At 37.9% G+C, this 62,552-nt stretch overlaps 1 protein-coding gene across 2 annotated transcripts; it reads right to left on the bottom strand.

Moving 5' to 3' along the window:
- Window positions 1-716: 716 nt before the first annotated feature.
- On the bottom strand, window positions 717-37,254 carry Ccnyl1 (cyclin Y like 1). 2 transcript variants are annotated; one of them, XM_027941781.2, is made up of 10 exons: window positions 36,885-37,254; window positions 26,460-26,534; window positions 24,648-24,682; window positions 18,780-18,880; window positions 16,229-16,264; window positions 13,669-13,720; window positions 12,220-12,339; window positions 7,886-8,052; window positions 3,928-4,090; window positions 717-2,826 (listed from the first exon to the last, which is right to left on the bottom strand). In XM_027941781.2, the coding sequence occupies exons 1-10, from the start codon at window positions 37,114-37,116 to the stop codon at window positions 2,710-2,712; spliced, it is 1,098 nt and encodes a 365-aa protein (XP_027797582.2). In that variant the 5' UTR covers window positions 37,117-37,254; the 3' UTR covers window positions 717-2,709. The 2 variants fall into 2 exon arrangements, with proteins under 2 accessions (XP_027797582.2, XP_027797583.2); XM_027941782.2 differs by lacking the exons at window positions 13,669-13,720; window positions 18,780-18,880.
- Between the last annotated feature and the right edge of the window lie 25,298 nt (window positions 37,255-62,552).

Consider the following 62,552-nt stretch of genomic DNA (forward strand, 5'->3'; position numbering starts at 1 on the left):
TTTCCTAGGTATAGAATCCTAAGAAAACTGCAGTTACCACCTTACTAACAATTTGGTTTCTATGCCTCAAAACAATGGCTGCCCTGCCTTCTAGAGGTAAGGCCAATTGGAGGATCAACTTTTAGTGAAACTACTTATTCTGCCAGTTGTTTCTTAAGTCAGACTCATGTCCACTGTACCTCTACCAAATCTTTTATCTTATGTGTCAGCATTTCTGCTTAGTGAGTGATGTTACAGGATGTAAATTATACTAGTTTATGATAGGTGTTTTTCCCTTCTAAATTAAATCAGATCATTTATCCTAATCAGCAATGTATCAAGAACAAAGTGATCATTTAAAGACTCAACCTTAGGTACCAAAAGTACCTCATGTTCTAAATCTACATTATGCCTTTCTTTTCTCTTGGCATGTGTTCCCTAATTTTTTCTTTTAATCTGCTTTTCCCTCTCAGGGAGAATAACAACTATTCAAAGATGCCATCTAATGCACTATCCCACTAACTACTGTGGCCAGTGATTTTTAAGCATAATAAACTGCTTTCAAGTGGAAGAGAACCTAAGCACAATAAATGAATTGCTATAGCTTCAGCAGAGGCATAGGTCATATCAGTTTCAATCGTCAGTTTAAAAGCCTATTAGGACAGATGTAAACATTTAAGATCTGGAAAGATGTGATACTGTGAGAACAGAGAAGTGTTACAAACACAGTGACCATATTTTAATTAAAATAGAGTTTTATTAGCTTTTCTTTTAATATAAACATGAGAAATAAAAACCACATAAGTTGTAGCATTCTTTTCAAAATAAAACTGCAATCAATACTTGAATCTCCAAGCTCTGAACTCCATAAACAATTTTTTTTTCTTGAGGTGGTAGATTGTAATATTTCAAATACCATTATTTATCACTTATGTCTGTCCTTTAAAAATGATGGAACCTGCAGCACTCAGTATAACGTGAAGCATTGCTATATTGAGAAAGAGTATTCCTGGCTCATAAGTGCAAGATTCCTAGGATTACTTTTAAGTAGAGAAATGGATTTCACATAGTTTAGAACACTAATCGTTTTATATTTCAAATTTAGGTGACATTGTTATCAACCTCTTATATTTACTCCTTGCCTGAAGTAAGGGTTCCTAAGGTTCGTGTAAGTTCTCTCTTATATATAGCAGGACTTGAAATGAGATACCTACAACCAGGTTAACACTTAGGATTAAAAATAAAAATGAATAAGAACTTTCATATCACCTGCTATTAGGGTCCAATTTCTTTTCATTTATTACATGTGAATTAACACTCCTCTTTCATAATCTTCCTTTACCAAATCTATAGAAAAGAAATTTAGGTGATCAAAGCAGATACAACACAATCCTGCATAAAACTACTTTAAAAAGAGGGTACCTTTTTTAAATTTTTTAACCTTTATTATTTATCTCCACAAATTTCAGTGCAATTTTAAGCTTTGACACCTGTAGAAGTATAAATTCTACAAACTTCAGAACATCATTTGAAAGTTAAATTACATTTCTCTTAAACTTAATTTTGCAAAAATATTGAGCTTTCAATTTTTTTGTTCCAGTCAATGTTTGCCATCTTCAAGAGGGACCGCTAACAAAAAATTGAAGAGCTCAACATTCCAAATTTATGAAATTAAGTTTAAAAGAAATGTAATTAAACTTTCAAATGATGTTTTGAAAGAGTTTGTAGTTTTTACACTTTTACGGCAGGACATAGTCACCAAAACTTAAAATTGCAATAAAACCTTCAGGACACCTGGTCTTTATCTGCTCAGTTATCATTGGACCACCATGTTGGCGCATTATGAAAATATCTTTTTAATACATTTACTTAATAAGAGGAAAATTATCAGAAAGTGAGAAGCACCATTAATAGTTCACACACACAAAAAAAAATGCAGTGTGGACCCAACAGAAGTAGGTAGTCAATAGGTGATACGTTCTCTTTATGACCCCAAACATGCCAAAATGCTAATAAGTAGTGCCTGCAAAATACATGAATGGCAAGTGTTATCCAGTAGCTTTTTGGTTTAAACTGATTGCCAATAATGACTAGCAGCTTCAATGATATGATACAGTGGGAAGGAAGAACCTTCAATACCTAAAAATGCTACAGGTTGCTCCTAAGTGGCTTCATGAGTGTTAAGTGGGCTGGGGGTGGGCCAGTGCATTTTTAGCACATGCTAGGCCCTGGCTTTGAGCCCCAGCACCACAAAAAAAAAAAAATTAAAAATAAGAGTACCATGTTTTAATGGTAATACTGCATCAATTCTGAAGGCATATGCAGCAATGGAGAAGGGGAAGAAAAACAGAAAAAACAAAAAGTTATATGGTTAGTGTCTTTAAAAGTCTAAACATTTAAATGATTAATTAAAAAACCTCACATAGTTCACAGCTATTGGCCTACACAGTAAGCAAATATCTGCATGTGGGTTGAGAGCTTTTGCTTTGGAGTGGTTTTTGTTAACTCTGTTTACATTAAAAAGGACAAAAAGTGTGTTTGTTGCTTTGACAAGGTCCCATTCTTTCCTATGGAGTGCAACTGTCATTGTCCATGAGTCTCTTGAATTCGAGGTCTTTCCTTCTGATGAAAATACTAAAACTTTGCTGGTTTTTGAGCAGGAGTGATGATATTTCATCCAGTCTTTGTAGATGAGAGGCTTATGATGTTATTACCCCTCAATTCTCCCTTTTAAGAGAGGATAGCATTAGAGCGCTGAATACCAATGAAATTATCAGCGCTGAAAGACCTTCTCATAGCAGCTCTACATAAGTCTTTGTATTTGTCTTCACACAATCTTGAAATGGCCTAGGAAAGTCAATTAGAACACAAGTAGAATTTTTAAAAAGATTCCAACCTTAAAGGAAAAACACAACTGATGTTAAGCCACACATGCAGACTCCTTTAGATAACTTCATAGTTGTAGCTACCTTGGCTATAAGGCTTTATAGCACAAGATTCTGGATGTGCTACTTCCTATAAATTATTCTAAGGGCCAGGCCAGGAGAACTTTATTATTATTTAACAATTGAGTTTCCAAAGATGTCAAAGATGCTATGAAAGTCTCCTAACGGCAGGATCATCTATTACCTCTGTGAAACAATCGGTATTTATTCAGTTTTCAAATTCTACACAATCTTCATTAGTTATTATATATTCTAAGCAAATTACAATGAGGCAGAATATAATAAGAGGGTAGAAAAGGTGCTACTTCGCTTGCACATTAATTATGGTAGAAAAACATATAATTCTAAGATATCACCCAAATTATCACAAAAGGTGCCATTTTAAAGTTATGTGTCACTTTCGTGGTGAGTGATTTTTGGTGTAAAGTCAACAAATATTACTTTAAGTTACCACCCCACTTAAGTTACCACCTCTATTAGAATCCTGTTTACTTCCTACATCCAATATTTGAAACACCACACCCCACTCCCTGAACTATAGGCCTCTTAGCAGAGCTACTAACTCTAGTAAACTCATGGAATTGAACTGTGATTAATATAAACACTGACATAAATTTGCAAACTGAGTAATGACAACTGAGTCACAAGTGAACCATAATATGTAAATATAATCAGCGACACAACTGACAAGTGCAAGGAATTACCTGTGCATGGTAATGTAGAAGGGAAGAGGTTCAAAAGGAAAAGCAAAGAACAGATTTTCTTTAAAAATATTCTGGATTATGGTCATAGAGGAGATAATGCCTAATTTTTAAAAAGTAATGTGGATCCTGGCATAAACCATGGAGGACACATGAAACATGATACCAGAGTTAATAAACTCTTCAAAATGTGTTAATTTAAAAGTTTACCATTTTCCTAATCATTACTTAATATGATTTAGTCCTAGATACTGGCTTTGGTGGCTGACAGAAAGCCCCACTTAGCGGAAACACAGGCTTACCTCTAGGTTTTGTGCTCTTTCTTTGCTGAGAGGAGCAAACAGAAAATTCAGGTTGTTGTCATCGGCTAAGGAGCGAAGGTCAAAGTAGTATTTGGCATAAACACTGGCAGGAACATTAATATTAAACTGGAGTAGCTCCAAGAAATGCCTTTCCATCTCATTCCTGGAGGAGGAGGAACAAAACAAAACCAAAACCAACACAGAACAATTTTAGTCAACTGGACTATCTTCAAAAATGTCATTCTGAGCTTCTAGGATAGCTCTAAATTCTGTTTTGAAACAAATAAAGGCTACTCAGCTGGATTAATACACTAACGTTCAAACAAGGTACAGCTATTTGTAGTCCTTTCTGCATCCCAGCACTTTGAGTTTGGGCTGAGGGGAAAAGGTTACGGCCCTCTCATGCACTCGTGCTGCTGACTCGGGGACTCATTCTTCAGAGTTCCATTAGTGCAGCTGTACGATTCATACTCCACGCTCACTCACAAGGCCCCACTATAGTGAGCAGATGAAAGGAATGATGTATGCTGTTTATTAGCTCTGAAGAACTTGCAGACATTTTCACCGAGCTGATAACAGGAAGGGGCTTATTGAAGTAGAGAAGCACCAACAAAAGAAGTGGGCACATCACCACGGCAACAAATGGATCCATCGAGAGCCACTGCTATTATCTCTGAGGGGGAAAAACTCTTGAGGCAACAAGGATTCATCTCAAATAAATAAATAAATAAGCTACATTGGATGGGAAAGGAAATCCACCCCTCCTTACCTCAGTGCATGAGGCTATGTCAAAGGGCATAATGCACATTTCTGCTCACCTTAATATTACTAAGGTGACAAACAGTCACTATGATAGTCAAGATACTCATTTTAAAACTTTGGAAGGCACGAAGATCAAAGTAGATGCCAAGAGTAGACGAAACCCACTTTAGGATATGACCTATGGCAGAACAGTGGACTTGTAAACTGTGTTTTGAGAATGAAATCCAAAGATGCTCAGCACCTGCCAGCTCTTGCCAGAGTGGAATGTACACACATGAGGACAAGTTTAATACAGTGGGAAGGAGAAGGGTTGAGAGCAGTCCTCTGCTATATGACCATATAGCTGCCCCTGCTGAAGGTTTAAATCACTAAACATAAACACAGAGGAAATCCTACATTCTAACAGTTTTAATTGCATAAAATAATAAATACTTGAACAGACATGAGAGGTTCAATTTATACAATTGAGTTTCCTGGTTTTAAATTTTTAATATTTTATCCACTGGCCACATCAGAAAATGTGTGATGTTCTCCTGTGTGGAGAGCAGGTAGACTATAAACAGAGACATGATTTTCTCAATTGTTGAAATTAAAACCAAACTGAACCGACTTCCAAAATTAATTTCCTGTTCGTATGGCAATAAGTCCATAGAAATGTAAATCAGATAATGTTTTGATAATCAGCTAATCAGGACTTAATTTACTACAGGAATAAATGCACTTCACTATCCCTTTTATATTTTCTCCACTAATACATTTTAACTGTGCAGAAATACAGTACTTCATGGGATTAACATGTCTATTAATAGAGGTTTTAATCACTGAAGAAAAGCATTATGCATCTTTCTAGGTTTTTTGTTTTTTTTTTTAAATGGCTGAATAGCATACCATTTACAGGCACAGCAAATTTTCTGAATAGCAGCTGGTCAATTTAACTTATTCTTTTGAAAGCAAGTATATTTTAACAAAACACATAGATGGTAGAAAGTTTTAAAAATTTGAGACACTGATTTTTAACTTTCTCATTGCAGACTTAAAAATGAGACCATTCGAAACAGTCAACAGCAGGGGGATGAGACAAATGTATATTAAATACTTTGTTGTAATGCCTTCTAGTTTCCAAAGATCATAAACAAAAACAGCCTGGCAGGAACATGGCTCCTGGTGTTTCTCTGGTCACACAGAAAAGGCGTTGGAAGAACTGATGTTGCAGCTAGCCCCTGCTGCCATCACTGCTCCTGGTGCTCCCCATCTGTGGAAACTGACACATTTCCCTGCATCTTCTCTGATCTTATCACTAGACCCAGAGCCCCAGCCAGTTTAGTTGCAAGTTTTGAGTATATTTCAGCTGCCATTCAGGCAGGATTGGTGTTCATGCGTACAAATTTTGCTTCCTTCAAGGAATCAGTCTGCAAACTGATGACAATATAGTGATCAAAGGCACTTTAGCTTCTTCAACTTCCAAAAATACTTCCCTTTGTTTCAGGTTCTTTTATTGTCATATCCTCTGCTAAGATAGTACCAGCAATATCATCAGGACTACTCAGCTTGCACTATTATCAAAGTAGTATTTTCACCAAGAGCCACTTCAACCACTCCTAAAAACCACTGGTCCCTTCTCAGTCACAAGTGTCATCACTCAGCAGTATATATAGTTTAGTAATTTTGAGGGACAGTCTAGGTAGGCCAAAGGTAACAAATATGAACTCCTGTCATAATCTTGATCTTCCTATGATGCTCAATATAACCAGTGATGCTGCTTTTCATTTTCCTAAATGCCACCCACAAAGACATTTTTCCTTTGAGAGTCTGCTGGAAATCTCTCTATTGTTCATCCTGCCTACCACCTACAGGGCCCTAACCTTCAGTCAGCGTGGCCAGATTAGAAGCCCTTGTTTCACTGGTGTTTCTGTGCCATGCGTGAGGAGCCCCATGACTCAGCAACACTCCCTGCACTGTTACCTCATTCTCACAAACTGCTACTGTGGCTCTGACTGGCTGTCAGTGTGATAAGCACTGAATGATGCCCTAGTAATGCTTTTAGGTCTGCCTGATGGGAATCCTAGAGCTTCCTAGCCCATGAGAACAATTTCTTTCTTTTCTTTTTTTTGGTACTAGGGATTGAACTCGGGGGCACTCAACCACTGAGCCACATCCCCAGCCCTATTTTGTATTTTATTTAGTAACAGGGTCTCACTGAGTTGCTTAGTGCCTTATTTTTGCTGAGGCTGGCTTTGAACTCACGATCCTCTTGTCTCAGCTTTCAGAGCCACAGGAATTACAAGCATGCACCACCAAGTTTGGTTCATGAGACCAATATCTAAACACATGCAACACTCCTAATGAAGAGGAAGCAAGAGCACAAGGATCTAAAATCTTTATTTTTGTATCTCATTGTTTCTGTAACAGATTTTCAGATAAAGGTGGGGCACAAAAGCTAATATATAATGTGTGACTCAGGTTGAAGATATAACCTGTCACCAGTCCAGAGGCTACTTATTTCAAAAATCAAGACTTGCACCCCTTTAAAAAGCACTTGAGGCTGGGGATGTGGCTCAAGCGGTAGCTGCATGCTTGCAGCCTGGGTTCGATCCTCAGCACCACATACAAAGATGTTGTGTCCGCCGAAAACTAAAAAAAATTAATATTAAAATTTCTCTCTCTTAAAAAAAAAAAAGCACTTGAAAGACAGTTTTTAAAAAGCCATGTAAGCATGGCACTATGGCGCATGCCTGTAATCCCAGTAGCTTGGTGGGGGCAGAGGCATGAGGATCACGAGTTCAAAGCCAGCCTCAGCAAAAACAAGGCACTAAGCAACTCAATGAGACCCTGTCTCTAAATAAAATACAAAATAGGGCTGGAGATATGGCTCATTGGTTGAGTGCCCCTAAGTTCAATCACCGGTACCATACCCTATGCCACCCCCCGAAAAAAGCCATGTAATTTTATAATGTTGCATGTTCTGGGAGTAAACTTATAACATGTTTGCCAAAAACCACTAGAAAAATACTTTTCAACATCAATACAATAACACATAAGGACCTACCAATTAATGATAGAAACTTATGTATTTTTATGCCTACTTCCAGTATTTTCAAAAGGTAACGTCTAAAAAAATTTCTTAAAATGTAAACTTCATGGGAGCAAATGAGATACTAGAAACTGAGTAAGATTCACCAAAACCTTACAAACTCACATGTCCTCAACTGTAATGTCCTTGAGGATTTGGCAGTAGTCCACATTCCATACAGCCTGATCGTCCCAAACCTTGGAGGCAAGAAGAATGGCTCCCAAAACGATTCTTTTCCAGTTGGTGGGACAAATGTCGATCTCAGCATAAGTTAAAAGCCTTTCTAAGTAGACCTGCAAAAGTAGAGCACTAGTCTTTGATTTTAGTTCAGTTTAAGTGTTCTGTTAAGAAGTTGTGGATGACAAATTTCCTCTGTGTTTGACAAGAAAGTACCTTTTTTTTTTTTTTAAAGAATTTTTAAATATTTATTTGTTTTTTAGTTTTTCGGCAGACACAACATCTTTGTTTATATGTGGTGCTGAGGATCGAACCCGGGCTGCACGCATGCCAGGCGAGCACGCTACCGCTTGAGCCACATCCCCAGCCCAGTACCTTTTCTTTTTGAGTTCTACAGAGACTTTTGCTTAGGTAAAGCAAGAGGCCCAAGCATAGCTATAAGTTAGATACCTCTGCTGTTTACTCTGCCCATGCAAATTTCCATTCCAATTCTGGTCATAGGAATGACTGGCAAAGGACATCCTGAAAAGCAGCACTGTTATAACCTTCACATGCATAAAGGGCACCCACCACGCACAGGCCCAGATTCAAGTTGTTCAGTAAAGACCTAGTGACCCCCACGTGCAATTACAATATCTAGCTGGTAGTTTTATAATGATTTTACAGGCAGATCATGCTTGAATATGTAAGTACCCAAGATGTATAGAGCACATTTTAATCTTTTTTCCCCCCACAATAACTAGCCCTTTTATGGAGCTAGTTGAAAATAAGAACTGGGGGGCTGGGGATGTGGCTCAAGAGGTAGCACGCTCGCCTGACGTGCGTGCGGCCCGGGTTTGATCCTCAGCACCACATTCAAAACAAAGATGTTGTGTCCACCGAAAGCTGGAAAATAAATATTGAGAAGAAAAATTCTCTCTCTCTTAAAAAAAAAAGAAAAAAGAAAGAAAGAAAATAAGAACTGGTGGACAAGAGAGCCTCCCAGTGGTTGCTGAGAGAGCAGCACATTAGGTGCAGGTCTTTATGACAGTTCAGTTTTCTCTGAATTCAGCCCCTTCTAAAAAGAAAACACATGTACAAAAGGATGGTCATTCTCATAGTCCTTATTTTTCATATTTCCATTATTATTTCATGAGAATTCATTTTCTCTCACATATTCTGCACCTTACTCAATTCCATTGGTTTTAAGGTGGTTCAAAGCTGCAGGTCTCTGCACCATTGGGACTCCTAAACCTTCCAGGCAGTTTGAGTTTCATGAGTTATTTTACACATATCAAACATCTAACCCACAAAGAACTGGATGAAGTTAACAGCCGAGTAAAGATTATCCAGGAAAGTGGTCTGTTTTCACTACAAATGGTGCTCTGCAAATATACAACTGTCCCTAGGTATTGGCCGAGGGTTGATCCCAGGACCAAATCTAATCAGATACCACAATTTGCAGATGTTCAAACACCTTATATAAAACCTTTGCACATCCTTCCACATACTTTAAATAATCACTGGATTACTTACAATATGAGAAGAGGTCATTTACTTAGCATTACAATGTAAATGCTAAGTAAATAATAACTGTTATACCATCCTGTTTAAGGAATAATGACAAAAAATAAAGACACAATTTTCCCCAAAATATTTCTGATTCAAAACTGACAAATCAGAGGCAGAGCCCACAAATATGGAGAGCAGTCTATATGCTATTTAAAAACAGGAAAAAAAATCCACTTTTAAGAGTATGTTTACTGTCTGAAGGTTATAAGACTGACAGTTCAGATTTGGCAATGTTCTCTAACTCGACTGTTTTAAAAAACAAATGGTTATTCAACATTAAATATTCTTAAGGAACCTCTTCTCATTTTCCAAAACTTGGCACTCTGAAGTATCCTAAGAATGAACCTCCTCACAGGGTACAACTTTCTTATGAAATAAGTAGCAATGAGACAACACTGGCAATCTCTCAACCTTTACTGATCAGCCTGTTCTATGCTGACACTCATTTACCCCACTAGCCCTGCTGTGTCAGTGGAAGAGAATTCTGTCTTACCAGTGAAACCAACTCTTCTGTTAGTGCAGTTGACCCCATCCCACTTCTGTAGAACACTGTTCCCACAAGTACCTTTTGAAGACTTCGTCTCTACCAGAGGTTTTCCCCCAATATAAATGTGTTTACACTCTTTCCTCTCCACAATATTTCCTCTCTGTTCATGCATCATGCCCATGCCAGATCCTCACCTCCCATTCTCTCCCACTTTCCTCTACCCACTGCTGCCATCATTCTAAGAAACTACTCTTAAGGATCAGTGCTTTCAAACTTGCTAACCAGAGCCTTTTATGCCAAACCTCAACACCCCAAAAGTCTTCCTAATATTGGACAAAGGCACTGTCATTTGCCTAGTGTAGGGCCAAAAACCTACAATTTGAGTTATCTTACTCCACTGTTAGCAACTCCTGTAGTCTCTACCTCCACTGGTGGTCTAGAAGCTTTCTATCCTGACCTGCCATTTGTCATCGCTCACGTGCATGACTCTGCTGCCTCCTACTGCTCCTCTCTGACCTTCAACTACCTCTACTCTACCCAAAGCAGTCAGGAAAAGCTCTTGCATTAGGAACACTTCACTCTCCTATCACAATCTACCAAAGTTACCTGTTAGCCTGAATTTAAACTTCTTTTGGAAGCCAGCAAGCTATAAAGAAGGCCCTGGGAAACTGCCAGTGTAAGTTCATCTCTTCCTAGTTCTTCCCCTTATTCCTCACTCTCACCACCCGCTGCCCTACTATTCCTTGAGCACATAAAACATGTTACTGCCTCACAGCCTTGGCACTTGCCCTGCTGCAATCCCTGACCTTTTTGGCTTCCTTGCTTCAAGTCAGGTTGCTGATCAAATATCACCTCTCCAATGAGGCCCTTTCTAATCATTCCACCTGAAACAGAAACCTCTCTAATTATTCTTCTTCTTGGCATTTGCCACTACGGGTAATATTCCTAAACCTGAAAAAATACTTGAAGTCTTCCTCACCAGAATATAAGCTCATAAGGACAAGAACTTTGTCCAATCTGTTCCCCTTTGCCCCAGCACTAGAATAACAGTACAAAGTAGATACCAGAGAGTACATGTATAACTTCATTTTAACCACATCCTCACCTATCTAGCTTCTCTTCGTCACTCTCCCCTGGTTTTCCTCATATTGCTATAGCCACTCTTCTGGAGACTTGCACCTTAAATGTTGATGGTAGATCTGTGGGGACTTTCTGTCCACTTTTCATTGTATATATTCTCTGCATTTGAACAGCCACTTTTAATTCCTTACCTCTAATTTGGATTCATGTTCCAATCCTGGATATCCTACTAATGACTACATATTGCCACTCTGCTATCTCATAGGGACATCAAACTTATCTAAAATGAACTACCATTCTTCAAACCTATCTCTCTCCTTCCTGCATTACCTACTTCTACATATAGAAGAGACCTCTGAGCAGTTTCTATTGAAGCACACAGCAAAACCCCTGCATTACCTACTTCTACATATAGAAAAGACCTCTGAGCAGTTTCTATTGAAGCACACAGCACAACCCTCTTCTCTAAATTCTAATTGGATGCTAAATGATAGAAGTGTCAGGCCACATAATTGACTTTCCACTATGCATTTGTAGGGAGTCAACCACCTGAATAGCAGTTACTCAAACTGATGAAGTCCTACCTTTGAAATTCTATATGGATGAAGCAAAGGTAAGAACAAAGCTATAGCTTAGCAGGCTAACAAAGCCTAAGAACCACTGGTACTACCATTCTGGACAACTTTGTGAGCAGACACATAATTCAATAGGATGGATTAACACCCATTACCCAAGGAACAGAGAACTGAGGGCAATAATTCTCAATCATGACACACGCTGGAATTGTCTGCGGAATACAGCCTAGGATATGGCTCAGACCTGCACTGAATCAGTCTCTGTGCACCACATGGTTTTGTTATTGCTCCCCATAGCATGCCCTGTAGGTATTGTGCATACTGCATGTGCTGTAGGCACTGAGGTGTCGAGGGGATCTCTTCTATTACCTTTAATAATAATTATTTTGTTATAAAAAATGCAATGACATCATTTTAAACCATCATGATTACTAAAGTCAACTATGTGTTATTTACTTTCCTTTGATAAGTTCCTCTTAATAAAGTTCTGATGATAAATTTCAGGGTCCTACTTTTATTTGTAAAACAAGACATTACCCTATTTACAAGACCAATTTCTAAACATGCTTAATAAATAAGAAATATCTTACCAACGTTACTATTGCACATTCAGCTGTTAGTTGTGCAGCACTAAAAAGAGTACGAACAAATCTGTAAATAAATTTGTGTTCAGGGTCATGCTTAAAGTATTCCTCTGGAACCTTTTCTCGCTGAAAGAAGAAAAGATGCAATGTAAGTTATCTGCTGATGAAAACTACTCTTGAAAAGTACTTTTAAGATAGCAGCCTTCACATTGTGCCAATGTGTACCTTAAATAATTTTGAGTAGCATTTCTTTTAGTCTTTCAAACATAAACAGTGGGATCTTACAGTCATAAAGTGTTTAACACCTTTGTCAATGACAAACTGCATACTGGGATTAACAGGTCCCATAAGGTATAACCTAGTGACACTGCAGCCAAGTTAAGTCTGTGTGAATCCATTCTGATGTTCATACAACGATGAAATTAAGCTTTCTCAGAATATATCCCATTGTTAAACAACACATGACTGGACAAATTATTCAATACCCATCACTGTTTATTAAATTTTTAAAAAAGGGGGCACAAATTCAAGCTCAGAAAACTGATGTTCCTTTTTACTTTCCCTCCACAGAATTCTATCAAAACCTATTTCTAGTCTGAAAAGTTTCGTTGATTATGTTATATTTCTCTGCAATAAACTTTGGAAAGACTTTAGTATGCTGTAACCACAGGTTCCAAAGTCTCACTGTCCAAAACAATAGTCACCAGTCACAGTGACTGTTGAAGACTCAAAAGTGGCTGAGTTTTCTAATTTAAGTTTTGTGAGCAGACACAATAATTCAACAGGATGGATTAACACCCATTGCCCAAGGAACAGAGAACTGAGGGCAATAATTCTCAATCATGACACACACTGGAATTGTCTGCGGAATACAGCCTAGGATATGGCTCAGACCTGCACTGAATCAGTCTCTGTGCACCACATGGTTTTATTATTGCTCCCCCATCAGCATGCCCTGTAGATATGTGTACATACTGCATGTGCTGTAGGCACTGAGGTGTCTAGGGGGATCTCTTCTATTACCTTTAATAATAATTCTTTTGTTAAGAGAAATGCAGTGGCATCATTTTAAACCATCATGATTACTAAATTAGAGTTTAAGTTTTCTAATTCTCTTCAGAGATTTTACACATTTGTTGGGTTTATTTACAAATATTTATATTGTTTGATGCTACTGAAAAGTATCTTTTAGCAAAGCTACATTTTCTCTTATTGGGTGGTACATATACTCACCTTAGCTTATTAAACAAAGCTACAAGTCAGTTCTTACTTTATTATAGACCTGATAAAACACTTTTTCTAAGACAATTGTATACGGCATGAGGTGGGAAGGAAGATGATTTTGATTTCAAGCTGAAGGGAGTGATTTTCTTCTAGTAATTAATCTCAAAGCAAAGCAGCACAAAATAAACAATCCTTTGAGAGGAAATAGTTAAAAAAAAAAGTGATACTTACTGTGAGTGGATGTGATCTCTCATCAAATATATCCAGGGATCTATTTGCATCTCTATAAAATAAGAATGTACATTTAAAAATTTATTCAGGAATTGTTAATATCTTCCTAAAATATCTGCTAAGAATAAAGAAGGGGTTGGAAGGAGCAGCTTAACCTTCAACAAAGCAAATAGTTTGACAAATTCTTTTCCTGGATTCTAGTGTTAGGACCTCTTTTTACTCAGCAAATGAAGTACTGTAAAGCCTTTTCTACAATAACCAGGTAGAGCTGCACAAACAGGCAATGCCAATTAATCAAATATATTTTCACTTCTCTTACAAAGCAGTAGTGGTGGGAAATCAAGTCTTGAGAACTTTAATGAACATAAATGGATTCAGATTTTCTAGATTTTTTTTCCTCTTTAGTTTTCTATTATGTTATTACCATATATTTCTAGTTTCTTCTAGTTTGAGTTTAAAAGTTATTGGCTGTCTTTTTATTTTAAGACATCAATCTTTTCATTTTAAAACTAAACAATACACTGTTCAAACTAGTGGTTCTCTGTGGTCTGTGAAACTCTGGAGATTCCCTTGGTACTTTCAGGAGGCCCATGAGGTCAAAACTGTTCTTATAAGAACATTAAGACATTACTTGCATTTTCACTGCTGAACACTTGCAATGACTATAAAAACAAAAGTGAGTAAAACTACTGATTTCTCAGTATGAATGATACTAAGAGTCATTCTATTCTCCACTGCCACTTGCAGTTAAAAAATAATAATCCTGCTTTACAAAGCATGTTCTAGATGAAACAATAAAAAATAATGTCACTAAATCTTGACCTTCTTTTTAATATTCTGAATAAGTTGAAAGTTCACCTAAAGCTTCTGCACACTGAAATAATAATTGTGTTAAGAAAAAGCACTTGTGATTTAGCTGTGAGCTGAACAAACTGCTTATCATAGAATACTATTTTTATTTGAAAAGATAAAATATTCTCAAAAATGAAGAATGAGGCAGGCATGGTGGCCCGCACACCTGTAAACCCAGCAGCTCAGGAGGCTGAGGCAGGAGGATTGCAAGTTCAAAGCCAGCTTCAGCAAAAGCAGGGTGCTAAGTAACTCAGTGAGACCCTGTCTCTAAATAAAATACAAAATAGGGCTGGGGATGTGGCTCAGTGGTTGAGTGCCCCTGAGGTTCAATCACTGATTACCAGCACCCACCCCCCCCCCAAAAAAAAAAAGAATAGTGAGCCTGTCACTTCAAGGAAAATAACAAGTATTCACTGCAAGGATAAAATTTGGGCTGTCAAGGTGAGATCAAGATTTTTGAAAACCTGTACCTTCTGCTATAGACTTGACAGTTTCTCAATCCCTTGAGACTTTTTGATAAGATTGGAGGCAATACTAATGAAAGTGAGTCTTCAATACTATGAAGAAATGTGAACTAACACTTTCCAAATGACCATCACGATATTATAAAATCATGCACTGGTCAAAGATTTATTCCTTCTGCAAGATACATCAATGAATACTAATATAACATGTTCATTGATACAAATCAAAATTTCATTGTAACTAATTTAAGAAACTAACCTTTTATAATGTTTTAGTGTAATGTTAAAGGGTATCCACAATTATCTGAAAGTTTTAAAAAATACAACTTTTTCCAAAATTAATATCTGCATGAGACTAAGTTATCTCATTGTTTCTTCAAAACAAATTGCAAACAAAGTCAGAGAAAGGCGAGAATCTAGTTGTCTTCTATTAGGCTAAATATTAAAGAGATTTGCCAAAGTGTAAATTATATCACACTTTTCACTCAACTGAAAAAGTGAAGAAAAACTTAAAATTATAGAGAATAACTATTTTTCATGATAAAAGTTAATAAGGTAGTTCTTTTTTTAATATATATATATATTTTATATATATAATATATATTTTGTATATATATAATATATATATTATATATATTATATATATATATTTATATATATTTTAGTTGTAATTGGACATAATACCTTTATTTTTTAATTTATTTTTATGTGGTGCTGAGGACTGAACGCAGCGCCTCATACGTGCTAGGCAAGCTGCTCTACGGCTGAGCCCCAGCCCCAGTCCCAATAAGGTGGTTCTTAATCAGAGATGATTTTGTCCCTCAGGGATAATTTTTAGTTGTCACAATGTGTGTGGGGGATGCTACTGGTATCTAGTGGGCAGAAGACAATGATGCTGTTAAATATCCTACAATGCACAGCACAGCCTCCACAATAGGGAATTATCTAGCTCAAAATATCAACAGTATCAAGGTTAAGAAACCCTGTATTATTGTATATATAAATATATTTAATTCTCAACTTAAATTTCTAAAACAGTAAATGTCAACATAATTCACAGAAATAGATACTCTGGAATTTTAAGAGAGTTCTGAGAACAAAAAGAACAAAACTCCAAATGATACATCTCAAAATTGTAATAAAAGCACTCTACAGCTTATAATGTTTTATAGTTATGACCTATTAACTATATATCATGCAAAGTAATTAGCTAGAATAATAAAACAGGTTTTTAAAGAGCTCACCTGTTCTTTATGTGGTAATATATTGCTAAGGTCACACTGAAAAGGAAAAAAAAATATTTTAACAACTTATCTGTTATAGCTGACATTTTTTTTAAAAAAAAAAGGTGTAGGGGACCTTCCAATCAGCCCTGAAATCCTCCAGTTCAGAACAGTACCATTGGGCATTTTACCCCTTATTTAATTCTGTTGATTATTACATACAAATTATTAAATATCTTCCCTGTTATTTGCCCGTCCACCCACAGAACCTTTCATCCCATACGAGTTGTATTTGTCCACATGCTTAAGTTTAAGCCATAGCTTTTTTTCCCCCCTGAAGTTAGGCCCAGCATTTCAATTGATTTAGTTACCTTACCCATCTACCCACCATTTTTTATTACCCTAAAAGTAAAAAAGTGAAAGTGCTATACACCAGATAAAATTACTTTTACATTACTAGTAGAAAATCAGTAAGTGCTCACAAAAGATGAAAATAGGTCTAGCCCATCCTGAATAAGCAGTGCTGACAATGTAGCATAATACTAAACAGTATAATATTAATGGCAGATATTTCCAAACTGGAGTAAGTGAAATATTAATAAACAGACAACTCTTTACACATTATGTTACTGTATTCTTAAGTTATCCAAAGATTCTTTGTGTTAGGGAAAAAAGGGTTCTCTTAGGTAAATTTTGATTCCATTTGCTCTGTCTAAAATGAAGCTCAAAATGAGGGAAGGCAAATCTGAATTTTAAAAGCAGGTGTATACACTATTTTAAATTTTAAATTAAAAAAATCAATATTACTGGCATCAAAGATGGATACTTCTATAGTGCTTCAAACAGTTTTATTTCCAAAATTGATTTTAAAATCACAGAATTTGATGTTATATGCTGAAAAAGGACCACTAAACCTTATATGGCATTTTCATCCAACAACACATTATACAAATAAAGGGGATGAAGGCTTAAATATGACTTGCCCAAAGTCCCACCGAACAATCAGAAACAGTTTTCTATACTCTTTAATAAGCAGTGGCTCCCAAACTTCGCTGCACATTGGAATTGCCTGAGGAGGTTTAAACAGAACTGACCTCTTGAGACAGTCCAATTAACTGGGCATTAAGAATGATTTTAAAGTTCCCTAGGTAAGTGCAATGTGCAGCAAAATTTGAGATTGACATAGGGTTGAGATCAGAATCACCTGAATGTTTTGTGCACTTTATATCCACCACCAGTTTCCTAAAAGGCTTGTGAGCGTCTATGGATGAAGGGGAAAAGGAAGGTGGGAAAATGCATGTTTGTAGAAATGTATTCTGAAAAAAAGTCGCATAGGTGATTCTAAGAAGGCTTAGAATTCCCCTAAGAACATTCCCTTAAGAACAATGCACAGAATTTTCCTAAAAGTCAATTTGCCCTATTAATTCTCTCAATAAATCTTTCTTTCACCAATAGTGAATGTACTGAATGATTATTTTTAGAATTTAATGAAAGAAACTAAAACTTACTGTACTTCCCAACACAAGACTTCTAAACAACAAACTCAGTTAAGAGATCAAAAAGCATGAAACCTACATGTGTTAGCAAGGTTACTCTTTAAAATTATATTCTGAATTATACACTGAAACATCAGAATCTTTTGAATTCAAAAGAAGCCGAGGGTTCTAGCCAAAGTAGAGTGGTTTTTTAATCATGGCTATTTAGGGCTGAAAACAAACATTCAGTGATTACTCAAAAGATGCCAAATCTCAGAAAGGGCTTAGTTTTTGCTGAAACACAATTCAATCTCAACTACTGTTATACGTGTGAGAGGAAAGTTACATTACTGTGTGAACTTGCAGTTTTCAACTGAAGTAGAAGTTACTGATAATTTAATTAGCTAAGAAATTAAAAAGCTGGTATATTATAAATAAAATAAGGCTAATTAGGCTTTTTAAACTAAAAAGTAAAATTAGGGATAAGAATATTAACATTCTAAAAAAGCACTTTCCAAACTATGTTCAAAAAAATCAATACTCACATCCCAAGAAGTCATTAATAATGTTCCCTGGACAACCCCAACATCGTGGGGGAAGCTCTCTACCCGGTTTTTGTTGATGTCATTTTAATAAGTTTAAAAGGTTCATCTTGGAGTGTTTTGAAAGTGCATCTTTTATTTCAAATGCCAATATGCTTTGGTGCCAGGAGTAGACTAGATAGTCTTTCCTCCTACAGTAGTTTCCAAAGTAGTTAACAAGTATTTTAGATATGAAACTCATAACTGTTTTTTTCCAGAAACATCTGATAAAAAGCACCTCTTCTTATGTTCAATAGTGTCTTAACAACATAAATGCATCAAATAAAGAGGTACACTTTTCCTGAGATTCCTATTTGCTAACTGGCTTTCCCTTTCACCAAAATGGAAATTGAAAACTCACATTTAGGTCCTTAAAAATCAATGTATACTTGACCCCAATTTTGTAAACTGAGCACTAAAAAGGACAGTCAATAGCTGAAATTACCAAGTATGGCTGGGATGCTTTTAGCAGAAAGGGGTCTGTCACTCAGCCCTTGGCAACCTAGTTGTACTCACCATTTTATTGTGGTTCTAAGATTAGGCTGGCTGACTGTGCTGTCATCTAGAAATATTGTTGAGCATGAGCTATACTTTTTAGTAAGCTGCCCTGGAGATACCTGAAGGGGAGGGAAATAGAAGAAAATGTCACAGTAAGTTAAATCTATAAAATGTGTTTATTTTCCTTGGTTAAAATGTCAAACGATAAAGCATTAAGATATTTCTTATACTCTGTGAATTGCCTGAGTGTGATATCATGTGTGGCTCTACAGGAAACCCATGGGAGGCTCTTAACTTCACAGATGATGTTTGAGGATTGGATTATAAAATGCTGCCCTTGGTATGGTACCTATAATCAAACCTGGCAAGCATCTATTATGAATTAATCCCCTTAATAAATACTGGAAAAAGTTTAAAATAAGATTTCAGTGTTTTCCTCTTAAGCAATAAAAAGCAGTTGAGAAGGTTCTGTTTCTACTATTCAGTAACTACAATAAAATGTAATGCCTTAAATAATACCAGCACAAAAGCATTGTGCTGCACTAAATGAAAGCCTAATACCAAATTTACTCATTTGCTAGTACTAAGTGTCTAAGTGTAATTACACAAATGTTTTGGAATCAGAGGCTATGTGCCAGGGCTATTTAATCACTAACAAGGCTTGGGACCATAGGTCTGAGTCTATTCTCATATGTAGAGGGTAAAATTATTGCCTTAAGATTCTTTCACATCCAAAATCAGATGATAAAAAACAACTTTGGGAATTTAGCTTTCACTTCACTTTTAAGTAGATTGCCATTACATTTCATATGAAAACCTCAGCCATTCATTCAAGATTTTATTTAGTTTATTCTCTTATTTGATCCACATCACAACACCTCCCTGCCTCATTAGTGTTACTCTCAGCCAAAAGTCTTTTTCTTCCTTGCCCCAGAAGCTTGACTCCTACCTTCTGGGATACCTTTGCCAACAGCCACATCACAAAATTCATCCTCCAATTCAATACTTGCAGGGAGGTTATCTCCCATATAAGAAACTAAGCTGCTCCAAAGAAAGGAGGACTCTTACTGCTCCTATCTCCAGCTGCTGAGCATAAAATTGGGGACAAGTTAGGGAGTTCAACAACTGTCTGACAAATTATTAATTAATAATCAATTACAATTTGGAAGACAAATCTTGGTACAGATACAAATTAGTGAAAATTTACCTGAAGTGATACTAAAGAGGTGACAATGAACTTTTTGAGGCCTCTAAATAAACTATCATTAAAACACTTTAGAAGTATCCATTTAATTGCAAAGGGTAAAGAGTGCAAGGATATAGAGCAATAGTCAAATACTGAAACAGCCTAAACTACGTTAAAACAATTCTCATCCTTAAAAAGCCAATACCGAATCTCATCACTGAGTAGTTGAAGATTAACAGCAGCATTCTTTAAAACCACAGATTATCAACAATTTTAATGTTTTTTTTAAAAAAAGCTAATTCAGATAAGCCTTCCTTCCTCCTATCAATATAATGGTTTTCATCATGATTTTACTTTCTCCCATCAGCAACCCCTACAAATAAATGAAAGATGGGACAGGGAGAAGACCTAGCTGAAAGTACAAAGCACTTAAAAGTCACCAGTAGTCCACAGTCAGAAATATCCATAAGGTACATAAAACTGCATTTTGCTTGTTTTAGATGTTTTTATGGCAAAGTCACTTTTTTTCCTTATTAACAAAAAGTGTATAACTATTTTGGAGGAATAAATTCTCCTTTTAACTAAAAATGTTTTAACTATATCTAAGTGTGGATATGTTTCTTAAGCTATTCAGTTAATATGTATACTGTTGAAAAAAATCACTACACTGGAATAAAAAAGAGGGACGAAAATGAATCAAAATTTAGACTACTTGGTAGAACTTTAGGTGATATTTTCTTCCATTTTCTCTATTTACAATTTTTTTTTTTGTATCATGAATGTATATTGGCTTGTCTTTGAAAACATTAATGCCAAGTCATTCAAAAATTTTTAATTAGATGTGGTCTTACAAACTATGAAAGCTTCATTAATGAATCAGCAACTTACTGGCTAGATCCAACCAAAAAACATTCATCACTTCCCTTTAGTCCAGGCTTACTCTAAACTGATAAAGACAGAGGAATCATTCATTTTATAGGAAGAGTCATTTCTGTTACCTTCTCTCCCACTGTAATCAGGCCATTCCCAAATTTGAAGGTGACTAGAAAAGCTGAATGCAAAAACTCTCTGTTGCCAATATATAGCAAAGGACATACCATCACTTCCAGCTATTCAAACATTTCAATCTTGAGACTAGAAGGTGGCAGAACGAAGCCTCTAAGCAAAGCCTAGAATATAGCTGCCAACAAGTAACTTTCCCCTCAGCTTGCATGAAAAATTAGGACAACTTGCCCTTTATTGTTAAAACGTTACCACTGCTGGCTCACAACCACAAAAAACTACACTGACAAACATAAGGATATAAAATACAAATACTAAAAAAAAAAAAAACATTTCTGACAGATGGTTACTAAAAGAGACACAAACAATAGCATCTTTCTTCTTCCAATCAGCACAAATGATAAGGTACAGAATTTTGTAATTCTTACAGGAAAGGGAGTACTTAAGTAGACTTAAGGTCAAATGGCAAAGACTAGAAAATAATACCTACTAATCTGGTAAATCATAACCAGAACCTTACCATCAAAGGTCAAGAATTTGTTGAAATCCTGTCCCCACCCATTGACTTTTCCCATTGTGCCTATAGCCGCTTATCTATTAAAAAACAAAAACAAAAGCCTGAAATCCGCCCCCCCATATAATACATATTTGGGATATGTTCCTTTTTTTAATATTTATTTTTTAGTTTTAGGTGAACACAATATCTTTATTTCGTTTCTATGTGGTGCTGAGAATCGAACCCAGTGCCTCATGCATGCTAGGCGGAGCGCACTACCACTTGAGCCACATTCCCAGCCCCTGGGATGTGTTTTTAAGAATCAATAACATTTAATCAACCTCAAATTTTCTAACACTTTATGCATTCATGAAAACTATTCCAACTTTTGTTGCATAGTAACAAGACAATACAGCAGGATGTGTATTTGAAAGAATTCTAAAACATGGCCTTATATATGCTAATTACAGGTAAAACTTTTAAAAGTTTGGACCAATATCATTAAGCATATTGATTTTGAGCTTAGATATATACTTTAAATACAAGTTCTAAATTCATTTATTAAACATTGAAGATTGACCACACATATATACCCCTTTCCTCCTGAAATCTCATTAAAGGTATAAAATACAGGTTTATAGCTAAGACTAGGAGACAGGACAGAGAGATGATTTTTTAATGTTTGAAATATTAAAGTAGATAAAAGAATAGTAACATGACAGAAGAGTAGAAACACAACTCTGGTGGCCATGAAGAATCAATGGCAGGAATAAGCAAGCCAGTTTATCTCGCAGAACCCATAGAGACTCAGATTTCAGAGACACAAAGCACCTTGGAATGAAACATAAAACAAAGATAAAGGAGGGTCAATTGGAAATTTGTAGTTACAACCCAAAGTCCATCTGTCCTCCATTTTATAGGGATCTAGATATTAATTCTCCAGATATATTAAACCTGACAGTTTCTGGGCTTAGAGTTACCATTCTCAGAGATACTGTGGGTAAAACCTGGAAAATAAGAGGAAAAAAATACATACTCCACACCTCCCTTTCCCAACTTCTGAAAAATAAGCAGCCATGCTTGTACTCCCTAGGCAGAGAAGTGGAAGATCCTTCTCTGAAGAAACTGAACTATCCAGAGTCAGGGCCCCCCATATAATAAAAATACTGAGGTCCCAACAAATGAAAAGCTGGGCATGGCCTCCAAATCCTTGGAGTGAAATCCATCAGTTAACAAGTCCTTCTCATACATGGTGCTTCAAACCAAACAAAGTCAGGGTCTACCACACATTTGAGGCAAGCCTCGAACAAAGGATTAAAAAAAGGAATTCATGGGAGTGCTTAAAATTTAAGAGTAAGTGAAAACTCAAGACAAAAAATTCAAGAGAAGGGCTGAAGAATCTCTAACTAGGACAAAAAGACAAACCAGAAAATGGGGAGGAAATAGAAATTGGACACTGGTGTAGAAATACTGTCAAAAAGGCCCAACATCTGAATGACAAGAATACAAGGGAAAAAAAAAAGAAAATATCAATGAAATACAAGAAAATTTTCTACAAAGAGCTAATCTGCAAACTAATGGCCCCAATAAAATAAAAAGGTTCCTAACAGCCAGGCGTGGTGGCACAAGCCTGTAATCCCAGTGGCCCAGGAGGGTGAGGCAAGAGGATTTTGAGTTCAAAGCCAGCCTCAGCAAAAGTGACTCATTAAGCAACTTAGTGAAATCCTGTCTCTAAATAAATGCAAAATAGGGCTGGGGATGTGGCTCAGTGGTTGAGTGCCCCTGAGTTCAATCCCTGGTATCAAAAATTAAAAAGGTTCATTAACAAGCCATATCATGCAACTTCAGAATCCCCCAGATAGAGAAGATACTAAAGCTTTCAGAGAAGGTATGGGGGGAAATTTAGTAATTTTAGCTGGTTATATATAATGTAGAATACAATGGCAAAAATTTATAAATGAGGAGACAATAAAGAAATATCGGGACTGGGGCCGTGGCTCAGTGGTAGAGCACATGCCTCATACATGTGAGGCACTAGGTGCAATCCTCCTCAGCATCACGTAAAGAAATAAATGAATAAATAAAAGATATTGTGTCCATGTGCAGCTAAAAAAAAAAAATAAAAAAAAAGAAGTATCTTCACCACTGGAATAATTCGTTTCAACCTAGAATCCTACTTATACTTTTACCAAATAGGAGGAGCATATTTATGTGCCCTTTCCCAGGAAAATGTACAAGAGGTATAAGACGACAGAGGGAAACACAAAAATTACAGGATCCAATACAAGAGAGCAGTTATTCGAGATCCCAGATGACTTCAGAAAGATACCCCAGGAAAAATAGGCAGAGAACTGCTTAACAAAAAACCAGTCTGTTTTAGAGTAGAATGATGGAAGACTGAGAAGGGTTGCCTCCAGGAAAAAAAGACTAAACAGATGTGGTTTAGTAAAGGAAAATGTTTTTTTATAGGCATGTGACAAATGTTAAAACATTTGGGGGGAGCAGACAAGTGAAAATAGGAAATTCCACAAAAAAATTGAAGAATATGAAAGCAAAGAGGCCAGTGAGGGGGCCACTTACTACATGTGGCTGTGTGAGTTAATGTTCATTAGGAAATGGCGGATTATCACAGGAGGAATACAGAAGTGCTCAGACTTCAGAAATATCTTTTTAAGAGGAAAATTAAGGGTGAACAGGAGGTGGCACAAAGTACAATATGACAGCAGTGAAAAATACTTGCAAGTCAATGTAAATATCCATCAGTGATTTAATAATAAAATGTGATACATGTCAAGGAAATACAGCAGGGGAATAAGGTCACAGTGGAATGAGGAAGCTAAGCTTTCACCTGCTCCAAATTATAGGAAATCAACAGCTAATGCTAAAAACTGACTAATAGTTTGTTACTTTAGTTAAAAAAAAAAAAAAAAAAAAAGACCAAAAAATTAAGGCAAAATATTTCAGGCATATCTTTATATCACAACCATGTTACTGAAATTTAACTGTCAGAAACCTTTAAAAACTGGACATTACTAAGTCAAAGATTTCCCTGAGTAAATTTAATACTTAAGAAATTGGAGAGATTTAGAAAATCCACAAAAAGTGGACCCTGCTAACATTAATGAATCACCATTATATATATTTTTTAAAAAATCACAGTAGACATACTTTTAATTCACTATAAGTTTAACTGTTTACTTACATGGTTTAAATGGTTGCTCTTCCTCTTTTCACGCACTAAGAATAAAAAAAAATTAACTGATCAATTCTGGTACAAATGTCATAGAAAAATAAAAAGTAGCTAATTATCTGATGAATTACCAATATACAAAATGACAAAGTTCAATTCTTTTTAAAAATAATTTCCAACAAAATTAATTATCTGAATTTTCTGGCAAGATAAATTTCATAATAAAATCAAAAACTTAGTTCTACTTTTTTGCTAGCAGATAATCTATTACATATAAATGAGAGACTCTCCATATACAAAAGGGGCAAAACAAATTGAGCTAGGTAGGAAATATAGCTAATAAGATAGTACACATACTGCATACCTGAACCATTAAATAGTAGTATTTTCTAGTTCTACATTTCCTTACCGATTACTTTAATTACAAGGATCTAAGAGGTGATAGCTCTAGGAAACTGTTTTTGGCTAGGCAGCCATTTCTAGATGCATCTGAATCCTAGAAATATCCTGAACCACCTATTGATAATCTACCAAAATAAAAAAATTAATGAGCCTTTATACAATTGGAAAGTAGCTTATCTTAAATTTAAATTTTTAAATGAGTGTGCTAACCTAATTGAACATGATTATCTATAGCACACTGATTTCATATGCTCTAATTAAGGCCAGAAAAGTATATGCTCCTAAGAGGGACTTGGGCCACACTTTGTTTCCCACACTGCCTCCTCCTTTAACGCTAGACGGCACTATAGTCACACATTCCTTCCCACTAAAAAGAGCAGCAGGGATAGTTTTTTACTTCCTCACACTCTAGAATACAGTTCTTAAAGAAACTGAGACATAGCAATGCTAATCAGAAATGGCCAGCTGAAGATAGGAAAAGTACACACATAGCAACCACCAATTTTTACTGTGCTACATTACCCCAAATATAATACAGAACCCTCCACTTTTTATATTCTTCTTGTTGTAATAAACTAAATCAGTTTTGCCTTTAAATTTTTTGGTTTTTTTAGTTGTACATGGACACAATGCCTTTTTTTTATGTGATGCTATGATAAAACCCATTGCCTTACACGTGCTAGGCAAGTGCTCTACCACTGAGCCACAACTCCAGCCCCTCATTTTTGCTTTTTAGCAAAAAAAGGATCTGACCAAACATTAAGAAAAACAGCACAGATGAAGAAAAATCCTACAGTTTTAATGGTTCATCCTAAAACAAGCAGGGCACATGAAATTTACACTAGTTTCAGACACTGGCTAACCTCTTGGGAAACACCATAATTCATGTTTGTTCCAGTTTTTAATACATTAGGATGAAAAAGCTTTGAATGGCTTAAAAGTTCTGAGTAGGATAAATCAAGATGTGAGACAGGCTCATTTATTTAGAGGATTGTAAAATGAGCTCAAAATCAGATTCAATCCCGATATGTAAACAACTGATTTTTTAAAATTTGTTCATATGAAAACCTAATTAAAACCTAAATCATATTATTTATCTTTAAAACATGCTCTGAGGATCAAGGGGGAAGGGTAAAAAATAATATGGAATACTACTTATAAATCAATGACCACTTCTAAATTGTGTGGCAACTGTCTTTATTAAGAGGTAACAAAGTGTATAAACACAAAGTCTACCTGTATTAATTAAAGGAGAGTATATATCATCACATATTAAAAAGTCATGTAGAATATATGTAACATTTAAAATTTTAAAGCAATGTAAGAGTTCTTCTAAATATTTTCTATGATATACCATATAAAATAGTCCTTTCTTTGGTAGGGAAAAATATTGTCTTACCATAGGGAAAAATATTGTCTTACCATCTGTCTGAGATTTGCTCAGGAAAATTGTGCTTGCCCTTGGATGGTCAGAAGGGTTTGATTCCAAAGCTAAATCTATAGAGAAAGAGAAAAGATGTGATAATTTAGTTCAATAAGAGTAGATGGTTTTTAAAATAGATACATATCAGATTTAATCACTTTCAATAGTCTTAGAAAAAATTTTAGTTATGAACATGTAGGAAACAAGCAACAATATAAAAACGCTACAGGATAACTGTAAAATCCTTGATTCTCTCCGCACATGTGGAGCAAAACCAGGTTAGGCTGGGTCTTAGACCTTTTTTAAAAAAAATAATTGAATGCAACTCTTAGATAAACCGTTTACAAGACCACCTCTTCTTGTCCTCCAGAAATGCAAGCACTCTTCTCTGTGCTGATATTACCAGCACATTTCAGGAACAGTCTCAACTAGTGATGCCCTGGCCAATTACTGTCAAACACTGGCTCAATATATCAAATATGCCAAAACAAGATTGTTTTGACAAATGTTTTTCAGACAATCACAAGGCTAATTCTAACTTCTTTCAACAAGTAAATTAATCTAGTTAGCTTTGGCTTATTTGTGGGCTATTCCTCATGGCAGATATAAGAGGACTGCATAAAAATTCAATGTCCTAACCTACAAAAACACTTCCATGAAAAAAACTGATTAAAAAACAAAAACAGAAACTTCTGTCCTTAATTTCCAAGACAACACTCTTCTCTCTTCATTCTTAATCCCTACAGTCCACATTGGGATCAAGATGTGATAATCTATTTAGTCAAAACTATAGACAGATTCATAAATTTTGTTTATAACTTTGCCATCATGGGACAACAAAAGTTGTCAGAATGTGGGAACCTACAACACTCCTCAGCACTGTCCATTCTCAACCCATTTAAGAAGATGGACCAAGATCTAAACAGAGTAACAGTAAGGCAATTATTTCCCAAACCATATTTTAGTAATTGTCCTACTTTAAAAGAAAAAAAAGAGAAGGATTCAAAGTCCAAATCTCAAAACACTACCATCCAAGGCTCTTACAAAATCAACATGTATACTGATATATTACTCAGTATATTTCACAAATTTGTCTACTTAAAATACTTTCTCCCCCTCCAAGTAATATCGTTAGAATCTTGCATGAACATAATTTGGGACTTCCTGATTTAATAGAAATCCAATTCATCCATTTTAATGGTACTGTCAAGATCATCAGAAACTTAGATATTTAAGCCAATCACTCTGTCCTTCATGGAAATTTATTCACATAAGTTTATTAAACTGCTTTTGAAGAAAACTATTCTTATGTAAAAGACCCACAAAACAGTTTCACATGATGAAAGGATGATGAGACAATGTTAGCTATGTGGAAAAATAAAATCATGTGAGCACAGAATGACAAAAAGATTTTCATAGCTATCTCCCTAAAGCTTCTGAAGGGATTTGGGACTACTTCCTCCCCCAAATAAAGCAAATATATTACAATTTGAATTTAAAACATAATTTGCAGAATTATTAAAGTATCTTAAAAGTTTGCAGAAATAGCCATATTATATATTAACAACAATGTAATGATAAAACTTAATTCAAAATGTTCAATGGAAGTCTAGGGAAATTAAGTATCACAATTACAGAGGAGCAGGCTTAAAACACACACACACACACATAAAAATCCTAAAATCAAAATATGCTACTACGAATATTAAACAACATTCAGGGAGAGGTATAAAAGAAATTACAACCCGCAGACAAAAAGCAAAATTAGCCCAAGTGACAAGCTGACAACTCTCTACCTCCCATCCTAGGTTTTAAGGTGGGCGCAAGACCCTGGGCTAGACAATTAATTAGAGCTCACTTGAGACTTACCAAGTTCTAGAGGAAAACGGCAAAGCTATTCTCTAGAACCATTAACTAGCCTAGTCAGCAGCTGTTGCTGGCTAACTTTGCAATCCTGAGAAATAAAGCCTTTTCAGGTGAGATGAACAGCAGGGGAAGAACTGAGATAGGTTCTGAGATCATGTAATTCCCGAGACAGGTTGTACCTAATCTCTGAAATTCTTGTTATACAAGTCTATTTAGATATAGATTTTAACTTGCAAATGTAAAAGACCTGCTTAATCATCAGTATTAATGAACATACCAAAGGTGGCGATGGATTAAATTATCACTTGCTCATTTAATGAATCTTATTAAACAGAAATTTGCAAAAGCCAAATTTAAAAATTATCAATACTCTTATAACCATTACTTTTAGTTGCTTTTCTTATTATTTTATTATTATTATTTTCTTATTATTTTTTTAAAAAAATAATAATTATTATTTTCTTATTATGTTTAAAAAACTGCTCTTGAGGTTGTGGCTCAGTGATAGAGGACCCTGGGGTTCAATCCCCAGTATGGTAGAGACAGCTCCCAGGCTGGGATATAGCTCAGTGGTAAAGTATTTGTCTAGCATGTCTGAGGCCCTCGGCACTACAAACAAATGAACAACAAAAAGACAGAAAATCCTCTTATCAGTATACCATTTATGTCTTATTACATGAAAATGATTTCTACCCCCCTCTTACAGTATATTTACTATTTAATGCATACATACATAATGATGCAGCCAAGTGTCATTCCTATACTTAATCTATTCCGGGGGAATTTAGGCACTTATAACATTCTATTCTAATATTATGAAGAAAATCTCCAAGTGCATAGTTTTTAAATTATTCTTTTTATTTCCTTGGAAAGACTTATAAAAGTGGGATGACTAGAAAAGCTTGGATCATTTTCATGGTTCAATATGTACAGTGCTAAAACTGCTTTCTAAAAGAAGAGCACAAGCTAACAATTATAACAATAAACAGTTTTAATTCCTACCCCAGTTTTGGATACCTAAAAAAGAAAAAAGTCCTGTTATGTGAATGAGGCACATTACCGTGACTCTAACTGACTATTCTCTAGTGGTTAACAGTGGTATTTCCATTTTGGTGAGTTTCATATATTTATATATACTGTAGGCACTGTATCCACTAGGGCCTTAGGGTTGTCAATTTATGCAAGATCTTCAGAAAATACTGATTTTTGTCTTTAGCCCATCATAGTTTTCTATATAACTTGCATTTCTGATAATGCTAAGTACCAGATGTTGGTATTACATGTATAGAATGGACATTTAAGCCATTAGATAGTAAACTCATATACATACTATTATTTCTGCAATCTCCATTAAATCTACTGCCAAGAGCCTAAGGAGACTCTGATAAATCACACTACACTATTTCCACTATCACAAAGGTAAAACTGCCCACTATGAAGCAAGGCATCAGGTCCCACAAACATGCACACAGCATACATAAATTTAGAGATGTCAGGAAATAAAAATACATGAATTGCCATGCATCTTATGATGTGAATCCCTTTAAAATCATTTAAGAAACCAGTAAAAATGTTTTAAATTAAGAAAAATATTCTTTTATCTCAATGATTAGGGGTGTTGTGATTAAAATTGTAAGACAGACTTTGTATTATCAATTTAAATTGTAATTTAATTGGCAGTATGACAGGCTGACATTGAAAAAGCACAACTTAAAAAAATTAAACTGCAGTCTTAATGTAAACATCTTTGATATCAAAAACTGCTTTTTCGGGCTGGGGATATGGCTCAAGCGGTGGCACGCTCGCCTGGCATGCACGGGGCGCTGGGTTCGATCCTCAGCACCACATAAAAATAAAGATGTTGTGTCCACCGAAAACTAAAAAATAAATATTAAAAAAACTGCTTTTCTCTAGTCTATCAGTTGTTATGACCCACTCTGACTGCACAGATATTAAAAAATGTGAAAAGCATATGCGACTAACTGAAATACATTACTAAAGGCTGAAAAGTATTGAAGTAACCATAAACTGTCATGAAATTATTTCCTAGCCAGGTGTGGGGGCACATGCCTGTAATCCCAGCGGCTTGGGAGGCTGAAACAGGAGAATATCGAGGTTCAAAGCTAGCCTCAGTTAACTGTGAGGCACTAAGCAACTGAGATCCTGTCTCTAAATAAACCACAAAAATAGGGCTTGGGATGTGGCTTAGTGGTCAAGTGCCCCTGAGTTCAATCCCCAGTATCAAAAAAAAAAAGTTATTTCCTTGTCAAAATATTCAAGGGAGAGGGTAATGACCAAGAAACTATTGGAACTTGCTGCATCACAGTATACTTCAGAAATATACTGATTTTAACATTGATTTCAATATATCCTAATTAAATAGATGTCAGCAGTTTCGGGGCCAACTTCTGGGCATCTATTTATTGAAAGGCTCAATACATTTACTGACCTGTTCGATTTTCCCTTACTGTACATTATAAGAATACACAAATGTTTCAAGTGCCATAATCACCATGCAAACTTAATGATTTTATCTCTGAGTCCACATTTTCTACCATCAGGTAATTCTCCACCTGGCAGCCTTGAGCTGGCCTGCCTCAGCAGACGGCAACAGCAGAGCTCCTACATGCTGATAGTGCTGGCTCCTATCTGGATTCTCTTTTCTAGCCTCTGGTGGTACTAATTCTGGCTTCCAATTCATTTCTGGACCTGCATATCCATCAGTTCTCAGTCTTGCCCTGTTTTAATTTTCCATCTATGTTTTAGTGAAAATGACTGAAATGTGACATTTCAGACACAGTAATATACCTTTCCTCCATTATATTTTTCTTAAGAGCACTTTACTCAATTTCTTAGACTTCTAAGAACATTCCTAGGTTACAAGATACTACCTTCCATTTCATTGTATAATATCCAATGCTACTGTTTAAACAGTAAGACTTAATTATTTTAATATTCTGGGGGGCAGGGAAGGTAGCATCCAAAGAAGCCTGAGTCAGTCTATAAATTATTTTGCTATATGCCACATATCTGGAATTTACATTCTTGAACTACCAAGTTTTATTTTTCAAAACCTTGGAAAATTTAATTTATACTTTTCAGAGGCTATCTTCTCATATGTAAAACAGTTTTAATTGCTATACTGGCTAACCTAAAACACTGAGAATCAAATGAAATGCAAGATGAGTCTTTACAGTGTATATTACAATCACAAAACAAAGCTTTCACAAACTCAAAAATAAACAAATAAACATTTAGCATTTCACTGGAAAACTCATACCAAAAATAACATCCCAAAATAATACATTGAGCAAACACACTTTTGCTACCCACTAAAGGAAAAGGTACATACAAGATCATCAAGAATTCCTCCCAGTGTTGGAGTTTTAAATATGCAAATGCATATTATTTTCCTTGCTTTAATGTAGATTACTGTATTTTTTTAAAAAATGTATACTTTGGAGATCATTCCATAAGCATTCTTTTTTACAGCTCTATAGAGATACAAGGATACTTACATAGTATTTACATTCACTATATGGATGTCCCAGTTTCTTTTACCAGTCCCTTACAAGATATTTGAATTATTGTCAACATTTTGCTATTGAAAATGATACAACAAACTTTGTACATGTGTTGTTCCATATTTGTGGTGATGTACCTTTAGAATAAATTCCTTTAAGCAGGACTTCTGGATTAAATGTATCTGTAGTGTTGTGAGATTATGCCAAATGCTTATTGATGGGGTCAAAACATTTTGTATTTCCATAAGCAATACATGAATTTAACCACCTTCATGGCCTCACCCCCAAGATTGTACTGTCAAGTTTTAGGATTTTTCTCCCCAAAGAGAAATTGCCACAGTTTTCATGTGCATTTTTCTTATGTGTGAAGGTATGTTTAAGGATCACTTGAATTCCTTTTTCTGTGACTTGTCTATTCATCTTTGTTAACATTTAGATTCACTCAATTTCTTTCTTTCTTTTTTTTTTTGTACCAGGGGTACCAATTCAGGGGTACTGAGCCACATCCCCAGCCCCATTTTACATTTTATTTAGAGACAGGGTCTGTCTTACTGAGTTGCTTAGCACCTTGCCTTTGCTAAGGCTGGCTCTGAACTCACAATCCTCCTCCTGCCTTAACCTCCAGAGATGCTGGGATTACAGGCATGCGCCACCATGCCGGCCTCAATTTCTTTAAATTAGCCATTTTAGGCCCTTATTAATATTGCTTTTTTGTCCAGATCACTATTGGCTCTCCCCTGAACTACTGGCACCTGCAGGTAGGTCTCCCTGCTTCCAACCTTGCTGCATCACAATGCAGTCTCACTGAACAGCTAATCTATTTTTTGTTGTTGTTTTTGTTTTTAAAATATTCCCTTATCTCTAATCCTCCAATGGTTTCCCAATACTACTGAAGTCCAGGTTCTTTGTCAAGATCTGCTGGGCATACAAAGCCTTACTTAGAACATCACGTTCCTCCTGGCATCCCTTTCACTCTGCTACTGTCAGCCTTGTGTACTGTCCTTTCCCACCAGAAGAAACCCAAAAGGAATTATCCCTCTGCAAGGAAGGTTCCTCCCACCATACACAGTTCCCTCTCATTTTTAGGACAGCTTACACATCACTAAAGGAGAACAGACATCTTTCACCACCCCACGTAAAGACATGTAAAACTGCTCTCCTACCCAATCATTAGCCGGTTGCTTTCTTCTCACCACCTCACTACCTGATATTTTTGATTTTTTATGTGCTTCCTACCATCTCTATTCTAGCATGTAAGGATCAGGGTTAGGAAGAGCGCTCTTATATACCACTGTTGGCCCTAGATCTGGAAAATTGCCTGATCATTCAAAGGTACTCAATAAATGTTAGTGTACTCAAAACCAGTTAAGTTGCTCCTGTTTGCCCATTATCATCTAAGATTTCTTTTAATGCTGTTTCTTATTTGACACCTAAAATCAGCATTATTTGCAGATCTCTTAGAGTGGTAGCTATTCAGAATTAAAAACATGAAATAAACTACCAAGTACCGAAAAACAGAGTTCTAATGTCCAGCAAAACATCAATTATAACTAATTTCGCATAAGAACATTTAATACTAAAAATACCTTAACTGCAAAATGACTCATCCTAAGGACTTAAATTGTGTCACAAAGGAAAATATGCCATCTGAATTCTATAGTAGAAAGGTCATCAAAATGTGTTTTTATCTGTGTCCCCAGAATCAAACATTTAATGGTCCTGTTTGATTTTACTATAAAAGATGCCCAATGATAAAGGTTAGGGAAATAAATGATGCTCTAACTACTCAACAATACACTAGCAGTTATTAAAAAAAAAAAAAAAAAAGAAGCAAGCACTGGCATGGAAAGGCATCCTGGAGCACTCTGCATATATCAAGCACTGTCCCAGGGACTTTGTGTCTTATTTCATTGTTTTAAAAAAGTTAAAAAGCAGCACATAGAGTGATTTCATTTTTATAAAATAAACAGAATGTTATAATTATATGCATATAAAAGGGTCAGAATAATCAACACCAAAGTTAGCCTTGGTGTGAATGAAAGACTTTTCTGTTTTTACTGAATCTTTTACATCAAATACACTTGATAATGTAATTAAAATGGGGAACTGGGGTTGTGGCTCAGTGGTAAAGTGTTTGCTTCACACACATGGGGCAATGGGCTTGATCCTCAGCACCACATAAATAAAATAAAAAGGTATTGTGTCCATCTACAATTTTTTTTTTATTTCTTAAATATGGTAGGGGGGCGGTAGAGGAATGGTGGTGGGGAAAGGGTAGTAAATCATCTACTAGAAAGAGGACAGATCTGTTGCCCAGGGTTGTTGTTGTTTGTTTTGATTTGTTTTGGGTACTCGGGATTGAACCCAGGGATACTAAGTCACATCCCCAACCCTTTTTGTATTTTATTTAGAGACAGGGTCTTGCCGAGTTGCTCAGAGCCTTGCTAAATTATTCACTGGGATTATAGTCCGTGCCACCACACCTGGCTGCCCAGGACTTTTTTCACATCATATTGCCAATTTATTCCCTATCCTACCCCCTTCAAAGGGGTCACCTGAAAGAGCACTCTTAGCCAGCAAATTAGCAAAGCTCCTAAGTTTGGAGCATAAAAGGCTATATGAAAAGTTGAGTAATAAAATTGGATAATAAGATCTTACTACTTCATTTTGTGATACTGATATTACCATCAGTTATATTAGATACACTGTTCAAATAAAGGCCAACTACTTGAGTCTATTTGAAATCCATATTAGGTTCTTAAGAACAGCTCTGAAATAATCTTAAGAAATACTGTTCTGAAATGTTTCAAAGAGTAAAAAGTACATCATCATACTGTACGGTTTAATCTAAAAAAAAAAAAATCAATTCTTCATTGTAGAAGAGGTAAAATGTTTTATATCTAAGGTATTTCTTAGTTTCCAGGGAAACCAATGTAAAATTGTCTGAAATAAAGATATTAAAAGCAAACTTTCAATGTACTTATACTTTATATTTGGTGCTCTAACTTGTTTCTAAGGAAACTTAAGAATAATAGCCAAATGTTGAAACTGGGTTCAATCCTTAACACCACATTGAATACATACATACATAAATAAATGTATTGTTTATACAACTAAAAATATTTTTAAAAGATGGGAGTAAATTGTAAGAGATGGGTCTACTTTATAAATGCATTTTTGAAAAGTTTTTTCTTAGGATCTGAATTTGGCATATCTGCAACTCTAATCAGACATAGCCAGTTCCTATCTTCCTTTCTTCATCATAAATGCAGGAATAATACACATATGCTTCCTTTGTATTTGGAAGGGTCAAATGAAATCACACATGAAAATGTTGTGAATACTAAAGATTTAAATAAAGGTTTTACTTGAAATCTATCCAAACTACCCCATCTACTAATTGGTTTGAAAATCAAACTTACCTTTCACCACCCAAGCAGAACAGCTTTCACATGTACTTACATGCTTTATTTTTAAAGGTACAATTAATGCATATATTTGTTCATTCTTTCACAATTTTTAAATATTCTGAAAAGTTACAAAGGCATGTCCATCATGAGCCTTAATTATTCTAACATAAAGAAAGTAAGTGCCAGGCTGGGGAGGTAAGCTCAGTGATGGTCTTTGCCTAACATGCCTGAAACCCTTAGTTCAATTCCCAGCACTGTGAAAACAGAGAGGGGAAGAAGAGACACAAACAAGCAAAAGAAACCAAGAGTCCAACTAAAATTTACATAGAACTATAAGACATCTGCTCCATAGTAATGAAATAATCTCTGCCATTTAAATGAAACAAATGGGTCAGCAGGGCAAACATCTGTAGAATACAACGTTTTCCATTTCAAAAGATTTAAGTCTTCATTCAAGAACCACTCAGTTACTCAGAATTATATTTACCTAGATGCGTCCATTTTCAAAATTCTATGGTAAAAATCAAAGGTTCCCTTCTCTTCTCTCACCTCCCATCCCTCACGGTTTAGAGCATGAAAAGCTTTCCTTTCACTTAAACATTCTAAGTGCTGAACAGGATTCTAGTGATGGGAGCGGGGGAGGGAAGGAGGGGAAGCCATGGAAACAAACTAGAGCCGGCAGGGTCTGGCATTTTAATTTCCAAAACCATTACATTACTAATTAAAGCCTAAATTTGTTTTGACTATTTTGAAACGTTTGACCAGCAATCTCATGGACCACCTCACCTCTCCTCCCCTCCAGAGATAAATGAAGTCCGCTAAGTGACTGAGTAGGGCTTCAGACACATTTGTCAAAGTGGGAATTAAAGTAATCGGAACTCCGTGGGTAATGTTCTTTGGGTGAAAAACAAAAGCAAAAACCGAAGCCCTAGCAGTAACCTTCGACACTTTTCAGAGTTATTTTAAGGCCCCCTTTCCCGGTTTTTTTCTTTTGTGTTCAAATTACAGTTGGAAAGAATAAAGCAGTTCTATCCAGGAGACTTAAAACAGTCTGCTTAATATCAAATAAACTCCTATGGCAACCTCTATTTGAATCTAAAGTAATCCTCAAACGTTTGGGTCTGAATTGCTCGAATATCAGCTACCTTAACCGGTGTTTGGAATAAACAATCAGGTTCTCACCTGGCTTCTTCACTTAGGTACCATCTGGATAGATAAGGATAGGGAGGATGGGATGGATACTCCGAAGTTGGGGCAACTGAATTTTCACTAAGCAAAGGAAGCAAATATACCAAAACAGTCGTGCAGAGTCCCACGAGACACTGAATAGAAAGAAAACCAGAAAGGGCCGAAAACTGGAGGGTCCCAGGACAGCTTGGGGAATGTGAAAGGGGGCAAGAACTGGGCGGCAAAATAGGGAGGGAAACAAGCTGGCCAGACAGGGAGGGGAAAGAATAAGGGGTGGGGACGTCAAGCAGAGCCAGCTAGCATCCCGGTGCCCAGCCTGGGAAAAGCCGGCTATGGGCAGGAAGGAGCTCGAGGCGGCGGCTGCCTTCCGAGGACCCTGAGGGCGGCGGAGGCCAGAGGTGCTTCCTAGAGCGGACGGGGTCCACCGCCTCCTTACCTTCCGGCATCTCGCGGTCACTGATGTGCTGCAGGTGGTGGCCCTCGCCGGCTCCAAAATCTAACTCGGCGGGCTCCACGGCAGCGGGCGCCGGCGCTACGGCCACCGCCACTGCGTCCCCAGGCGCCGCCTCATAGAGCTCAGACTCGTAGTCCGGCTCCGCCGGCCCCGTGCGACGGCCTAGCTTGGGGCTGGCATTGGGGGACACGCAACAGGTCAGCGTGTTCCCCATGGGGCGCCTCCGCTCCTCTCCGCCGCCGCCCGCGCCTTCACTCGCCCCCGACTCCGCTGCGCTCAGTGGCCGCCCCCTCCCCCAACAATGGCGCGGCCGGCGCTGGCAGCCCCGGGCTATGCCCGGGCTGCTCCGCACATGCAGACGCGGCCTCGCCCGCCGCTCGCCTGCCCGCCCCGCCGCCCGGCCCCGGGCAGGGCTCCGGCCTCGGCCGCACCCCCGCCGCCACGCCGCGGCCGCTTTCTCAGAGCCGACTAGTCTGCGAGGGCGGCGACCAACCCGGCTTACTTAAAAGGGGTGGGGACCCGACCAGCGCTGAGAGGCGCAGCCACTGCCGGCTGAGAGCGGGGTCAGAGCTCCTCCTCCTTCCGCCGCCGCCTCCCGATTGAGGGCCGCTAGCCTGGCCTGCACCTGCCAACCGGAACGCGTTCTGCGGTCACCTGGTTACGAGCAACCAATCAGACCCAGAGTTCTCTCCACGCGCCCGCCTGGAACCCAGGCACGTGACTCACGATGCCCCGCCCCGTTCACGAGTGCCCCGCCCCTCGCGAGCGGCGTCCGGCACTCGGGTTTCCATTCATCGAAGGCTTCCCGGAGCTTTCCGGTCTTGGGGGAAACAGCGGGCGTTGTTACTCGAGACCGTCTCGGTTAACAGACTCTGCAGAAAGCCCCGGTTAGTAAAGAGCTGGTTCCGTTAGCAACTGGATTTTTCGGAGTCTGACAGCTTTCATTCGCTCAAGGAACTTAGTTACACCAGAATTGTTGATCATTTTTGTAACTAAATGCTCCTCTCTCGTCTTCGAAGGAGTGTTGCTTTTTACATTAAATTTGACTGTAGCAACCCCAGGAGGCCTGGCCCTACTTTCAATAAACAGTTGTGGCTGTGTGTCTTGAATGAAACACGAGGACATGTCAACCCCCACTTCCTCGTTCGTAAAAGCACAGACCAAACTGGTCCCTCCCAGTTCTAAATCGCTGCGACTCACCAACCCCTTTTTTCGCCTCTGTCTCTCCCTTCCACGGCAGGAGATTTTGCTTCTTTTACTAACAACACATAAAGCTTAATTTTTTCAACAAAATTGAGAACCAAAAAGTAGGGTGCCATGATCCCGCTTCCAAAGTGATAGGGAACAGTTAACATTTAGCAAGCACTATGTGTCCAGTACTGTTCCATCTGAAGCACTCATTTAATCCTCAAAAGCATTCCTATCTTAAATCTCACAGATTATACAGAAGAAAGTGAGATACAGAAGTAATTTTCCCAAGAACAGAGGAGCACTCAGAGTGGGGTCAGAATAGTCTGGATCCCCACAAGTCATTATAGTCATCTGAAAATAAAAATAGAAGTCGAATTTGGGGAAAGTAACTTTTTTAAAAAAAGAACGGTTTTACTATATGGTTTTTAAAATGCCTTCCCTTCAATCATCATTAAGTACCTTCTCTGTGTCAGCCACTGTATGTGTGAAACAGTCCCAACCCTCCATGAGGTGAGGCAGATAGGAAAAGAAAGGCTTAGAGAGTCTAATGGTCGGAGGTCACACTGATGGACCATCCTGGAATCTGGGATACAAGCTCCCATCTATCTGACCCCAAAGTAGATATTGGGGTAAAGGATTTGTATCTTGTCATGAAAACGTGAGAGTCATTGAATGTTGTGAACTTCAGAAGTTACTATCAGGTATATTTTTGGCAAAATCACTCTGGATAACAAGGAGATTGAAGGAAGAAGCAACAGGACTGATTAAGATACTATACTCTTTTAAACTAAAAGCAGTGATAGTGGCTGAGTGGAGAGAAAGAATTTGTGGTAATTTGTGAGGGAGTGGAGGAAGAGAGAAATAGAAGGCAAAAAAAATACTCCTAAGGTTCTGATTTGGGGTACCCAGTAGATAGTGGTCCCTCTTTTGTGGGGGGACTCGATAGTGGAGACAGAGAATGCAGGATGAGGAATAGGTTTGGGGAAGAAGATAGTTTTTGACTTTGTTAAGTCAAAGTTGCATATAAGCCTCTATAGGATAAGTCTATTTTGTGGCATCCCAAGTTATCAGGTTATGCTTTTAAAAATAATACACATTAAGTTAAATCAAAAGGAGTGGAGAAATTTCCTGAAACTTACATGCTAAGAATACTATATCTTTCTTTTTTTCTTTTTTTTTTTTAATGTTTTTGGTGATTACTTCCAAGAAGCAACTTGGAATCTATGGTTTTAGCAAATGATGTATCTTGTGTAAAATAAAACTGTTAAATGAAAACAGCTCAAGTATATTGTCATCAGTGAAAATAGACAGTAATTGAAGTTGGGTGGGTATAGAAGTGGTTATCTTAAGAAGACATATAATAATTGGGCTGGGGATGTGGCTCAAGCGGTAACTCGCTCACCTGGCATGTGCGGGGCACTGGGTTCAATCCTCAGCACCACATAAAAATAAAAGATGTTGTATCCATCAAAAACTAAAAAATAAATATTAAAAAACTCTCTCTCTCTCTCAAAAAAAAGACATATAATAAAGAAGAGATGGGAGGTATGGGAAGGAAGGAGACTTGGAGAATAGGGAGCATAAAGTGAAGCCTGCCAAGGTGAGCAGTGCAAGTCAAAGAAGGAAGGTGGATCAGTAATGGCTCATCAGGAACCCTGAGTCCCAAAGAAAAGGGGATGGCACCTGCCTCTCATTTCTGTAATGGCAGCACTTTGCACAGTGGCTGGCCAGAAGGCAATCAGTAAATGCCATGTAAAGCTGAATGCTGCCAAGAGGCAGCAAAGTTACAAATGACATTTTCTATAATAACTGGATGCCTGAGGATGAGTGTAAGCCAGTTGGACAACAGGGAGAAGTGAATAGTAGGTGTTTCAGTTAGCTTTTCTGTCACCATAATCAAAAGACCTGACAAGGAGGAAAAGTTCATTTTGGCTTATGGTTCCAGAGGTTTAGTCCATGGTTGGCTGACTTCATAGCTCTAGGACCCAGGAGAAGCAGAACATCATGGTGGAAGGGCATGGCAGAGGGAAGCAGAGTTCCACTCATCAGGGACAAAATGTAAACCCCAAAGGCCACTGATCAACCTCCTCTCACCTGCTTATAGTTACCACCGAGTTAATTCATATGAATGGATTAATCCACTGATTAGGTTAAAATTCTTGTGATCTAATCATTTTGTCTTTGAACATTCTTGCATTGTCTTACACATGAGCTTTTGGGGGACACCTCATACATAAACCATAATAGTAGATGAGAAGGTAAGGTAAAGAGAAACTGAGGGCTTCACTGTCCAAACATTTGGCTGGAAAGAGAGATGTGGTATTATTTAAAGGGAGATGTACAGTTAAGGGAGTTTTCTCTTTTTAAGACCAGAAAAGGTCGGGTGGAGTGGCACATGCCTGTAATCCCAGATACTTAGTAGGCTGAGACAGGGGGATCACAAGTGCGAGGCCAGCCTGTGCAATTAAGCAAGACCCTGTTGCAAAAGAGAAAATGAAAAGGATAGCATGTAGGTTAGTGATAGAGCACTCTTGGATTCAACTCCTAGAACTACAAAAAAAAAAAAAAAAAAGGATTGGAAAAAAGGTAAGTACAATAATGTGTTAAAGAGTAAGAGCCAATGGAGAAAACAAACTTTTGAAATGAGAGGAGAAGAAAGAATTAATAGAAAAACGGTCCCAGGAAAGCAGAAGTGGGGGTAACCCAGAACAGGGATAGCTTTGGGATACTTAAGCAAGGAGGCAGAAACGTCTCTGTGAGTGGAGGAAAGATTTAGGAAGAACTCACTTGATGACCTCTATTTTTCTTTTATTTTAGAAGGTTTCTTTTTGGAAAATCACTATTTGAAAAGAGGAGTTCTGTGAAAATTTTCTGAGCACAGAAGCTTGACATACCTAACAAAAAAACAAATATAATTGCTCCTTGGTATACATAGGATTGGTTCCAGGAACCTCCATGGATACCATTATAATTTAGAAATAAGATGTCCTCCAAAAGTTCATATGTGACAATGCAAGAAATGATTAGGTTCTGAGAGTTTTCAGCTAACCAGTGCATTAATCCTCTAATAGGAATTATTGGGTGGTAACTATAGGCAGGTAGGGTGTAACTGGAGAAGATGGGTCATTGGGGGAATGCCTTTGGGGTATCTACTCTTGGTGAGGGGAGTGCTCTCTCTTTCTCTCTCTCTTTTCTGCTTTCTGGTATAGTGTCCTGTGCTGCTTTCCTCTGCCATACCCTTCCACCATAACAGTCTGCCTCACCACAGGCCCAGAACAACAAGTCAACCATCCATGCACAGAGACCTTTGAACCATGAGCCTCCAAATAAACTTTTCCTCTGCTGATTGTTCTTGTTAGGTCTTTTGGTCACAGCAGCAAAAAAAAAAAAAAAAAAAAGACTAAAACAGGAGTCAAAATCAAAGGACGCTCAAGTCCCTTATATAAAACGGCATGGTGTTTGCATGTACTTTAAAACATCTATTATTACATAATACAATGTACATGTTATGTAAATAGATCCATACTGTATTGTTTAAGAAATAACAACAGAAAAAAAGTCTGTACATGTTCAGTATAGGTGTAATTTTCTTTTGAATATTTCAATCCACAGTTAGTTGAATCTTCAGATGCAGAACCCACAGATAGGAAGGCCTGTTGTAATTTCTTCTTTCAAGTATGGGTAAATTGAAGATAAATTTGAGAAAAAACTAAGAGGTATGCCAACAAAGTGAAAAAAATGGAACTTATTATTTTTGCAATATATATCAATTAATACTTTTTGCAATATATATCATTTTCATCATGCAATATATATCATTTTATGAAAATATATATTGCAAAAAATATTAATTCACAAGCTCTTAAGCCATGTAACAGGCCACACAAACAGCCAGAGGGAGTGTTATCCTTTTAATAGAAAGAAAAACTCACTTCAAAAAGCAGGGAAGCAGAGATGCTTAATTTTAATTTAATTTTGTTTAAAAGATTTAAGGTTGAGAACAAAAGTTAGATGACATATCAAAATGTGGGAAATCACAGTGCAACCAGAAAATATTTCAATAAAGTTCAGTTTCAGTAACATATATCTAGTTAAATACTTAGGACCTAGTGACTGCATTCCATGATGATAATATTGTTCAAAGAGCTAGGAATGTCATTAGATATCATTTTGGATGATTCCTTTAGACTTGAGATGACATCTAAGATTAAGTCACAAAATAGTACCTGCATGCAACAACAACAACAACACACACACACACACACACACAAATGGCTATGCATGATCTTGAAAATTCAAGAACTTAAAAACTTTCTGAACAGAAAGATATTGGGAAGCATTATTATGAAAATATACTTTAAAACATTTATTTTCAAGGAACATTGAAAAGCATTAAAAGAAAAAAATCTTTATCCTTCTAGGATAGTGGCAAGTCAGAGAGCAAAGGAGAGCAATAGGATAATGTGGTATGAAGGAAGAAAGAGGTTGATTCTGTAAAGACTGCTGAGACTTTATTTTTATGGATCTGGAGTAAACTCAATCGCTCATCCATTCATTCAGTACCCATGCAATATCTGAGCTTTCAGCACAATAAGTGCTGGTATGGTTGCTTCAAGGAAGATAAACAAGATTCCTGTTCTCATGAAACCTAACTTCTACAAAGGGGATCAGCAGTACTGTCTATGACTCCCTCTCTATGGCCCAAGATGGCAAGGTAAGAAGAAGGAAGATTTTTTTTTTTTTTTTCAGAACATTCATAGCCTGGTGCTTACAATAACATTGTTTTAAAGCTTAGTGACCTGGCCACACCTAGCTGCAAGGAAGGCTTAAAAAACATAATTGTATATTTTAGATGACAAATGCAGAAGGGACAACTAGATATTGGAAGGCAACTAGCTGCCTATGCCATAATCTGTAAGGAAACATTAGGAAAATTTCTGCCTAAATCAAGAATGATCATGATAAATTTTTATAGCCTTTTGCAAGCACATATGAAAACTTATACAAGATATTTTGTAATGATCTTCTCTTAAGCTTAGAGGATAGAAACACTGAAGAGAGGGAAGCTTAAACTATAGAATGAAATTAGGTCAGATGCAAGAAAGATTTTTATGGCAGTCAAATGATCAGGGATATGTATCATCTGTGTGTTGTAACTGGTTTCCATCTTGAGGGCCGTAACTATTTTCATAAATGGAATTCTGTGGGTAAATTATATGTATATTTCTTTTCTGGGCAGCCTATAGTTACCATATTCTTAAAGTAGTCTGTAAACAAAAATGCTGAGAATTATTATCATACCTGATACGATGTGTGACAACTTGATTTCTCTCATTCTCAACTTTGAAAAAATTATAATCTGTTTGTTGTTGTTGTTTTAGTAAATTGGACATTCAGTGGTGCTGGTACTCACATTTTAGTCACTGTCAGGGCCTCTTCCACCTGTCTCTTTACACTCCTTTCTCAACTATCCTCCCACCTTTCTTTCTATGAATAGTATGTGGGTTTATTCCTGCCAAAATGAGTCAGTTGAGATGAGAATGCTAATTTACCTGAAATGATGCTCTGAAAAAAAAAAATCAAAAACAGTGTCAGTTTGTCGTCCCACCAGTACATATAATGTTCATTGGTTAAGTTGGTTCTTGCCCCAGATGTTGGATGTGATTCTAATTCTTAACACCAGGGCATTTTACGAGAAGCACTTGCCGTTTTAAGAGACACCTAAGAACTTCCTTTTGCTCTCCTGAACCCTTTACTTTTTTTCATCTTATAAAGTTTATTTGCTTCTGGTTTCTTTTGTCTAGGTGCTACAGAAAATCTAAAACCTTGCTCAGCTTATGCCAGTACTTCCTCAGATCACCCAAATGAGGATAGAAGAGTGGTGTTTAGGCAGGATAGAAGAGTGGTGTTCAGGCTTCTATTCTAAAGCAGATGCCAGCTCTACTCTCAGTGTCAAAGACTCTAATGGTACATGGTCTGCAGGAACTAGTTTCCTAAAAGAGCTACCTTCTACATTTGGCCAGGAAATAAGCTTACTGCAAAATCTACTTTGGAACAAAGAGAATATAAATAAATAAATATATTGAATACCTCGATTTTTTTCCCCTCTCCAGTCCTGCCAGTGCTCCCCTACTCCACACCCAGAATTTAAATGCTTCACCTTTTCCATTTGTTTTATTACATGAGATCTTAGTATTTTTAAGATGTGTCAAGTTCTTCCCCTCATTCCCTCTTCCCTCCCCCCCCCCCGTACTGGGGATTGAACCCTGGGGTACTCTACTGCTGAGCTACATACCCCACCCTTTAAATTTTTATTTTAAGGCATGGTTTCACTAAGTTGCTAAGGCTGGCCTTGAGATCCTGCTGCTTCAGCCTCCCAAGTTGCTGGTATTACAGGCATTTGCCACCACACAGGCTCTCCTGTAGCATTTTTTAAAACAACCTCCACTTCATAATGTTCGTGACTTGGAGTCAGAATCAGGCTAGGCATGGTGGGGACTGATCGTCCCTATTCCTGGATGTCTGGAGCCTCAACTGGATTGGATTGATCTAGCAACTGGATATGGCTGAGATGATTGAGCAGGGGCCATATTCCTGAAGTGCCAGTACTGGCTGTACCTGGGTTCCTCTGTTCTTTTCCTTGTCATATCTCTGAGGTGGGAAAGTCTACGGTGACTTCTTCTCTGCATGTCATGCAATTGGTTTGCTAAGTCATCACTTTTAATGAGCTGTTAAGAAAGAAAAATGCACTATTTTTCTTTTTCAATGGGGAGTGGTGGGAAACAGGAATAGGCAATCTCTCAGAGCCCTGTGGCTAAGAGCATGACCTCTGCAGTCTACCCCGTCTGGGTTCAAGTTCTCTTTGCCACTTTTTAGATGTGTAGTGTCAGCCAGTTACTTGCCCTGAGTCCTGGTTTTTCACCTGTAAATGGGGTAATAATGATATCCTTAGCACATGGGGCTGTTCGCAGTCTCTGGCCAGACCAAATATGATTTCTTAGATCTCCATGATTTGGAAATGTCAGGACACCAAGGGTCAGAGATGAGTTCCAAATTTAAGTCTTATGTACTATCTGGTATCCAAGTAACCCTTTTCTCCACTGGTCCTTGGGCTTTTTAGTAGCTAGAAAGGACATATATTTCTGCAGGTGCTCTCCAAAACATTTGCCATAGGTTAAGTCTATTTTGTGATGCCCCACATATTAACTGAGAACACAGAGAAGAATTATTAAAATGTACACATTATGTCATATTTCCTAGTGATTATTTTTATAGTACAACTTAGAATGTATGGTTTCAGCAAGTTTGTCTTATGTAAAATGAAATTATTACATAAAACATGATTTAAAATGATTATTGTTGTTTGGGGGAGTATAGAGTACTAGAGATTACACTCAGGGATACTCTACTTCTGACCTACTCCCCAGTTTTTTTTATTTTTATTTATAAAATTTTGAGAAACCATCTTGCTAAGTTGCACAGGCTGGTTCAGAACTTGTGCTCCTCCTGCCTCAGCCTCTTGAGTGGCTGGGATTACAGGTGTGCGCCACTGTTCCTATACCCAAATGCAGTCTTCTTTAATTGTAGATAAATACCTACAAAAATCCCATGATGTGGTAATATGAAAGTCCCTCAGGGAAGCCTTCCTCTGGGACCAAATACCTGCCTGATTCCATCACAACTTCTCTAGGGAAGTTGGTGGAATAAATGTACTATTCTCTGTTGCCTGCTTTCTCTCTCTCCTTTTTTTTTTTTAATTTTGATTTTATTTTTGTTTAATTTATTTGTGTTTTTTAGATAGACATGACAGCAGAGTGTATTTTGACATATTATACATATATGGAGTATAATTTCCCGTTCTCACGGTTGTACATGATGTGGAGTGACACTGGTCGTGTGATCATGTATGAACATAGGAAAGTTATATCTTATTCATTCTACTGTCTTTCCTATATCCATCCTCCCTCCTTCCTCTTTGTCTAATCCAATGAACTTCTATTCTTTCCTCCCTGCCATGCTTATTGTGTGTTAGCAGCCGCATTTCAGAGAGACATTCAGTCTTTGGTTTGGGGGGATGAGGTTGCCTGCTTTCATGGCAAGATGTGCCAAGGTCTACATGCCCTTCTCCAAAAGTATCAGGGGAGGAGTCTGCAACATCTGCAAACTCTGCTTAGTACTCTTTTGGGTAGAAATCATGCTTTTCTGGCATTTTATGTTTCTATAAAAGAACAGAGAGAAACCTGCCCCTTGGTCTTCAATGAGATGAGAGGCCTATGATTAAGGAGCAATTGTGATGAGGGAAAAGGAATGAACAGGATCAGAAACATATATATTCCCTCAATGGCAACCTAACAGGGTTTTCACTGAAAGCCAAATAATCATGGGGTAAACAATGCTAATTCTTAGGCTCAGAATAATTCAATCATCAATTGAAATAAAGCAGTACTAATAATGATCTGGACAATTGATGATCCCCTACCTTCAGGCTGTGGGCTGGAAGCAGTGCTTTTCTGAGCCATAATGGAGCATGAAGCAAAAGAACAATCAGTAATACTTGTCCTATATTTATTGAAATTGTTGGCTTCTTGTTTATTGCAGATTTTTACATAACTTTTTATTTTTTAGGACAGTGCTCTAAACTATTATTTGATTACTGAGTTTTTGTGGTGCTTCTTAACTTTGGTGACTGTGTCAAGTGCCTCACTATCTCACTCTAGTCTGGGCTCTGTGCCTGGAGCAATGTGAGTGGTATGTGAATATTGTTTTGGTCTGTGCTCAAAAGTAAATAAAGAGATAATTGAACTCATGAACTCATCTCTGACCCTTGGTGCCCTGACATTTCCAAATCATGGAGATCTAAGAAATCATATTTGGTCTGGCCAGAGACTGGGAACAGCCCCATGTGCTAAGGATATCATTATTACCCCATTTTACAGGTGAAAAACCAGGACTCAGGGCAAGTAACTGGCTGACACTACACATCTAAAAAGTGGCAAAGAGAACTTGAACCCAGACGGGGTAGACTGCAGAGGTCATGCTCTTAGCCACAGGGCTCTGAGAGATTGCCTACTTCTGTTTCCCACAACTCCCCATTGAAAAAGAAAAATAATGCAGTTTTTTCTTTCAACTTTTAGTAACTTTACCTTTTTCCTCTTAGAGAAGTACTATATAGCCATTGTAGAGAAATTACAAAATACATATGAACCAAAGAGATAAAAATAAATCAAAATCCTACCCCAAGAGCCACCTGCTATTAGTATTTTGTTGTATATTTCTCTAAACTTTAATAAAAATAAATTGTATGTGATTTTAAAATGAAACAATGCTACCAATATGATTTTTGTAATTTGCTTTCTTTGCTTAACAATGTGCCTTGAACATCTTTCTCTGTCATTGCCTTTTTGCAGAGTAATGTATAATGACTGCACAGTATGCATTCATCTACTCATGAATATTTATTAAGGGCCTGCTTGTCTCCAGGCATTGAGCTAGGCTCTGAAGATATGTCAGTTCACAAAATAAAGAAACTGGCCCTTTAGGGTTGATATTTAAGTAGAGGGAGACCTTTAAAAAGTAACATAAATAATAGATGAATAAATGTGCAAGTTAACAGGGGCACTATTTTATATGGAATGGTCTAGGCGTCTCCCCTGGTAAGAGGCTGTTATGGGCTATATTGTATCCCTCCCCCAACAAGATTTGGATGCTGAAGTCTTAACCCCCAGTACCTAAGAATGTGACTATTTGAATGTGGATCTTTATGGAGGTAATAGTTAATGAGATCATTAGGGCAGGTTGCAGTCCAACAGAAGTGGTGTCCTTGTAAGAGGCAGTTTGGATACAGACATAAAAGACCCTGAGGAGATACAGACACAAAAAGGGAAGACTGTATCTATAAGCCAAGGAGAGAGGCTGGAGTGGATCCTTCCTTCATGGCTCTCAGAAGAAACGAATACTGCCAGGATCTTAATGTTAAACTTCCAGTCTCCAGAATTGTGAGGTCATACCTTTCTGTTGTTTAAGCCATTCAGACTGTGGTACCTCTGTTTTGGCTGCCTGAGCAGATTAATAAGGGTTGGAGAAAGAGGCCCAACTGATATGAGAGGGTGTGAGCCATGTGAGTTCTGGGGAACAGACGGAAAACAAGGCTTAGTAGTTTGTCAAGAGGCCAGGTGTCTGGGAGGATAAAGGAGATGGGGTCAGAATGAGAAGCAGATTTCACCAGGTCCTTAAGTCTCCCAGGCCTTCAGAAAGATGTCAGAAGGTAGGGAAGAGGAAGCTGGGCAGCTATTGGCCATGACGTATTTTACAGAGATGTTTGTGTGGGGTCCAGATTAAAATGATAGTAACTTTATTAGTCAATTAAATTATCTATCAGTTTCTTTTAAAGGTTTGGGTTGAGAAGTGGGGGAGAGGCTTCTGGAACACTGGCCCCAAGCTCTAAGGCATCTTTATAACCCCACCATCCATCCACTTGACCACCTTAATAAACTGGATAAGCCATCATTTTAAATTAGGATTAGACCCTTCCTTGAGTCCTTCTCCATAAAGTTATTTAGTAGGACCTCTCTTCCCCTATTTAAAGGCCAGCTGGATAATGTCCTTTCCCTTCCCTTACATCCATTCCATCTCCCTGGGTCTTATACCCAGGCTCCCACTCCTCAGTCCTTTCTTTTCTTTTTCTTTTTTTTTTTTTTAAGAGAGAGAGAGAGAGAGAGACAGAGAGATTTTTTAATATTTATTTTTTAGTTTTCGGTGGACATAACATCTTTATTTTATTTTTGTGTGGTGCTGAGGATCGAACCCAGCGCCCTGCGCATGCCAGGCGGCGCGCTCCAGCTTGAGCCACATCCCCAGCCCTCCTCAGTCCTTTCTGCTAACTGGCACCAACTGTCATCTGCCAAGATTCCAGTGCTCACTTGCACCCTCTCCTCCCCCACTCCTCATTCCTGTCTTCCTCTGGGGCAATGCAGAAATGTAAGCCTTCTCTGATAACTACAAACCAAATTTCAGGGAAGCAGACAATCTCCACCAGTTAAGTTGGGGAACAAAATCATGAGCACTCTGCCCTTCTTGGAAACTGCTGTCAAATCAGAGGAAACGGCCATATAGGAAATAACACAGCCCAGGGTTGGACCCAACTCTGACCAACATGCTTCCCTTGGAAGACTTTGTTATTCTCCCAACCATTCTTATGCTACTGATGGATCTTCTCTATGGACAGAACCCTCAGCAGTATCTTTTTTTAAGGGTATTTTTTCTTCCTTCTCCTCAAAGTCCTCCACCACCACCTACCCATACAAGACCTAGTAACTCTATCAAGATACTCTTGTCCTTTTGCTCTGGGCTGCTTTTTACTTTATCCATTGAAAACAGGATCAAACCCAGGGCACAGTGGAAAAAATAAATAAAATGGATGACATTAGTAAGTATGTCAGGTCAACTCAGGCTCCTGGATTTATGACCACAGAAGAAAGTTGACATTAAAAAGACAGGCAGTGGTACTTCTCTATATGAGCTGGACAGTCTAAGTGCAAATGCCCTAAGATAAGAAGGACAACCCCACCAAGGCCTTAGGCCTGAGGCCTGAATGCTGCAAAGGGCCTCAGTGCCCCATGGTCATCCTTACAGCTACAGAGAAGTCCTGGTTGGTTTGAAGAAGGAAGATGTAAACAGTCAACTGTATCTCCTTACAGGGCTTCTGTCATGCTCCATGAGCCAATTTCTTAATAAATCCCCTTATAACTCCCTTATCACTTCAGGAATGACATAATTTACATTGAACTGAATGTGTGTTGGAATTGTTTACATGTTACATATTGAGATATAAAATAGCCAACAAGTTTCATAGCTTGTTTTCAGCATATCTTTCTCCTTTGGGGATTTTGTTTAGTACAGAAGTGGCCAGTACCTCTCTTGACCTCTGAAAGTTCCTACGAAAATCTGAAACCAAGGCAGGGTGACAAAGACTGGTCATTCAGCACTAAGGGCCTCCTCGTGTTACTTCTTAGGAAAAGAAAATGTTGCTGCAGAAGACCCAGAGGCACAAATGTTCTTCCCAGGCCAGTCAGCTTCTGAATCCTTCAATGCTTAGCTTAATTTAGATATTAGGAAATTTTCTAGACTAGAAATATCTGGTCAAAAATGAACCAAAATCTCAGATGTGAACCCATATCTTCCCAGATGGGCATGAGTCAAATGGGCCTCTGGAGTGAGGTGAGCAATGAAAGGGATGTTTATCGCACAAAATCATCTCAAAATCAGATAGAAAGTGAGTAAAAAAATTTGTGTGTTCTTGCTGCATATGTTACCAGATTCTCAAGCTTATTTTCCTATGCAATTCTAGTCTACCTTATTAGGAATGTTTGCAAGACTATAGTTGAATCTTTGTAGCTGCCGTTACTAATCAGAAACTAACATGCCCACGTGGTCAGCATAGAAAGGACAGCATAAAATCTCTCAACGCTTCTCTTCCGTAGTAATACTGTCATCTGGAGTCTGAGGGATCTTGACCCCGTCTGTATGTAGTTTTAAATTCCCCAGTGATGCCAAATATATTCATGTCAACAGATACTGTTCCAAAATACCAGCGTTCAATTTAGCTGAATACCAGGAGACTGACTCAAACTACTTTGAAGGAAATAAATATGTCTTTAACTCATATAACAAAGTAGTGAAAACTCATAAAAATCTACATTCCAAAGAAAAAAACAGTAAAGTAAGACGCTTCCAAAAAGGCTCATAAATTCTGTTTTCTTTAATTATGTTATTGTAACTTTTTAATTCACATGTTAATTAGCCATATGTGAAAATGCTCTTTTTTTTTTTTTTTACCAATTCATGGTAACATCTAGTTCATTACAAAAACTAAATCATTATGAGAAATGTAGAAATCCATCATAACAACTATTAGGCAGAGTTTGACTTTTTTTTAGTCCTGTAGATTGAACCCAGGGCTTCATGCATGCTAAGTATATTTTCTATCACTGAGCTACATCCCAGCCCCTATTCAGCATAGCGAAATACTGATAATCATGTAAGAATAACCATGAAAGTCATGTCTCTCTTTGATAGGAGCTAGAAGCTTTGCTGAACACTTTATGATTGTCATATATAAACTTCTCAACAACTTTATGAGATAGTAAAACAATTTGTTAATTAATGTCCTAGTGATTATATGGCTAAGGTTTTTATTGAGAGCTTACTGTGTGCCAACTGCTATTCTTAGTGCTGTATATGTATTATTATTTCCTTCATCCCTCATAATTTTTTACAAAGCAGTGCTTTCATTATTCCTGTTTTAGGGATAAAGAAACGTGGTACAGAGTTGATGTGGCCTGCCCAAGGTCACATAGCTGTAAGTGACAGAGCCAACACACTCAAACTTGGGCAGTTTGGCTCTCAGTTCAATCCTTTCCTTGCTAAATAGTTGCTCAACACTAGCCACTTTGTCTTTGAGACCTTTGTGTACAGGCACTGTATAAGATGATCCTCATGTTGTATATGTTAACCAGCTTTCTGTCTCTGGGACAAAATACCTGAGAAAAATAACTTGGAGGAGGAAAGATTTATTTTGGCTAGTAGTTTCAGAGGTTTCAGTCCATGGTTGGCTGGCCCCATTGCCATGGGCCTGTGAAGAGGCAGAACATCATGGCAGGGGGTGCAGGTGGAGGAAAGCTGCTCAGCTCATGGTGGCAAGAAAGAGAGAACAGGAGAAAGGAAGGGGCCAGGGACTAGACATAGTCCCCAAGGACACCCCCCCCCAAGGACCCACTTCCTTCAACTAGGTCCCACCTCCTACAGTTCCCACCACCTCCCTCTAGTCCATTCAGCCATCATGAATTAATTATTTGATGAGTTTATTGCCCTTATGATCTAATCACTTCCTCCTAAAAGTTTCAACTCTGAACATTGCATTGAGGATCAAGCCTTCAACACAAGGGCCTTTGGGGCACCTCCCAGATCCAAACCATAACCCTGTGTGAATTATTTCTCCATGAGGAGCTCATTGTTCTCACAATTCTTAAGATGAAAGAAATCCTTACTGACTTAGTATAAACATATCCAAAAGATCAAATGAAGTAAACCAATACTCCATCACCTTTGCACCTAACCGGTAAACTTGCTTTGTCAGTTTAAGTGCTACGGGCTCAGGGTTTAGAGCTGGAATTTAAAACCAGCTCTTGCATAAATCCCAAGCTCATACTCTTTCCACCTTATTGTCCAGGAAAAGTTGGTATGGCTTCTATGGTGCAGAAGACTGACACCATGGGAAAAGAATAAATACTGTGAGAATCCACTTAGGTCATGAAATAGGAGAAACCAGCGAACAGTGTGCACACATTAAATCCAGGACTAGACACACCTGTGATGGTCTCATAAAGGAGTCTAAGGAAGAGCAGGGTAAGTTGCCATTGTCAGGAAACCAGCCCTGGAAGGCATCCTTCAGTTTCAGTTGTAGGAAATCCAACTCTTCATGGGCTTGTCCAGGCTGGAAGATAAGGGGTTGGAATCTATCCCCATGGTTTCTTGTATTTGTTAGTTATTTGTTTAGACTAAAGGTTCAAAAAGACTCAAATGACAGGCAAATGGTGGAAGCTCAAAAAAAAAAAAATCTATTCTTGTGATGTGGAAATCAGTTTGTAGTTTTTCCTGTTATTCATTTTGAATTTCCTCTTCCTTACCATTGAACGTTGTTTAAGGAATTACTTTGGTATTAAGTTGCAGTGGTTTCTATCTTCTTAAAGCAACTTTTGACATTCATTCATAGCCTAAGCTTTTGGCAGAGAGCTTTCAAAAATGTGGAGAGGGTTCCAGCCTAGCCTAGTTCACTGTAAAATGTAAAATAGTGTTTCATTTTTCTGAATGGTATACACGTTACCACTTTTCTTTTTTTCCTCAGAAATGAGTCCCATTACACAGTAAGCTATTGTCATTTCTGTATTCTAAAGTCATCTCAGTCTGTTCCATTATTGAATTACACTACTTGAGTCCACAATCAGGGCTCACTATGAATAACGCCCCCTAGGGTTTGTCAGTGCACAAACACACAACCACAGGCAGTGGCCCTGTAGTTAGAGCTCTGTGCAGGAACTGAGCACTGCAGGAAAAACATTTAATAACGGAAACTACTGTCTTTTTGATTCTTCCCCCCACCCCTTCTCTATCTACAACCATCTGCCTTATTTCTTTGCACCATGACTTTTAAATTATTTTCTCTGAGCAGAACCTAAACAGAGAAACTATACATCTCTGTACGTGCACAAGACAAATGAGAAATCATGTTGATCTTGAAACAGGTTCAACTTAATTTAATGTTTTAATATTTGAGTTCCCAGGGAAATTTTTACTATAGAGTACATTGGTTTTATTTGATCACAGGGTTGATGGTGTTTTGTTAGTTGAAAATACATTATAAAGAGCTGGCGTTTGTAAAGATGCTCTGTTAAGTGTATGTTCCACTTGAGCAGACATTTTGGAAAGCCAATATAGTTTTCAAAGGTAGTTACCATCAAATCCAGAATTATAATTTGAGAGCAAGTTTGGGATAGCGATAATTTGATTTTCCTTACTGGTTTAGTGCAGACATATTCTAGAGATCAAGTGAAAACAAACCAACACTCCATCACCTTTGCTCCTAACCAGTACACTAACTTTGTGAAATCTTTAAGTGCCCATCAAATTTCTTCAAATTAGGGTTTTTGCTGTCTTAGAACATATAAGCTGAACATAAAAGGAAGCTGAATTCTTTGATGTTCTTTTATACCTTTTCCCTTTTTTAATAAATGTGCAAATGCACACACACACACACACACCCCAAATTTTCTACAGTGCATGTGATGACTTTGATAATTAAAGAAAAAAGAAAACCACAATAATAATTGTATAGAAAAAATTGGCTTACATATAGGATATACTCAGTAAATTTAGCTCAATTGAAAAAAATACCTTTGAATACATAAGTCAAAACATGTCTCTTGACTTTAAAAAAATCATAATATATAGCCTAAGAACATAATTCAACCCACAAGTATTTATTGCAATTATAACAGTGAACAAAATGGAGGCAAACTAAATATACAATAATGAGAATTATGAAATAAATGCTGTATCCATGAGGAAATATTGTGCGATTATTTAAATTATAATTATAATAATTTATAAAGACATAAGAAAATACACATGATACAAAGTTTATAAAATTAAAGGATATACTGAATTACATTTTTTTTGAAAGTTTAGCTTCTAAGGAAACATGGCACAGGAAAAGGTATTGGAAAGAAATATGTTAAAACATTAACAGTGTTTTTGGATATTGAGAATATGGTTTTTTTCCTTGCCTCTTTTCCATGTTTTAGTATTTGTTTAGAATAATAAAGATTATTATTTTGATAATTGGAAAAAAATTATAAAAAACATTTCTTAGGGAAACTTTATTCACAAAGCAGCTCAAACAATGAAAAGTTTATGAATTTCCAATCTAAATCCATTGGGTAGCTTTCAATACAAAATGTGACTCTCCAGTGAGAGTCACATAATTAAGTTTCCATAATTCCTGTAGGTAATTAACTCTATAATCAAAAAAATCTGAAGCCTACCTTCAGTTTTCTAGTTTCAATTTGACCCCTCTATCCAGCAGTGACCCTGTAGGAATATGTATAGTTATGTCATATTTGAACACTTATTTTTTTTTAACTATACCTCATATTCATTTGATTTTTTCCTCTTTGTGTTCATTTATTTGATTGTCTTTGTTTATTATCTATTATCTCAAGTTCTTGGGGGTGCTAATTCTCTCCCTCCCTCTCTCCTAACTTCCTCAATGTATCACTTCCTCTGTAATTTTCAATTGTAAGCATATCTTTAGAAAGTCCATCTACCTTGAGTTATAAGGGTTTCCAAAAATTTTTTGTTTATTTCTTACTGGAGCTCTCGGATTCCATGCCACCCAGGACCCATTTTTATGTTGATCTTTAGGCTTGTGTTCTCATACCATGTGAGCAGTATAAATTCAGATTTTTTTTTTTTGTACTAGGAATTGAACTCAGGGGCACTTTAACACTGATCCCCATCCCCATCCCCTTTTTTAATATTTTATTTAGAGGCAGAGTCTCACTGAGTTGCTTAGCACCTCACTTTTGCTGAGGCTCGCTTTGAACTCGGGATACTCCTGGCTCAGCCTCCAGAGCTGCGGGGATTACAGGCTTGCTCCACCACCTTGGCTAAATTCAGATCTTCTACCTTCACTTGAGCTCCATTTCTTTGAGCTCCCTCCACAAAGGGCACAAGCTTCCTTTAGGCCACGGGTGTGGTATGTCTAGTGCCCTCTTCACACAGGGACCAGCACCTAAGCAGAGGTCCTGATTCCAGCTCCCTAACTCAGTGGTGAGCCCTCAGTGACTGACCTTCATCCTTGAAGGAATGCTAAAATGCTAGCCGGAGGCCATCAGGACCTGTTTGAGTAGGTTACCCCCAGGGCTTCTTTATTATCATCTCATATACATATTGCTCTACTTTTGAGTTTTATCTTTTGTTTTGGTGACTAGACATTTCTTTTTTAAAGGCTTTGTGTGTGTATGTGTGTGTGTGTGGTGTGTTTTAATGTTGTTGTATTTGATCCAGAAATTTTGTTGTTTGCAGTGGGCGGAATTCTAGGGGACCCCTGAATTTTGGAGTGGAAAGGGTTACCTCATCTGGACTCAAGGAATGTTTTAGACAAGAGCATCTCAGACTACAGCTGGTGTAACTGTCCATTTTGAGGGATTCCACAAGAGATTAGTCATTAACAACGGAGCATCTACATTTTCAAAATTTTTACCTTTTCAAATAAATTCATGGCTCTTCCTATATGACACCAATTCTTTATTCTGCCGAAATTATCTCAGGATGTCATAAGCTAAGAAGTTAGGCTGCACTGTATTCATGATCCTCTTAGGCACCCTCTGAAGACACCCTTAACCCTCAAACATTAAATATCAATTATTAAAAAGCAAACATTGTGCTTCACAATCACAAGGAGAAAACTAGATTTCTTTCTGCATCTTTCCCAGGATTATCCCCATGATATATACTGAAGTGTAGTTTCACTCAAATGAGACATCATTGGTGAAATACATGTTATTGTTGCCCCATTACCATAGAAAGAAATGAGTTGGGCTTCTTCCCTCATCACACTTTCAGTCCTGACCCTGCAAAAAGACTCAACAGAGCAAAAATGAAGCCTACTTTAATGGGGTGTCCCTAACCTTGTGCCTCTTCTCCAAAACAGCTACTTTTTTTTTTTTTTTTTTTGGTAACAGGGATTGAACTCAGAGGCACTTTACCACTGATCTACATCCCTAGCCCATATATATGTGTGTGTATATATATATATATATATATATATATATATGTGGACATAATACTTTTATTCCATTTATTTATTTTTATGTGGTGCTGAGAATCAAACCCATTGCCTCACACATGCTAGCTAAGCACTTTACCACTGAGCCACAACCCCAGCCCACTCCCCAGTCCTTTTTTTATATTTTATTTAGAGACAGGGTCTTGCTAAGTTCCTTAGGGACTCGATAAGTTGCTGAGGCGGGCTTTGAGCTCATGCTCCTCCTGTCTCAGCCCCCTGAGCTGGAATTAGAAGCCTGCACCACCAGGCCCAGGCCATCAGCCACTCTGGCTCTGGAGGTCTCCAGTGTTTCTGCCCATTTTGTCCTTATTGTTGGTTAAAAAAATAATAATAATAGTCAGGGGTTAGATACAAATAAGCACAACCCAGGAGGTAATTGATTGGTAGTTTTGATTTTTATCTACAGAACTTAAGTGAGTTTTCCTTGATTACATTAAACCTAAAAGAGAGTAATTTTTTAACCTAAATTTTTTTTTTTCCCTGCAGAGAACATTACCAAATGTTTATAAGCTCTTGTTGTCACCTGTCACCTCAGTGACTTTAGGAAAAGTCCTCTAAGGAAAGGAGAGGGAGTTCTAACTCCTTTTATTTCATGGCAGAAGCTGCCCAGTGATGACACCAGGGCTAGAGGCCCCCAAGCCATGGCACCCGCAGCCTGTCCACTAGGTGAACCTGGGACAGGGAGGCAAGCACTGTTCTGAAACCTTCCTTAACTCAACCTTCCCTTTTGCAGCCATGATCTTGATTTTGCAATTCTCTCTACACATTCTTTCTCTCAGCTCCAAAGATGGGCCTAACCTTCTCATTCTAATTTCTCTACGTGTCCGTTCCAGCACTACTAGAATTCTCACACAAGTCTTACCACCATAAATCATGGTCCTGTTATTTCTAAAATGAATCTACATGGGCTTTCACATGATCCCACTGCACATTTATCTCTGCCTGTGTTGACCATTGGCCACAATCTCCAAAGCTATAACTGATAAACCAGTGTGATTCATGCAGGAATGGTTGGAATGACTGTGACAAATCTTTGGAAAGACAAACATTACTTTGTACCTCACTTGTGATGGGAAAATAGTCTAACATTCAAAAGGCAGCTGAATTTATTAGGTTGATGTAGCAATACTGTAATTCCGAATATATGGGATTTTCTCACCATCTGATAACAACTTTATTGCATGTAAGCCCTTGTCATTTATTGCTTTCTAGGACTATAAAAACAGAAAAAAAGAATGTTTTGCCTAGACTGGCTGACTTGAATTTGTGTTTTATTTAACCAGAAATGTGCCCTCTAACCATGGCACTTCAGTTTATGGTCGGTCATAGTTGGTTTGACAGTAAATTTTCAAAAACATGATTAAAGAGTTCTCAGGAAATTGAGCTACTTCCCAAAATTAGAGTTTCTAATTTGGTTATCTATTTTAGGCCCAAATTCTGCTTGAGTTTTTATTTTTGCTCTATAACTTGATGAAACTTATACAAATTAAGTCAAAAGGGCAAACTAGGTGATTTTAAAAGGTTAAAGTCTATTCATATTGCTTCACTTCGGCCCCCACGAGAAGATCTGCCCAGGATTACACCCAGATGCATGAGAACTAGAAAGCAGAGGCAGGCAAGATGGTATAAAGATGGAAATACCTCTGTTGGCAAAAGAAAACAGAGAGGAAAGAGGCCTGGTCTTCAGCTCTGCCACCATCCTGCCCACAGAAACAGTGGTATAGTATTCTCCCAAAGAGAACATAAGAGAAAGTAATGTCACTGAAGGGAGGCTGGCATGTACTGTGGGGACAATCTACAACAGACTAAAATGAAGAGTAACTGAAACTGGCAGTTTCAGGGGGAAAAAAAAGATATATATTTTTGCTACACTTAAAAGATATATTGCACCTGATTTTAAATTCCTCTCCCCAACTTTTTTTTTTTTTTACTTGTCAATGGACCTTTATTTATTTATATGCGCTGTTGAGGATGGAACCCAGTGCCTCATACAAGCTAGGCAAGCGCTCTACCTCTAAGCCACAAACCCAGCCCACTTTTTTTTTTTTAAATCACAAGACTGAGGCAGAAACTATGGCTATTGTGAAAATAGGTGAGAAATCTGGAAGTTAGCACTTACAGGTTCTTATTCAGGAATCTCATTTAAATTCCTGAGAGAAGAGAAAGGAGATCAAGGGAGGGTGGAAGTAAAGAAGGGCAGTGAGGGGTGATCAACGTATGTTCTATGTATGTACAAATATGCCATGATGAAAGAAACAAAAAATCCCAAGTACACCATGTGAGAGATGAGTTTTTTTTCAGACAGAAGCTGAAAAATGACGAAGAGATAAAAATGTGCAACACTGAACACCCTCAAGTGGTATTTCTTCTAGCATTTGAACCTTTTTAAATCTCACAATTTCAAGGTAGTCCTCAAAAAAAAAATTATTTTCCATTTAACAACTGATGAAGAGGTTTCAACTTCCCACACGTATCATTTCTTCACATAAAAACCATTCTACTTCAGGGAGAATATTTTTTTAAAAACCTGAGAAGTTATCTTCTTCCTCTTCCTTTTTCTCTGCATGCTCTTTCCCTCTTCCCTCCTTTCTCTCCTCTTCCTGAATGAGTTGATTCTAAAGCCATTGGGTGGGACGAGTGAGGCTTGTGCCTGTGGTGGGTGAGGTAGGGGTTTGGGAGCTGCGAAGCCCCAGAGTGGGGTGCAGGAGTCTGAAGGGCAGCCTAGCTCAAGCCTCAGGGCCCCAGTGGAGGCCATCCTCATGGAAAGACTGACATGGACTGAGAAGGGAGAGAATGACCAGATGCTATGGTCTGAACATGTCCCCCAACCGTGTTAGAAATTTAATCCTAATTCATATATTGATGACATACTATGATTACATGATGAATATATTGATGGATTTGGAGGTGGGCTTTGGGAAGTAATTTTAGATGAGGTCAGGAGGCTGGGGGTCCCAGCGATCACATTAGCGTTTTTATGATACGAGAAAAGAGACCTGAGCATACACATTGGTTCCATCTCACCTTGTGATGTCCTCTGCCATGTTGTAACATAGCAAGAAGGCCCTCGCCTGACACCAGCACTAACATTGAGCTTCCCAGTCTCCAGAATGGTGAGAAATAAATTTCTTTATAAATTACCAGTCTGAGTTATTCTATCATAAAAGCAGAAAACTAAGATACCGTGTGTAGGGGGAAGGAAAAAACACAGAAACAGCATGATGTTTGATGAAATTTGAATTTCAGATAAACAATGAATTTTTTTTTTTTTGTATAAATATGTTCCAAATCTCGCTGCGCTACTTGTTGTTTATCTGAAACCCAAGCTTAAGTGGGCATCCTGTTCTTTCCTGAGAATTCCATGAGGAGGGCATTCACATAGAGGGCGACCTAGAGTGGAGTGCCCAGTTGAGGTGGCTGAGGAAAGGTATCTGGGAGGCAGGCAGAGGTGACCCACTATGGGGAGGAGCAGGAGCAGAAAAGGGAACGCCTGGGCACAGGAGATGGCTTGCAAGGGTGCGAGATTTCCAGAGTGCAAACTTGGTGGCCTAAAACAACAGAAATGTGTTCTCTCTGAGCTCTGGAGGGCGGAAGTCTGAAATCAAGTTATCTGGAAGCCTGAAATCAAGTTATCTGCAGGCTGTGCTACCTCTGAAGTCTCCAGGGGAGAATTCATCCCATCTTCTGGTGGCTTCAGGCATCCCCTGGGTTGTGGCGGTAGATTTTCAGTTTCTGCTTCTGTTGTTGCATAATCTTCTCCTTTCTGTGTGTGTCTCTTTATAAGGGCACTTGTCATTGGATTTAGGATCAGCCTGGATAATCCAGGATGATGATTTCCATCTCAAGATCCTTAATTTAATCCGGTAAAGTCCGGCAGCATCACTCTGGGTAGCGTCACCCTGCCTACCAAGCCTTTCTTTCCCCCTGAATTTCTCCACCCCCCAGGTGTTGCCCAATCTGGCTGGAGCCCCCGCCTCCCAGTGTAAATTCTCTTGGGTGGTTTACTCACACTTCTGCACCTCTGCACGTCTAGCACCACCTCCTCCCCCTCCTCCAGTCCAGCTTCTGCTCATTCTGCAACTCCCAGTTCCTTTGGGAGTTCCTGCGTCTCCCCAGGCTGGTGGCCCCCAGAGACCACCTCCTGAATCCCAGCACGAACATTCATCACACACTGTGGGCACTGCATATGTGTTGAGTGAACGTTGTTATCACATTACAAGCAAATTGAGAGCATGACTGATGCTGCTTTCTAAACCAGGGCAGTACAGCAGTTGAGGGGAGATATACAGCAAGAATGAAAAGATGAGCTGGGGCACGGTGGCACACGCCTGTAATCTCAGCAGCTCAGAAGGCTGGGGTAGGAGGATCACGAGTTCAAAGCCAGCCTCAGCCAAAGCCAGGCGTTAAGCAACTCAGTCAGACCCTGTCCCTAAATAAAATACAAAATAGGGCTGGGGATGTGGCTCAGTAGGCAAGAGCTCCTGAGTTCAATCATCAGTAACCCCCCCCCCAAAAAAAAGAATGAATAAATAAAAAAGTCCAGGAGGAGCATTTTCCAGCATTCCCTGTTTCCTTAGTTTAGAGCAACACCAATTCACCTTCCTGCTGTGGTCTGAATGATTGTGCCTTCCCCGCCTCCCAAACACTCCTCATATATTGAAACTTAACTTCCATTGTGATAGTTGTAAGAGGTGGGCATTTGGCGAATGATTAGTTTATGAAGGCAGAGGCTTACTGAATGGGATTAGTTCCCATATTAAACAAACAACAAACAAAAGCCAGAGTTGGCTGCCTTATTCTTTCCACCATGTGAGGACACAGAGAGAAGGTGACATTTATGAGGCAGAAAGTAGGCTTTTATCAGATGCCAATTCTGCTGGTCCCCAAACTTTAGAACGCTGAGGAAGAAGTTCCTGTTGTTTATAGGCCACCCACTCAATGGCTTCTTGTTGCAGCCACCCAAACAGATTGACACTCCTCCTGCAAAAACATGCCAACAGCAAGGGGTCTTTTATTCTCTGCAGGATGGTGTCGTGGTGACCTTTAATGACAATTTTGCAGGGGCCCCTTCCTGCACACTCATGCTCTCTTGGTGACATCTATGTGCATGGCCAACAAAGGCTCTTACTGGGACACCAGCATTACCTATGCAAAGTGTTCTGGCACCTGAGAGCATCCGTTCTTCCTTCTGGCCACCACGGCCTGTGGAGGGCTGGCAGAAGTGAGACATGAGAAGGCCCTCAGACTCTCCCACTCTTCCTCATCCTGACATTCTTTGAAATCTGTGGCCTTCTTTTGTGTGACCACCACTAGCGTGTTATTGACTGGTCAACCTATTTTTCTTCTTTTTTTGTTTGTTTACTTTTTAGAATTTTGGAAAGGGGGTTAGAGATTCAACTTCTATGTTACTTTATCTTACCCCATAGGGGGTATACCACTATTTTATGTGTAATTCAATCTTTCTAGTTAATGACAATCACTTTCTGAAAAGAGATGCTTTTACTTTTACATTAATATTTTGAAAAAGTATCATTAACTGGAACATTTTCCTCATCAGTGAATAGCACTCATAGACCAGTTCTTCCTAGTCCAGGGAATGGAATCAGGAAACTGCAGGGTTACGGTTGGCCTTATGATTCTAACAGAGGTCACATCAATGAACATACCATAGAATGTTACCTGTTGTCTACTGACACTATGCGGGGTATACTGGAGTTTGAACCCAGGGGTACTTTACCACTGAGCATTGACTACATCCCCAGCCTTTTTTATTTTTTATTTTGAGACAGAGTCTTGCTAAATTGCTGACAGTCTCATTAGTTTGAGGCTTTCTCCTCAAACTTTCAATCCTCCTGACTCAGTTTCCTGAATAGCTGAGATTCTATGTGTATACCCTCAACCCCGGGCTCATCTGACAATTTTTGAATGATGAATTGGAATCTTTTTGAAAGAAGAGTTGAACCCTTTTTAATGTTACTCAATATTTAATAATCTAGGAACACTTTGCTGAGCTTTGGTGAAATAAATAGATGAATAAGAAACTGTCTTGGCCATCC

The sequence above is a fragment of the Marmota flaviventris genome, chromosome 11 (assembly GCF_047511675.1).
Source record: "Marmota flaviventris isolate mMarFla1 chromosome 11, mMarFla1.hap1, whole genome shotgun sequence".
NCBI classification, from domain to species: domain Eukaryota; kingdom Metazoa; phylum Chordata; class Mammalia; order Rodentia; family Sciuridae; genus Marmota; species Marmota flaviventris.

Coding starts and splice junctions, on each gene's coding strand:
- Ccnyl1 (XM_027941781.2), bottom strand. CDS start 37,116: ATGGGGAACACGCTGACCTGTTGCGTGTCCCCCAATGCCAGCCCCAAG. Junction 12,340..13,668: donor AGAGATCACATCCACTCACA/GTAAGTATCACT, acceptor TTCTTCTTTCAG/CGAGAAAAGGTTCCAGAGGA. Junction 2,827..3,927: donor AAAGAGCACAAAACCTAGAG/GTAAGCCTGTGT, acceptor TGACTTTCCTAG/GCCATTTCAAGATTGTGTGA.